Genomic DNA, 69,347 nt, shown 5'->3' on the forward strand with positions numbered 1-69,347 from the left:
TTTAACTTTAATGTCTTCACTTTGGGAGAGACAAAATGCTCCTGAGGTCAAAGCAAAGAAAGATGACTTGAATATCTTGAATATTAGGTTGGAATTTGTTTTCTCATCTGCTTACGTTGTTAAGGTGTTACGGTCACCTGCGGCCGTTTCTTCAGCTTTCACTGGCATTTTTGAGTATAGCAACAATTATGGATTAAAAGTTTTACATGATTTTGATTTTGTTTGAATGTCAGATCTCACCAGAGCATCAGTGACAACAGTAAAACAGGCTATTACTTTTCTTCACGTAGGATCAAGTACTTCCTGTTGTTCAAATATGAATCACAGCCTCTCAGTACTAATTTGTTCCTCAAACCATTGTGTTCGGATGAAGAACACAATGGTTTTGGTCGAGTTTGTATTTGAACAAGCTGCTCACGTGAGCTGCGAACAAATATTTGGGAGGCAGAGATCGAGCCAACACTGATATCTGTGGGTGTTGTTCATTGGTCATAGTTGGTTTTTCAGCTGCTTTCTCTTTGTTGTGAAGGTCGTGCTCTATGATCAAGGTTAAGTTGTTACAATGATCTCTATCCAATGTTACGCACTGAAAACAATTCTTGTGGAAATATCTTGTTTATTTAAATCATTCCATTAATGTTTAACATTTAATCAGATGCATTTCATACAGAAATTAAATCGATGCCTTTCAATGTCAAATACACAACTGTGCCATTCTTAGACATTGTCATATTAAATAAAGTGAAATGCATTTCGTGCCTTCTCATTATCTCCCCGTGATGCAGCCTGAAATGTAATACTTTTCCCTTTCAATACATATGGTTGACGTGTTGCTGATCCAACATTAAAAATGATTTCTAAAACAAACACTTTTCAAATTAAGATTTTTCTTGAGAGGTCTCAATGCCCTCTGTCGTTTCTCAAATCAACGTTGGTAGCCATAAACAATAACAAGAACCGCCAATAACAACCAGATCCACGTCATTTTAAAGCTGGGAGCGTCGTCACTGCTGCGCGTCTCCTGGCAGCCTCTGGCGTTGTTGTCCGGCGCTGCACTCGTAGGGTTTCCCTCAAAATGGACCGGCAGGCACTGGTTGCCCAACTCCTCACAGGCCAAGATCAGATGTTTGGTTTCCCTGCTGACGCTCTTGATGCCGCACGTCCCCTGCTCGCTCCTCACCGTGACGAAGGTGAAGGGCTGCCGGCTGATGCACAGGTTGTCCTTGTACACCACCCCCCCTTGGTTGGTGCACACGGCCTTCACTCTGGCCTCGCTGCTTTCAGGCAGGAACGACTGTGTGGGTCTGCCACACCCCCCGTTGTTCTTGATGTAAACCTCCCACTGGTTGTGGTCCAGAGAAGATGGGGTACCAGAGCGCAAGTGGCGTCTGAGGAACGTGTCGAAGCCGTTGTTCCACTTGGAGAGCTGGCAGGGAGCGTCATTCTTAGCAGATGTTTGATGACTGATTAGGAGACAGAGGGCGAGCGGGAGAAAAGCTGTGAGAGAAGCCATTGCCCAGCCGTCCTAGAGAGAAACGAGAACAGACAGTTTAACACCGTTCACCCCTATCGTCAATCTGTAACCTCTGGCTTTTGCTTTTTCACAGAATAAGTTACATTACGCAGATGTAAACAATGAGCCCAGAAGGGCGAAGCAAAGCCACGGCTGTCTTCAGTGTGTAGATAGAGAGGAAGTGGAAACAGCTGCTTTATTAAGGAACTTCTCCATACCTTGTTTCTGCAGCAGTGGAGTCGCGTCTAAGTGAAGTGACCTAAAAGCTCCACATGTGTGATTTTTTTCCTTGTACTTATGTCACGCTTCCCCTTTTCCCTTCCTGTTGGAATGGGGAGTGGCCTAAACTGTGTGTGTGTGTGTGTGTGTGCACTACTTAAACGTGACCACAGGGCTGTGCTTTAGAGCACCGAGGGATCCAGTAACAGCTAAAAATATCTGTTAGTGGCACAGTGAGCCATTTATGGATTTCTCACTGTGCATGTTTGTTTGTTTGTATGACCATGTGTAGTTGTGTATGTAATACATACAAGTGTGGCAAGTGAACACACACACACACACAATGAAGAAATGGAAGGAGATGAGGTTGCCATGTTTGTTATTTTAATGAGGTGCTCATGTTGAAGAGTTGTATACGACCAAAAACCAATCACACATAGATATTATCTGCCATTGAAAACAATTTTCCCAATAGATTTTCCACATGACCATAAATATAACTCAGCCATTTACAATACAATCCTATAAATTGAGTTCACAGACGTCATGTTTAAACAGCAGCAGTCAATACGTGGCTCTTTAAATCCCTTCAAAGCGTAATCAACGATTTTCAATGTTTGTCAAGTCCAGGGGCAAAATAAAATCCTAATATTACATTGAATTCACAGGTAAATGTTTCAGAGGTCTAGTACATGTCATACAGTGCACTGTGCTTGTGTTTCAAAGTCACATCCAAACGTGTAACAAAGAGAAAACAGCTAAATATATCTTACAAAGTATTTACATGAACTCATCGCGCATCCCAGACACCCACGCAAGAGCCCACGTACGACTCAGCAAACCGACGTAGTTACACCACCTGCTCCGGCTGGTGCGTTGCTTCAGCTAGAGCTCAGTCTGAGGAGACGGCGAAGGCTCTTCTCTCTTTTCGGCCTCAGGCGTCGGCTTCAGGGCCACGTCTTGTGTTTTCTCTTTCCTCTCTTTCTCTGGCTCCTTCGTCCTGAACAACGAAAGGGAAGAGCGTCATTCCCCACCGCCAGCGCCGCTGACGTTGTCCAGCAGAGGTCCTCGTCGGTGGTAGAGCTCAGCGGGAGGTTGTGCATTAGTACGTATGGCTTATAAAATAACTAGTGGAGCGCTGAGGGTTGGATTTAGGTTGACCGTGAGAATAAAGTAGCTCTCAGGTGTGTTATATGATTGTAACATTGATTAAGTACAAATCATCAAGCTTAAGTAGCTGCACAAGTCTCCTCCACAGTTTGACTTTCAACTGGAGGCTTTTCACAAAGTTGACATTTTTCCAACACAGTTTTGAGTTGTTTTGGCAACATGGTTCCCTAAAGCCCTTAAAAATTCAGCCTTCAGCGCTCGTACTAAAGAGAGGTGTTAGCGTAGAGGATAAGTCTCAAATGGAGGGTTAAAGCAGGGAGAGGTGGTTAGAGGTTAAGTTTTTGAGGTCAAAGGTTATAATTCTTAACGTTGACCTTGACAGGGGAGCAGGCCGGTTACTGGGTAGGACGTCCCAGCTAGAGGTAGAGCTGTCACAGACCAAAAGACGTAATCACATGACCAAAACAGAGAGAAAAGAGTCAGAGTCATCGCACACGGCCGGTGCACATTATGAAAGCCAGTGGTTCCCAAAGCAAAGGGGGGCGTTGGGTCCTCCGGAGGTCTCAATGGGTCCTTGTGAAGGGGCGCGAGGATCATCATAACAACCCTGTGCTCTCATTCAAAGATTGAATCTCTAATCAGACTTCTCACTCCCCCCCAATCTTTAGTTTAAACTTTAGTTCAATCCAACAATTTAAATCATGTTTTGCTCCCTCAGATCAAGAGTGAAATGAAACCTACTGGAACATTTATTTGGGGCTTTGGGAACCACTGGAGAGGTTAAATCACTGACTGTCTGGAACCAAAACATACCTTCATTAATCAGGGGTTATTATGAGAGAACATATTGGGGAACAGCCAAGTTATTGACAGGTGTGAGAAGCAGATCATCCTTTGCGCTGATCTTTGGTTGTTTTTAGGTTTTATGGTAAAACTTTACAAAGAGGATTATTCATCTACTGACTTTTCCGTTAGAGTTCATCCAGGTGAAAAACTTAATTTGACCTTCAAGTGATTGTATGTGTGAACTGTTGTACTCCTTGTTATTTGCTGATGCTTGAAGAGTTTCCTTGTTTCCAAGTTTACACCAATTTATTATCACTTGATATAAATAATGATAAACTTCAATGGTAAAACAATATTACTTTTACTAAATTAATTAATTGGTCTTTGATCTCTGGTACACTATGAACTACAAACAATGTTTCCGTATTATTGCCCGTTTTCTTCCATAACCTTTTGTTTGTCACGTTTATTGATCAAAGATCTGCGCTAAAGGATATCTGCACAAGAAGTAAGAAATCACACTGTCAGTGCAAAGCGGAGCATCCTTGTCAGTAGTGAGATCAGGTGAACCACCTGTTTACCACGACTGATTCACGGCGCAGGAGTGTAAAAAACCTGTCAAGAGATGGGAGACGGAGAGTGAACAGAGGCGGCACACTTTTCACGTTGACGGCTGCCTCCGTTCCGGTCGGATCGCCCAGTCAAACCAGAGCAGCAGGAGGCCGCTGTCGGAGAAAATGACAGAAAACGCCTCACCGTATCGTCTTCACGATGAAGCGAACGATGACCGCCAGACCGACGCAGCCGCACATCACCCCTATCACTATGGCTGTGACTTCACCTGCAGAAGAAAAGGAAGAAAAGAGTACTTTAAAGTACCAGCGGTATCAGGCGGACGCTTACTTTAGGTCTTTATAGTACAGTAAGCACATGTGTTCTTACCGGAGGAGAGTTCCTTCCCTGATTCTGCAACAACAACAAAAATATTTATTTAATTGATAGAAAAGTAAAAAAGAAATTTTTGACCCATCCACATTTATTTGATGGTAAATCTCAGCTAAATCTGCTGTTCGGCTGTTTAAGAGTCGTGTTGCCTTTGACGGCAGCGCTGGTCTTCCAGTTCAGTCACTCACTACAATGAGGACTTTACACAAATTCTTTCTCCTTTGTCTTTGTCTGCCACTCTGGGTCCCTCTTTCATTTCTCTGTGTCTCTTTTTCCTCTCCCCTTTTTTCTCAGTTAGACTCTCGTGATAACAATGGAGTCACTGTTTGGTTTCTGCAAATCCTTTTTTCTCTAATCAGCTCGCCAACAAACACTGGGTCCCCCTTTACTTTTCCACCCCTTCCCTCTTTAATTCTGTCACTCTCTCGATTCCTGCCGTCCAGAGGCTCTTTCACTCAGACAAAGTCACCGGTAAATCCTCAATATTCCCACATTTCTCTGCACATTCCCGCTCTTCCCTGCATGGATTGTGCTAATTGCTGTGTTCAACATGGTGACTTACCGGCTCGTTATTTGGGGGTTTGTAGTTTACAATCCTAGAGCTCACAGCAGATTTTCTCTGACCTTTTGCAACTTCAAATTTCTGCATCCTGCATCGTCATCTATCCCCAATAGTAAGTCATTTTCAGGCAAATGATTTCTAACACAGCATGTGCTCTTCTTTCTCGCTTTGTCCGTCTAACCTGCAGAGAAGGAGGCGAAGGCGACCCTGTGGTTGATCGGCTGCGTCGCGCGGTAGTTGTCCTGCAGCAGCATCCTGTCTGCATCTTTAGCTTTACTGGAGTAAAGTATTGTCTCCAGCTTCAGCAGCTGGTGAAGAGGAGAAGAATGGGAACAGGTAAAGTCTTCCAGAGCAATGAAAATATTGTGCTATCATATTCATCTGACAATGATATTGTTTTTTGGTCTTTCGTACAGTAAATAGGCAAGGTTTCGTAATTAAAAAAAATGAAAAAACTCTCCAGAGGTTTGTTACAGAGTAAATGCACACCAGCAATACCAATGCATTTAAGCACGAGACAACATTCCAGTGCATGTTTGGAATTTAATCAAAAATGAAATCAATGTGGCTGTTTAAACTAATTCAAAAGCAGGTGACGTGAAACATGAAAGTTTTTTTTACCTAGCCGACATGAGAAAATAAAATGTCTTTCCCATATGTTTCCCATATATTATCAAAGATTTAAATATAAATATATTTAATATTGTTATTTTAGACATTTTGTAAATGCACACGAAAGCACAAAAAAGCTAAATCGCAGGAAAATAATATAAAATGAAACATTTGATTCATTGACGAAGAATTTGACTTCAAATGTTTGCGTAGTAAAAAACCTGGTAAATAATAAAATTCTCATAACGTTTACATTGCGGCTCCATGGATCCTCCTCTGCAGACGTGAGCGATTGAGTCCTAATGTCTTAGCTCTACCTGTGCCTTTGAGATTTGAACCCTCTCGTTGAACACGGTCCACGTCACACTCTGGTAGCAGGGCGGCGTTGTCAGGGAGCCGTTGTACCGGTAGTAGCGTCCCAGGTCCGTCGGCAGCAGTGTCTGGACGTCAAAGGCCGGAATGAACACCTTCTGATCTGCCGGTGGGTGCGAGTATGATATATAAACAACATGCAAATATAGTTTACAAGTAAAATTTGTAAAGAAATTACACTGTAATTCATTTGTCGTCCAAGGCAAAAATGGACAACTCCAAGGGGACGTACCAGCGTGTCTGATGCGGCTCAGGTAGTTGAGGATGTTGTTAAATGCTGCGTTGGTCTCCTCGCCCGTCTGGGAAACCAAAACTCAGGCTTCAACGTTCATTGCTTTGCTCCAAACACAATTAATGCTGCCGTTGGTTGTCATTTAGTTTTAATTACCACAATGAGAATTCCTAAAACAGCCAAGCCGTCACTCTGCGTCATTGCCGTGGACACGTTGGGGTAGAGCTCAGAGTTGTAGTGCACCACATGTAGCTGCAGAGACCAGGAACACTGGTTAGTTTGTTCATTCGCACTCATTAGAAAGAGAGAGGCCGAGGGGTTAAAAGAGGGGCGAGGGGGAGAAACCGGGAGCTTCGTGCAAACTCGGTTCGCATCCAGAGAGACTGACTGAGGGGAAATAAAGAGCGAGAAGACTGATGTGAATGAGAAAGAGCTTAATTGCCTCATTATGTAATAAGACCACTCATGCAAGACAAGTTCCAGTTATTAACAGTTGTTTGTGATTATTTTCATTTTGCCGATTTTTGTCTTTTCAAATCTGCTTAAATACTGAGACGCTGGGCCCCCAATAGCTCACCTGGTGCGGCCGGGGCCCCTGTAGGGAGACTGACTCTTTACCCGAGTGGCCTGGGCTCTCTTCCCCTTGCCTGTCTCTTCAGCTGCACTATCAAATAAAAGCAAACACAGCTGATCCCTCACACTTCTAACCCATTTAAGCATTAATGTATGGATAGGATTAAACTAGTAGTGGCCAACAATTACTTTTTAATTGTGATTAATGTGACGGTATCTGTGGCGCGGATTATGTTCTGACTGGCGCATTTAAAGATATCATAGATTGTATGTAAGTGTTTATATGTTAAGGTATTCACACGGCTACGTTTCTGAAGCCTTGAGTTCATCATTTTGGCTGTTGCTGTCTTCCTTTTTTGTGTGAGGAAGAGCTGAATAAAACCTGAAGGCTGCAGAAGACATTTTTAAACGACCAAAAATTTTATAATTATGGCTTTATTTTACTCTAAATGGCACCATATTCACAAAAAGACCATCATGTTTGTATTGAAGGCGTGAAATTAGAGTATTCAGACAATGAGCTTCCATGGATCCATGTTAATCTGCTGTTTGATGTTTTATAAACGTTCAGTTAAATCATTATTCTTCTATTTCAGAAGGTTACTAGTATAAACAACACACAAATTCTTTAACCTGCACGAATTGCACCTCATTAGCTTGTAACACTTTTTTATCCTCTTTTTACCGCAATGGACAGAAATACAGTAAGTCTCGATTAAGAGTAAGAGCCTTTTAAACCGATTTCATTTTTCACCTTTGACATTGTGTTAAATCTTCAACGTAAAGTACATCCGATTAGTCATAATAACAAGAGCTACACTTTCTGTTTGTGTTCTTGCATACAGTCTAATAGATTTACTGAAATGACACTACTGTTGAAACGTACCTCTGCATCTGCGCTCAGTCCGTTGATGGTGTGTTCACTGCCCCCGTGACTCGGGCCGCCGCTGCCCCAGTGCAGGTGCATTTGCACGGCCGTGAAGAGCCAGGGCAGCCCCCCTATTCCCATCCATTCAGGCAGCTCAATGACCACTGATAGAGAGAGAGGAGCAAAACAAGGGCTGACTCTATGAGTTCAACTGAAGGACAGCTGTCCATGGAACACTAGGAGGAAAATGCATTCTAAAAAATCGAATCTAAACATTTAGAGCATCTCCGGTATTTATAAGAAGAAGGTTTGCTGCCTGAGGATGGTTTAATATGGAGAGATCAGTGGCTGTTACGTACCTGTGTGTCCACTGTTGTACATGGTGAAGGGCTTGTTGCCGTGCTGGCTGTAGCCCAGCGGGGTCAGGGGGGTCAAATTTGGGTCGTATTTAGTCTGAGTGGTAACCACATCAACGGGGGACTGAGAGGTGCCGGCGCAGTCGGGGAAGTACTGCGACCACTCCGACTGTCCCACCAAGCCTTTGAGAAGAGAAAAGATGGGAAGCGGTGAAGTCACCACATCACACAGCCGACTGGCTTCCAGTCCCCCAGCGAAAAAGTCTCCATTGATCGGTCCCTAATTATGCAACAGGACAATTAATCAGGCTTCCCTTTCGCTTCATAACCTCATGGTGAAGTAAAATTTATAATGAGAAAATAGACAAAAAAAACTTTTTGAAATGAGATCTCTGACTACAGAAGGCATTTTAAGTTTGGTCCATTAGGGTTATAAAGGATTCATCACTGTTGTCTTTTTTCTATTGATGCTTTGGAATAATTTTTTCAAAATTAATTTAGCCATTATTTCTTCAAGCGATGCATTTTGTCGGTCAACACTAGTATCAATAAGAGTATTGATAGTATCAATAAGAATCAATAAGTATCAATACCTAGTATCAATAACATTTGTGGTTGTGTCTCCACAACCACAAATGCTATCATCTCAATAATAATTTCTAACCACATTTGAAATATTTTTCTTGAATTATAACTGATGCTGCTCTGAAAATAACTCAAGACTACAATTTAAATTAATTCAAAACCAGGTGACGTGAAACATAAAAGGTTTGTTTTTACCCAGCCGACATTAAGATAAGAAAATAAAACATCTTTCCTATATGTTTCCCATAGCCAAATATCAAAGATTCAAATATAAATATACTTAATATTGTTAATTTGATATTTTGTAAATGCACACGCAGGAAAATAATGTAAAATGAAACATTTGATTCACTGATGAGGAATTTGACTTAAAATGTTTGCGTAGTAAAAAACCTGGTAAATAATTAACAATTCTCATAACGTTTACATTTTTAAAGCTTCCAAGAAAGACAATAAACAACATATGATTTTAGTTACATTTTAACACTAATCCTTATACAGATTTAGTGTTTGTTCAGTAAATGTATTTTCTATTAAAAATTCAACAAATCATTAGCATGTGAAAAATGAATAATAAATAAATGATGCAAATCACAGATGAATATTGAGGCGGTATTTGCGGGAGAGGAGAGGGATTCAGGCGCTCGTTCACTGAATAAAAAAAGAAAAACGGGTCTCCAATTGCATAATAAAAGAAAGTTGGAGAAAAGAGAAAAAGAGAGAGTGACATGTGAATCAAAGAACCTGAATTCCAATACAAGGAGTGGAATGCTTTAGAAAACAGCCGTTACTAAATACATACACTTGTAATTACAGATTTTGCAAATGGTAATGCAGTCAATTGCAAGCTTGCATGGTTATGTGAAAGGGCCGAGGAAAGAAGAAAGACCAAATTAACCCCACAGACCGTATGAACACTCTCTCTCTCTCTCTCACTTGCACACACACAATGCATGAGGGGCCTTTACATTAGTGATGTAAACACCAATTCTCATCTCGCTTTCCCAGCGCTTGCGACCCCCACCTTGTACCTCTAATCAGTTTTCTCCCCCCTTTGCTCTTCTCTGCAGCAAAGCTCCTCACCATGACCCAACTTCAAAAGGGAGTCCCGTGGCCCCGCCGCTGGTCGCCATGGAGGTCTCCATGGTAACCGGAGGGCAAATATTCTGACCCTCTGTATTACCTCTCCTAGCACGCCATCCCTTTTCATAACACAAGCAGGATCACAACCACGTATCAGATCCCAATTAGATCACGATGACAAGAATGAATGTGAAACCGACTCTCTTTGTTAATTTAAGATAAAATAACGTATCACACGCTGCAGACTTTCGTGTGGAAAGATGCGTAACAAAAATTCCACTTCGCCGCGGCCACTTTGTGCGATGCCGCGTTGCACAACAGGCCTCTCGCACACAACCTCGCTCAGAGACTGTGGATGAATCTCAATGACTGGCATTTGAAAAAAAGGAAAAGAAAAACCGGAAACCAAGACACATGTCACTAAACGTACTGGCAACCAGTGTGAGATCACACCCCATATTTCTGCCCAATACACGGGCCTCCGTGTGTGAAAGCCTGAATGGCCGACGCATCGAGACCATTCGCTCCAGTCCCGGCCTGCGTGGAGCGCTATGTGCTCCGTATGTGCTGCACACCGGCCGTGCTCCCCATGCAGAGACGGGTGGGTGGTCTGTGTACCCCATTCATTCCTACAATGTCATTGTCCACTGCATAGGCAGCCAGTGTGCGTCCGCAGCACAATCAACACATGAGTTATTGTGCGCCGCAACAATACGGGGCATGATTTGGTTTGCTTTGGTTTGCTTCGTCCCATCTCCCTCTCTCCGTCCAACGCACTCGCCCTCGTGCACCTGCCTCCCTCCCTCCGCCCGCCTCGCACTGCCTTCTTCCTCTGAATCTCCCTCCACCGCTTCCTCGTCTCCGTGTGACCGCTGTGCTCATGCCAGCTTGTTGAGCTGTTACTAACATGAACAGAGAGAGAAGTCGGGGGAAACAGAGGGAGAAGTGCTGGGAGATCCAACGCCTCTCAATGCTCAGAAATGTTTATTGATGTTTTAGAGGTTAACGTGGTAAAAACTTTGCACGTAGTTTTGTTTGGATGGTTGCAGTTATTTTCAGTCAACTTTAGGATGTTTCTGTTATCAGCACTCAAGATTAGTCCAAATGATCCTGAATTAGGACAAAAGAAATCACATCCAATGCCTTCCTGTTTGTTACAGAATTGACTTTTGGATTCTGCTCCTCGTCTTTAAAGCGGTTAATTAACAAGACTAAACTCACAGATATCCAGAATATCAGACTTTGTGAATGTGGCTCATCATTTATCGTTTTCTTTTTTTAATCAGGCTGTGCCACACTTGCCTCTGCATGAAATGTGCTACAAATGAACTTGAACTCACCATAGTAGGTCCAGGAAACCTCCTCTGAAAAATAAACAAATTAAATGCTTAATTAATTAATTAGTTAGTTCACAGTAATTCTGGATTTATTTGAATTTTCATTCAAAACTGGCCTTTATCATATGCATCACATCTGCAAAATCAACCATGACATATTTCACATACCTCCATAATCTGTATCTATCTACACTATTCTCATCGCTTTTAATCATTAATCACTGATGCCATTATAGTACCATTTAAAACAAGTGTTAAAATAGCATTACTCACTCTGTAACACCCAAACAAACCCACGGGAGCAATAACACAGCAAAGCGATCTCACATGATGCTGATTATTTCGTCGATTAAGACCTTACCGGCAGCGGGGGCAGTTGTCCACTGGAAACACTGAAGCGTTAGAAGGGCAAATAGACCCAAACAGCCCATGTTGGCCCTCCTTGCCCATGCACAGCAATGAATAAAAGTCAACATAGAGATGAGGAGCAAGTGAGGGAGAAAGTGAGAGGGGGAGAGAGAAAGGGACGTCTGTGGGGGGGGGGGGGTCGGGTGAGGGGGGATCGACTGGGTCCAGCGATCCCACCTGCCAGCGCTCTGTCTAACAGCCGAAGTGGGGATGTTACATGCCGGCTCCACTCCAGCACGCAGGGCACCAGAGGAGGTCTATCGGCGGGGGGGAGATGGAGAGAACGTGTGAAGAGGAGAGTGAGAGAGAGAGAGAGAGAGAGAGGGATGGAGGGGAAGGCAGAGAGGGACCAGTGGGTGAGAAGTAATTCAGTGTTACATAGCTGCTGGGAAAAGGAGCCTGAGAGGGGAGAAGGGGGGGAGGGGGGGTTACTGCTTTGTAACGGTGGCACACAAAAGAGGGCACGAGGGGCCATGTGACACACGGAACAAAAACACACACATCACAGGGGAGAGATGTGTGAACCTGAGGTGTCCGAGTGTTTCTGAGTTCTCGCTATAGGTGAGAGAAAGTTTGACAATGAATTCCATCATAGCCAAATTTCTGTTATTGTAAGTAGAGTATGTGAGAATAAGAAGAACAACTGACCGAGAAGAGAGGATGAGGATATGCATCCAATAGTGGTTCTATATATTGCTCAATACAAAGGAATAAACATGTTTATCTTCCTTCCTCAGATAGTTGCCACTCATACGTCTTTTACTTTGGCCTGTGTGGCTGAATGTGAATTTGTATGCATCACTTATCTATGGTCTACGCTCCGTGATCGATTCATTCTGCTGTAAATCTCATATTTCTATTTTGTAATGTTTTGTATTTTTTATTCTACATTTCTGTTTCTCAATTTAGGGTTTCTAATCAGCCGCAAGTGAATATTTTTCAATAGTTCTCCTGCCAGGCGTCCTCACTATGAAAGAGTTCAGCTTCTTTGCTGCTCAGCTGGGATTTCGCACTACAACTCTTCCACCTCTTCCTGTATCCAGTATGTCGCGGTTGCTAGAACATGCAAACATGTTGAAACGTGATATGTTGGTCAAGCCCAGTCAACATCTAGTACATCGGATGATGTTTGGCACATAACACAGATTTCCTTTTACGGAAAGGCTGACTTTGAAGTGAAAAAAGGCTGTTCAACAATGTCAGCTGGAGATGCAACCTACGTAGAAATAGCTCATCATCTTGCCGATGGCCTCTTCTTCAAATGGACTTCACATACTAGAGGCATCTGTGTTCATTTAAAAATGTTTCATAACCAGTCAAGTGTTCCTCATAGTAACTTGAATATTAAGAATTTGTAATATTATATATTTTTTAATTTAAACTTTATTTGATATGGACATCACATAACTAGATGAATTGTGTTTAGAAGCAAAACACTAATTTACAACAGCTGTCACACAAGAGGCATTTTTAAAGGAAAAAAACTAATGTAATAACATTCCTGCTTTTTGCAAAATGTCTGCTAAAAATACCTGTTTTTCCATCTCCAGTTCTCTAGGTTTCCAAATGCATTTAAACTTGCAACATTCTGCGTAGGAAAATATTCTATATAGTTTATGTCAAAACAAATACTGGCAGTGAGTTTATTCTTTACACTATTGAGACAGGTAACAAACTGCACATCAGGGACTCTGATGGAGGACTTGTTCAGGTTTGAACACCAGGGGGAGCCCTCACCACGTGACATGTTTTAGGTGGATTCCTTGTAAAGATAATCCACCTTAAAACAGAATTGTTTCATTCTTTACCATAACATTGTAAAACCGTCAGTTAATCCTCGGGTCTACGATTGCTCCACACTCAAATATTAATGGATCAACGGGGGTAATTTGCATTGTAAATAATGGTTAATATTACACCATTACAATACAATATTACAACATAAAATGTGTGGAGTTAATTGGTATTTAACTTTAACAGGAACTTCTACATACTGCAACCTCATTACCAGTGTATTTTCTGATGCAGTGATGAGAAATGGAAAAATAACTAAATAAAGGGAACGTATAATGGCATCCCTTTAGAAAAAATAAAGGGAACATAACCACTGCAATTGATTTCTCATATTTCTTTCAGAAAAGTTTATTTTTGGGATTTATGATTCCTGGCTTTATTTATTATTTTCTTTCATCTCACTATGCGTCACATGAAAACCTACTAAAACGGATCCTGATTAAAATTGTGTTTTGTTAATGTGGTTTTACCCTCTAGTTTCTAGAGGAAATCCAGCCGAGCCTTTTGATCTGAATTACATAACATTCAGGAGTCAAGGATTCAAAACATTAAAATAAAACTGCAAAGGGTTACATCACATACTGCATTGAGCATGGTAATTATAGAAGCAGGTGGTTTTATTCGTTGTATTGCCTGAATTCTATTTAGCGGCCTAGTCAAAGAGCAGGCCTATTAAATATCTTTGATTACTGAGTCGTTATCAAACTCTTGTATGGTTTTATTCTTGTGATGACCGATATTTCTCACATGATCTCAAATCTCTGGCACTATAAATCCACGATGTGACTATATTCTCCATCTCCTCTGTCTGTCTCTCCATCTCTCCACACGCTACCAAACGTGAAGCACTCCGTGCAAATTATGCAACAGCGAAAGCCCTCGCCGGCCACCCATTGGTCGCTCGGCGTTCCATTGATGGGCGTGGTTAGAGAACGCTCACATACACCATTGGCTGCGTCTTGTCAGTGGGGGGGTCATCTGATTTCATTCACAAATCTAGCTGGGGGAGCTCAGACATCCCTCTGTTTATTCTGATGAGCACATGTGCCGGATCCGCAGATGTGGGCGGACGGGGGGAGAAAAGGGCTGCAGCTCTGGCAGCAGAAGAAATGGGACCTGCTTTGTGAATAGCCGTTAACACTTGTTGTAATCTGCGGCCGTTTTATTACAAGCATAACATTATACAAAATCTGTGGTAACTGAAATACGCTTTCAATTTGGAAAACAACCATTTAACAGCAGGTCTTTGTCACGGCAGTAAATAGGAACTGCAGGCTACTGTCCAGGTACTGAGAGGTTTTACAAGCGTGCATTGGAAAAGTAGGTCTTGGTGGAGGTTGTTTAACTGCACTATGCCAATAAGAACACATTTATTTTCATTTAAAGAGAGAAAAAGAGCGATGAACAAATGCAGAAATGGCAGCGACGTGTCACTGTTTCCCTGTTGAAACGTGATATGTTCCTCAGCTTCTGCAACCAGAGTGGGTGGATAGTTTACTATTTAGTCTCTCTAGGGCCTCCGTCTTCCCCGGGGGGGGGGTCACATTTCTGTTGTGGTGTCTTGCTCTGACCACACCTGTTTGCCGCCGTTGGCCCGACAGGAACTCCGGCGTGCTTTCGCTGCATGAATGCTCGCATGCTTTCACGAAGTCTCAGAGAGACTTCAAGGCAAATATCTCCTGCAATAAGCTAAGGTCATCTGTCCATGAAGCTGAGTTCAATCTACTTATACTCCTTGTCCTGACATAAACCATAAGATAGTTTACAGGCCCTACGTGTCACGTAAGGACATGGCCTTACGTGACACGTAGGGGCCTACGAATCAAACAAATGATTTAAACTGTAATGGAATCTAATCTTCAACATATCTGGTTTTCTTCCAGGTGTACAAACCTTTCCGTCTTCAGTGACCCAACTGAAGCAAGCCGCATGTTTTCCATAACGTCGACCAGTTTGACACACCAGTTTTGCTCTTTGACCCACTTCTTTGCCTAAAGCCCTATCCAAAGGCCCGGCCTTCACGTGTTCACTCGTATTGAATTCTCAAGCATGTCAATACAAGGGTCTGATAATGAGAAGAGGATGGAGTACCAAAAACACAGAAACCAGGTGGGGGATGGGGGACGGGCGGGGGATGGGAGGATGGAAAGGATGGGGGGGGGGGGGGGGGGGTGTTCAACCCACGTGGACTCAGAATAGGTTGATCGGGTTCATGTGCTCCAGAGGAATGCTGTGGGGGGGGTCGGAGAGGTTTTTTCCTCCGACCTGGTCCAACCAACCTATAGACAGAAAACCTCGCCCCTGGTTTGCTATTACCAAAGGTTAACCTTTATTGTGTTTTGACAAAAAGAAGGGGTGGTGTTGAGTGTTGAGTTGATGGTCCACGGTCACAAGGCTCAGAGACAGGCAATGTCAATCAAACAAGGACACAGCTTGCTGTGTGTGTGTGTGTGTGTGTGTGTGTGTGTGTGTGTGTTGAGGGGGAGGGTTCAGTGGGTTCATGTGTATGTTGTATGTATAGTGGGGGATGGGAAGCTCCTTCATCCCTGACTCTAACGTGCAAAGCGCTTAAAGACATGCACCACTCACCAACTGGCATTTCACATCTAAAAAACACCAATAACAGCCAGCATAATGACTAAACTACAGTTAAGGTCTTGTGAGGAGTGAAAATACCAACATGATTAAGGAACAGGAAGTGTGTCAGTGTGTGTTTGGTCCGGTCATGTATGGTGGTGGTATACAGCACTGCATGTTTCACGTGAGGGTCACTGGGTTTGCTCTGTAGTAACCTGAAGTGGAAGGATAAGCTGCTACGTGGCCATAAATCATAGGTATGTAAACGGACTTGCTTGCATCATGGTCATGTCTCGCTTTGTGTTTGTGTTTAACGATTAGTCATCGTACTTCAGAAAACAGAGCCACGGCAATGTAATATTTCATAAAATATTACATTTCTTATCAAGTAAAAAAAATCTAACCCCTATCTTTTGTCACTGCGTTTGGAAACGTTTGGTGATGTTTGTGTCACAAACTTGGTAAGTCGGTTAAACAGCTGATTAAAATACAGAAAAACTGCATTGGTTACGTGCAAATAAATATATAACAACATATTTTAAGTGAGCATTATATTAGCTGAGATATCTCAGATAGGGTTAAAGAATTATCTTGTAATAATAGGTCGACCTATTCCTGGCAATGTCGCAAAGCCATGTGACCGGCCTGCTCCGGAAAATTTCACGTTTTGAATATTTGCCCATATAGGAGTGAGGAACAGGCTTATTGATGGCTGATCAATCTTTACATTATACATCTACTGTGTGATGACATATGCATTATGCTACTTCTGATTCTTCTACTCACATATCCTGTTTGTATACTGTGTGACTAATAAAGGATTATTTGTATGTTGTCTGATCTTACATCTAGAAGAGCCTTATTTGCAGCAAAGGAGGGAACCAATGAGGAGTGCAGTAGCATTACTTAGATATGAAAGTTGAATTGTGTCATTGAGTCAGATAGCATGTTGTGGATTAACTGCATCCGTGTGATCCATGTGAGAGAGCTCTATTTCACTATAATCACATGTAAGGGTCAACGGCATGGTGTGTGTGGGGGGGTGAAGGGGGGTGAGGGGGGTCTCTTGACACGAGGCCATTTGTTAAGTCTGTTTTTCAGTAAGAACACCGCGGATGAGATGGGATCTGACCGACTCCTCTGGCTGAAGATCCGCCAGTTTACACCCGCTTGCTGTAGTGGAGCAGCCCCCTCCCCACCGACACCATGCACACGGGCGACACATGAGTGGGCGGGACCCTGAGTGCCCCGGTCGCTGTCCAATCAGCGGCCGGCTGAGCGATCACTGGCCGGGAGGCTCGGCCAATGGCGCGCGACACCGCTGGGCAGGCGGCCAATAGAATGCGCGCAAAACGTGGGCACGTGGATCCGCGCACATGCTAGCGCCCGTAAACCGCCGAGAGAGAAAGAGCTAGCAAATACACAAACCGAGTGTGTGTCAGCGTGTGAGAGGGAGGGACAGACCGAGAAGCCGAGGCCGGACGCCCCAATGCTGCTCTCGTATTGACCGATCTGCCCCATCAAGATAGGAGATAGAGCCGGAAAGCATCTTTTTTTTTCTTCTGGCTGCTGTTGTGTGTGTTTTCTATCCTACGCCGCTGAAGGTGAGCATTTCCTCTAACACAACCCTTCTTTGTATTGTTTTTGTTTCAACGTTTCATAAAGTTGTTCAGCTTGTGCCTGGAGGAATTTCCTGTGTCGCTGTATCCTGTATACGTGCTACTCAGTTATAGTCACGAGCTGCTGCTTCTTCTTCTTCTTCTTTTCACGTGGCGTTTCTTCTAACTAGAACTGGTTGTTGTGTCATTCATTGTGACGATCGCCGTTGTTCTTTCATAATGGCAGATCGTTGTGATCAAAACCTGTTCTTGGTCTGTATTTGTTATTTACTTTGAGGTCATGCGCTTCTATTCTGTTGCATCTTTGTCTCACTTCGTAAGAATCGTGCTGTGTGTGTGTGTGTGTGTGTGTGTGTGTGTGTGTGTGTGTGTGTGTGTGTGAGTGAGTGTGTGTGAGAGAGAGTTCGTGGGAATCGTACTGCGATGACACACCGAGACCAACACCTGAGACGCAGCCTCATACGGTCCCTGCATACCTGTGCAGCCCGTACCGACAAATGCACCATCACACCCACTCGACCTCCACCCACCCCATCCACCATAGCCTTTTTTTGGAGGGGGGGGGGGGTAGTAATAAACACCACATTTTTGCAGCTCACTCGTACAGATGCATACAAACAGGTTTTAGGAGGTCGCGGTTGGCCCGAGGAGATCTCGTCCTCCAAACACTAACAACATGTAACTGGAGTGTTGGAAAAGCAACAAAAAAAAGCGTCCCGGATCGTTTTTAAATGTTCCATCTCCTGAAAATCGGACGTTTCTCTGGACTCGCCAGTGTGTCCACGTTGCGATAAAATGTGGTCCTGTCTTTTGCGTGATTTTAGACTTTATTTTTCTCATTGATAATAATGGTGTTGTTGTGTGTACCCGTGTATTCACGTGACACCTCCAACCCCCCCCCACCTCCCGTTACTGTGTTTGTGGGATCAAAGACCAGCAGGCACTAGGAGATTACACACACAGAGCAAAAAGGGAAAGATGAAAGCATGAGAGGCACATGGCCGCAGATGCAAAGTGTAAAATGTGAGTAAGTAAGAGAGGAGGAGGAGGAGGAGAAGGGTTTGGTCTGTGGAAGACGAAAGGAAGGGCAGAGCACCGGGCGTGTGTGCATAACGAAACAGGATGAGCTGAAGGGAGAGCAGGGAGCGATGAGAGGCATACAGAAATACACCCGTAGAGGAAGAGGTTTGTGCGTGTTTGTGAATTCGAGGGGGGGGGGGGGGATGGAGAGCAAACCCGAGACAGGGAGGAGGGGCTAGAGAGATCACCGGAGGCAGAGCGAGAGAGAGAGGGAGCCTATTCTGATTTCACTACTCGCTCCCATCCCCCTCACGTTTACGCTCCCTTCCAGTCTCCGATCTCCTCAATGGGAGCCAGACATGCACTACCATTGTGCGCCCACTGCTTACCCCCCAGTCCCACTTTGCAACATGTTAAACTAGGGCACTGGTATAGCCACCATTTTGAGCAATTGGGGTTATTATTTTTGGGAGGGAGAATTGCCAAAGCAGTTCTTTGCTATTTTGTTTCACAAGTCTTCACATTTTGTCCGTTTCGGTGCTTCACCCTGCTGGTTTCCGGAGTGTTTATCCCAATAGTTCACCGTTAAAACGACCTGGACCCTCTGGTTTCTGCCCGGACAGCAATGCAGTCCCAGGGCAGCACGTCGTCCCAGCCGTCCTTCGATTCCCAGAGCTCGAGCGACAGCCCCCTGTTCAGCGACTCGGAGCAGGCCGAGGACGACACGGACGTCTTCCTGACCGACAGCTCTTCCTCGGCCATCATCGGCGAGGTGTCCGGGGCCGCGGCCGACGGAGACGGAGGGCCGGGGAGTCCCGCGTCCAAGTGGGCGTGCGATGACTTCACGGATAAAGAGGAAGAGGAGGCCTACAGGTCGAAAGGCGGCGGCGGCGGAGGCAAGGCAGCTCGCGTCGGTTCGGACCAGGCGGATCCCACAAGCCACGTCCCCAAGTCACAGGGAGACCTGCTGTTCGCTCAGAAGGTAAGGGACCGGCGAGAAGATTCAGATGGCGAGGCCTGGCGGCTCGGGAGTAATCTATCTCCCTCTTCCTCTGCCAGTGTGCTGAGCTGCAGGGTTTCGTCAGGCCGATGCTGGAGCTGCTGAACGGACTGAAGAGGGGCCGGTTCGATCGAGGTGAGAGGACCTCATGGGTCCACGTGAGCTGCGCGGCCCGTTTAGATAGAGAGCGTTTCCTTTTGTGCGGCGGTTCGTAATGACGCAGCCAGTTGATGGAGTCCAAAGTGCAGTTTGTGTGTGTGTGTGTGTGTGTGTGTGTGTGAGAGAGAGAAAAGAGACAGTCTTGTGGCTGACTCATCAGCTCAATCAGAGTTTGCTGATATCAAAAGTGAAAGGGATGCGTGTGTGCGTGTGTGCGTGTGTGTGTGTCTGTGTGTGTCTCATAGAGGAAGGAGAGCTTATTGGTCTGCATGTGCATCTTTTGGTGAGTATGGAGTCTCTCTGCACTAATGCTGACTGGGGGGGTTTATGTATTTGGTCGGCAGGTCTGAGTAGTTTCCAGCAGAGCGTCGCCATGGATCGAATCCAGAGGATTGTGGGTGTTTTACAGAGACCCAACAGCGGGTAAGATGTTGTCCACGTCGTCCCACCATCCGCCCTCAGTGTTTCTTTTACTCACTGGGCGCTGCGCCGTATTCAGATTGTTAGCATGCAAGTGATCATTCATTTGGCGTAAGTAAGGATCGGTGGAGCAGTTTTCCATTGCAAGCCTCGTGTCCTGCTCCGTGTTTTACTGAACCGTGCTTAAGGGAGGTGCACAGCTGCAAAGAAACTCCGAACTTGAGGAGAAACTGTATCACGATTTCTTCCAACGCCATGACACAATAGAATGAATGACACCGCTCACTTAATTCAAATGTGTGGTGTGTTTTTTCTTGTGTGTGTTTGTAGGGAGAAGTACCTGAACACTCTCCTCCAGGTGGAGGTGATGCTGAAGCTTTGGTTCCCTCAGATCCACGCTCAGGCTGCATCTGCGGCCGCCGCCCCCTCCGCCGCCCCCCTCCACAACGCGCCTCGCTCCCTCCCCCCTCACAAGCACAGGGATCAGTCGCACATTCCCGTCAAGGTGAGATCACACGTGCGCCAGTGTGCGTAATTGCGCACACGCGTCAAGATCTTCACAAATTGAATGTCGCGTTAACTCGAGTTCTCCTCCTGCTCTTTTTCCCAGAAGCGCAGACTCAGCTGGACGGACGCGGACTCTCCCGCTCCCTCCCCCGCGCTGCCCGCGTGCGCTCGGATCGGCGCGGAAGTGAAGAGGGCGAAGGCGGGCCGCGACGAAAGGGACGCCTCCCCGTCGCCCGCTGCGGATCAAAATTCCGCGGCCGGCGACGACCAGCGGGGCCCAGGCGGAAAAGGCAGCGAGGAACTCGGCGAGCGATCGAAATACAAAGCAGGCCAAAGCTCCGAGCCGAGCCTGACGTGGGTCCACGTCGCCCCCATCCCGTCCCCGGGAAAGGCCTGCGCGTCACGTGAGAGCGCGGCGGCGGGTGACGGTGAAAAGCGGCCCGTCGCTCCGGTCCTGCCGCTCAGGAGGAGGGGCACTCCGGAGACGCAGGACAGCGCCGTCTCTTCCACCACGCACTACAAGCACGCGCAAAATCTGAAGAAGCCAATCCGGTGCCAAAGCCAGACTATCACTGGACAAGAGCGCGAGAGCGCCGAGAAAGCGCCCCAAGTCCCGCTGGCGCCTTTGCCAGAGGCGTGCCCCGCCCCCCTGTAGACCCGATGTAACACTGGGCTAAAGCTGCTTTTTTTTTTTTTTCTAACGCTGAATGCCTGTGATTTATAAATGCATCAAGGGGTGGAAAGAATTCTAGGCAAGGCGTGTATGGGCCGTAAAAAAAAAGCCCTCCTTGAAACCACAGTTGCTGCCATTATTTCAAAAGCCAGGAACGCATCGTCTTTTTTAAAATAAATTGAACCAATAGATCTGAAGACCACAGTTGCATAATAATTCAAACGTGCACAAATGCAGTTGTGGTTTAGGGGAAAGGAAAGAACACCGAATTCTGAGAGGGTGTTTTACTGCTTATTGAGCAGTGATGGTTGGGGAGGTTTTGAAGAACTACGAGGAGCAAACGATTGTTTCTCCTCGGCATGAAGGCAATCACTGTATTAAGAGAGGACGGTTTCTACAGACGTCTGACCTGAGGGACTCAATCGATACCCAAAATATTTCAACATCTTTTTGTCTGTCGCGACGCTGGTCTTCGGGCAGGAGACCCGTTTGACGTTGCCTTCTCCTGTAGATAGAATTGAGGCATCCGGCCTATTTGAAGTTATTACGAATCTCGTAGCTAGAAATGAGAAAAATCCAGTGGACAGAATGCAGCATTATACTGTACGTGTGTCGTCTGTTTGACCATGTGAGACTGGATGAAAACAAAAAAAAAGTGATGATGATGATCCACTCACGAATGTAATCAACACCTGTTTGGGCACCTCGGCATCGAGAGGCGCATCGTCACGGCAATCGGATCAGACTCCTCTGCCTGGTTCCACCGCAGAGCGAACTGACCAGCAATCAGTGTCGGACAGATCTAGTTAGTAAACTAACCAGAAGAAGAAAAAACAAACAACCCAGATCACTCAAAGACATGTGGCTCTCGAGTCCCACTGTTAATTTATTCACTTGTTGATCGGACACTGCGTTTTATTTATTGTTTGTATTTATTGATCGGGCAGCTCAATATTGCCTGCTGTGCGCTCGCACAGTTTGGCCCACACTTGTTTTGAGGGGATCTGGGGGGGGATGCCGTCAACTGTTTTTTATTGCTATCAAAAAGGGGGCGGGGGGTAAAAAAATGAAGGAAGCGGAAATGCTACGTTTGGACTGTTGGACTACTGTGCCTTTTTTTTTTTTTTTTTTTTTTTTCAACCAAATGTGTTGTTCAGAAAAGCATTTGGTGCTTTCAGTGCATTCATACTGCGATTTGATTGTTTTGCTTGACTTTCACAAAACCAGTACGCGTTCCAATCATGAAAGCCTGCATGTAGTCGTTTTCCTTCAAAACGCAGCAGCCAGACCGACACCAACAAAGGGACCTGGCGTCCAGCTGTAGTATTCAGACATACCGAGGACCCCCCCCCCCCCCCCCCCCCCCCCTCCACACACACACACACACGCACACCAACGGCAGTGGCTGCTGTTTGTCCTGCGGTGCTGTAGCGTGTAGCGTGTAGCGGTCTTCCCTGATCAACAGAGGACCAGGCTGCGCCGCATGTGAAGCCGGTGCCCTTGAAGACTCGCAAAACAGAAAACCTAAATTGTAAGGGAGGAAATCTTTGTGTGCACCACCGTCTACTGCTGCTATTGTTGTCGTTTTTGATTCCAGTTCCAACGTTTGAGAGGAGGAATCCGCTTACGTTATTCTTCTAAATGTAGGCGGGGGTTTTAGCGATGTGACTATTGCAAAAGTATTGTAAATATTGAGACTAAAATATTTTTTAAATTTTGGTATGATGGGTTCATACACTATTTACAGAAGGGGGGATCAACGTACCTGTCTCCTCCAAAAATAAGTGAACACCGAGCCACTGGCCGCCTCCATTTTACTGCCCGTGTGTGTGGAGGCTGGAGGGAAACGGCTCGTCTCACCCCGTCTCACCCCGTCCCACCTCCCAACACGACGGTACCATGTGCCGGATTCTCCACCAGAAGCTTCGGGGTTTTTTTTTATATGGTTACAGAGTGACAGAGAAACCAATTGCACTTCTTTTACATTGTTTGTGTCCTATTTCCATGTTTTCTACTGCACTGACCACTGCTGATTGGTCTGGAATACTACTTCTCGTTTGTTTTAGCTGCTTCGACTGTAAAAGCTGACCGTAGTTCCCTCCTCGCCTCCCCTCCCCCAACCCTGCTGCATCCGTCTGCCCTTCCCCTCCCTCCCTCCCTCATCTCCCCTCAATCCCGTTTATTATCTTTTCTATCAGGAACTAAACTCTTGTCTCTTTTTCTCTCGACTCATCTGGACATGATTTTACTCGTACACTTTTTCAACAATGATGAACAGGGGGAAAAAAAAGAACTTTTAATAAATGACACATTTTCAAAAGCTGACGTGTCCGTGTTGTTGTGCTCGTCTGGTGAACGTTTACACGTTTGCCCTTCTTTCTAATATGCGACGCCGTGGCTGAGACCCGTGTTTGGGTCGGCGGCTCCTGTCAAACAGATGTGAGTCTCAGTGGGGTGCAGATTTACAGACCTTACATTTTGAGACTACAGTCTCAGTAATCTGACTGGGGGGTTAGAGGAGGCGGGGCTCATCCTCCAACCAGCTGCCTCTCCAGAGAGCAACACGGCCTTCGTGTGTGTTGTTTGTTCCATGAGATCACAATGAGGAAAGGCCTCCTGTAGGTGGTAGAGAAGAGCCGGGCACCGTCGGGTCTGTGATGGAATATTGGCACCGCAACACAAAAAAACGGGCTGAAATCTGATCCCACGTGCAGTCATTTTAGCCCCCCTAAAAAAAAAGTATGTATATTAAAAGGGGTCAAATGTAATCCTCACCCAGCGCCTGTGCGCTTGTACTACTTCCATCCGGTCAATGTGTTGCCAGGTATTTGTAGACAAAACACAATAGATTATAGAATAGACATGATTGACAATTAAACTTATTCTATTTTTTTTTTTAAAGGAAAACATTGCCAATGTTTTTACAGTTTTGTATCGGTTTAAACGCACGTATTTGGGTTCTGGATTTATAGTCTCCCCCAAAAAATGATTTGCTCTGGACGGGTAGAAAACCGTCACTTCATCTGACATTTTATGGACTAAAGAATAAAAAAAGAAATGCTGGAACCTTCACATCCACAGACACACAAGCACATGGGCACAACATTGGCACATTTTCAGAGGGTGTGGTTTGGTTTCTCCCTCCTCAGACATGAAGTCAGCAACACGCAAACACACACGCACACGCGTGTGCCACTCCCCTCTGCACGCACTGACTGGCTGATTTGGTGATGGGCCTTTCTCTGACACACCGACTGTGGGCTACGTTATGACAACAGAGACCGCCTCCCCATCCCTCCTCCCCTCTGCCTCCCTCTCAGCCCCCCCTTGTATCTATGCAGTTTTTAGCAGAGCAGCACTTGCCCTCCACACACCCCGCTCCACCCTCCCCCTCCTCTGGAGGATGTAAGAGAGGGGCAATAGCAAAAGGACATGAGGAGGATGTGTGGAGGGCAAAGGGAGGAGACGTGACCTCACTCTGGGGTTTTTTTTGGGAGCATGAAGGACATTTTTGTTTTCACCACTTGTTTTCAATAATATTTTTCTCTTTTCAGCGGCCACCTCATTAGTTTGGATTTAATGTGTTTTTTTCAGTTTCCGCTTCCTACAAATTGAAATGTATATAAATAAATAAAAAGTTGAATTCTTCTACTACATTACAGCCAAGTTACCTGCGTCTGTATGGTTTCGCCGCATAGATGCGGGGGGATTGTTATCGCATCACAAACGTGTCTGAGTATTTAACCAGCTTGCGTTGGATTAACTGTCGTTGTGTGGGTGTTGTGTGTGTGCGTGCATCAATTGGATTGCACAGAATGAACCTATTGCCCCTTTCGTCCCTCGTGTGTAGGTTTCTCCCTCCGCTCCCAAGTCTCCTTATTGGCCGTAACAGGTTAATGATTTAATGGTGTCAGTCCTGCCGCGTGCGCTACGTGCGCGATGGAGGGGAATGACACAATGAGTGAGGCTCTCCCCCATACACCCCCCCCCCCCCCCAACCCCCCAACCACACACACTCGCTGCACTCCAGCAGGACTCACGTGAGGTGCAGCCCAACCGTGACTTCTGCAACTACACACGTTTGTGCACACAAAGAGTCCCGAGGGGCGTTTTAGTGCAAACGAGTCCCCCGAAACCGCCGCGATGTCTATTCAAATTGCACCGTGGCGAGTGGACGGAAATCGGGGGTTACTTGGGCGTCACATCTGCCTCGTTGGAGCAGAGGGGGGGTGGGGGGGTCCTCGATGTGCCGTGTTAAGACGCCGCTCTGCCCAGCGTCCGTGGTGCCCACCGGGAGGTCACGCGGTGAAGACCGGGCACGCAAAGACCGCGTTCTTTAAAGGACGCGGTCTTTGTAGGACGCGCGTGCCTCTCCGGACATTGTGCGCGATCGTTGGGGCGCGGCCGAGCTGCAGGCAAATTAGGTCCTCGTCCGTTTCTGTGGCCTGAATGTGTTCAGCGGGAGCCGGCTGGTGATGACGCCATCGCACGCGCATGCTCAATTATTCAAGTGCACACCAGCCGCACCGAGGAGGGGATAACAAAACCAAAACTCGGCCAAAGTGTGGGTTTGGAATCAAACTAAAGTGAGAGGTCAAAGCGTTTACTTTTACACGGTAGTACACAGTTTGGGCTCTAGGGACAGCACACACACACACACTGAGGTCCTGGCAGCCCATGTGTGTGTGTGTGTGTGCGTGTGTGTGAAGTAAAGACCCCTGGGATTATATATTGCAAGATGATTTGCAGCCAATGTCAGATAAAATGAAACAAAACTGGGTCAGCGTGTTGAAATGTATCATAACCAAACACTTGATGAGTCCAAAAACTGCGTAAAGGAACATGAGGAACGTCTTTAATGAGGTGATAAATTACGCTTTTATGTAATATTCACTCAATCGTTGCAATAGTGAACATTAATACACCCGACACCACATCGTTATGTAGTAGGTTGAGGAGGAAATTGTTCGGCAAATGAGAGTAAACACAGTAAGTGTGACTCAACAATTGGTTCTTTGCCAAAAGTGGACGTGGAAAAAATACAGAATAAAAGCCTGCTGGTCACTCGACACCGGTTTCAAATCATTAAACAGGACATTTGTTAAATAATGTTTGCAAACAGGAGACAGAATTGACACACATACAAGCCAATAAGGTGTCCTGAACAGAGAGGTTTTGCTCACGTACAACGATCTCATTATACGAGCACCCTCATGCTCTTTATCCTGAGACACACATCTGACCATCACGAGACACCGAGTGGCCTTCTGGACACCGGTCACACACGTCACACAGATTTCATACATCTCTGACCATCATGAGACACCGAGTGGTCGGACCTCTCATCCCAGCTGACGCGTCACACCCAGATACCATGGTACAAATACAGACACAGTCTTGTCTTCTTTTGTCCCCCTTCCAATTATGACCTTATTGCAGTTTTTCCAACAGCATACCACCCCACGCCCCCATGATGCTGAATTACACTTATTTTAGCTGCAGGGATAAATGGTGCAAGAGCATCTGTGTGTGTGTGTTTTCATGAAATATCTGTGGTATTGTCACATTATGTGCTGAGGTGTCATTGCATAAAAGAGTTGGCTGCAGAGAGACGGGCAGACAGGGCGTGAGGTGCCAACGAGGTGGTTGCAGTCGGGCAAATGTGACCGTGTGTGTTGTTTACTGGCTCGCTAATGTGTGGGTTACAAACATTGCTCACATGGAAATGTTTAAGCAGGTTGCTTTAGCAAAATTAACTGAAACTTTGCATAACGTTTAAAGCACTTATTCAGCAAAAAGTTGTGATTGACGCGATGGTTGTTTTTATCTGATTTCATCTACCAATACATTTCTTGACTAAGTTTTGAGTTCCCAGAGCAGATGGTGGCGTCTTAAAATGTCTTTCCCAAGATGTTCAGTCGACACTCACAGAAGACAAATAGACACAGTACATATTCCCATTTGCAAAGTTGGAAGGATTTCTTTATATTCATGCAGGTGCGCACGTAAACACAAAAGTAAGCAGTGACTAAGTGGATGAGGCAGGGAAGGTACTTTTTGGGGGATGTCTCCTCCCTCCGATCAGCGGATGACGGGGTGGATGATGAGCGTGAGGCAGTTCTGAGGGATAAACTGAATGTAGCGATAACAAATGGCTCACCCCTTGATGACTGCGGAAAGAACATGTTTGGCAAACTGTCATATGCTGTGTACCTATTCAGTTCACCCATGACGGACACACACACGCAGACACACACACCACTAGTGGCTGTAAGCAGACGTGGATTGTTGCAGAGGGAGCGGTGGGTCGGCAGACTGAGCCTCGGGGCTCTCGACTGCATTCACGCTCACACGACTGCACTCAGTTGACCCACTTAATGCAAAGAATTAGGGGGCGGGTCTGCAGAGGAAGGAAACCGAGATCACGTGATAATGCCTGTTTAAGGGGAGGGTATTTATGACTAGTATGTGGTTAGTTAGGAAGCTTGCCAATGTTTCACTAGACTGGGTAGTGATTAAAGGAGGTTATCACCAAGGTTGGACTTTTGCCATGTTATCAAGTTTTGAGACAGAACCTTTGGGCGGGCAGTAGGAAATGTAAAGCAATTTAACCCATTTTGCGGTCAGTTGGATTCAGTTTGTCGGTTCATTTTCTGATCCATACCCAATTTAATGCATTTAATTCTGCTTTGTGAGAGGGCCCAAACATCTTCTATTTGCGGTGACAACTTTTACAGAAGAGACATGATATTTAGAGATCATCGACAATTAGAAAAAATAATAGTGAGGGTACATTGGGTACGTTGAAGTAATATGACGCTTTAAAGCCTGATGTGGCACAATGTTGCTTCAGACAAACTACAATATTTCACCAAGAAATGTTTACTCTAATTCCACCTGAATAGTAAATAACATAATATTATTGTTATAGAAATATATACATACATATACATATGAATATATACATTTAAACTTTAACTAAGTCCACTTAGTTTTTAAAGGCTGTTGTGTTTTATCTGAGGGTTTTAAAAAATAGCCTAAAAATTTCGCTATTGACCTTGAACCGTGTGTATAACAATTGTACAGTAATGCTGCAGTTATCGTCGGCAGTGGTTGAAACTTACAAAGAAGCCAAAGATGTAGAGACTAAATACAATTTGTATGGTGATTATACTCTTGAGTGGTTATTATTATTTTATTATTATTGTTATTATAATATCTACTATACTTCAACTTATATAATAGATGAATATGGTTAGGGTACAAGTTAGGCAACTTGATTAAAGTAATGTTTTGTGTCTCTGCTTTGTTTTTTTGGAGAACATTTAAAACGGTTTTACCCAATGCTGTCATAATAAACCAACAACCCTGTTTAACATCCTATTTTATAGGCGTTTTCCGTTTTCTCCTGTAAACCTCACCCTTTCTCACAATTTCCTAAAGAAAGTGTTGCCATCACCACGGAGGACACGCGGGACATGTCCCCTCGTGTGCAGCTAGGTGGAAACCACGAGCATTTGACCGATACGACTGCGCGGTAAAAACGGCCACGAAGAAGAAGCATTTCCTCTTCCGGGTCCTGGACCACAAACGTCGTGTAAACGGCGCGTCTAAACAGAAAGTTTTACAGAACACTGAGAACGTTGGAGTGTTTTACGAGTTTTGAACAGTTTTTTTCATTCGATTTATCACACGTAAGTCTACTAGCGGATTACAGCATAGTTGAAAGATTTGTAAATTAATCTTGGGTGGCATTTGCTGATGTTGTTAGCTCATAGGCAGCAGCGTGCTAACGTTAGCCAGGGAGTTTTGGCGGATATAACGTGAATTGATTTGTTTTACTTGTGTTTTGCTCCTAGTTCGCTCATTTGTAGAGCGAGCCTAACTTTGTTGTCATCTACTGACAAGCAACAGCTACTTTTGTGCTGGTGGAAATGGGATTGTTTTTGAGTAGTTGGACGTGTGTCTATGTGACGCTGTGTATGTGAGGTCATGAGTCAGTCCGTGCTCATGTTATGGAACAATATGATCAAATCAAATATCTTTAGAGCTTCAAATACTTCGGTATTATATGCAACTTTAGGGCCATCGCTGTGCTGAAAGAGCATTTCGCTTAATTTGGTGCTTTGGTTTTTGAATGAAAGCGGTGACTTGACTTTGTATTGTGCTTCACATAACTATGTATTCTAAATGGTTTTGTTAATTTAAATTAGTGTGACGTATCTGTCCCAAAGAGACACTAATGATCTGGTTCTTCAACCTAACGTTATCTAAAGAATTACTTTTTTTGATGTTCTGCAGGACTGAAAGATGTCTCTTCCTAAGCGGGAGGTGGAGGAGATGAGGCCATGGGTGGAGCGGACTGTGAAGAAGGTCCTGGGTTTCTCAGAGCCCACAGTGGTTACTGCTGCTCTGCACTGTGTTGGAAAAGGACTGGACAAAAGGAAGACCGCAGGTAACTACTGATCATTTGAGGCTGTATTTTAGCCAGTTGTGCAAATATTTTCGAGATCCATTTACGACAAAATGTGTTACTGTATACCACTTAGGATAAGTAAATATCCTCACCATTGTTTGTTTAATCTGTACGGTGCAACTACGGTTAGACAGAATAAAACCATGATCATTCACTTAACTGGATATTTGATCTTCAGAAGGCTGCCCAAACTATCAGCGTTTGGAATGATTGTCATGCTGCAGAATCACAGCAGAGTTGAGTCGGTGTCCTTTCAAGTGATGAAAAAATCATTATAAACTGACACTAATGTGCCATATAATCTTCACTGGGATTAAAACTGTCAAGAGCCAATGAAAATTCATCATTAATGTCCTGATTTTAGCACTGCGACGATGATTGGCTGTGGTGTTCTGCACATCCTCCTGGACTCGGCTTTTGCGTGGAAAGTGATGGATCTGTGCTAATTGTTTATCACTCATTTCCACTTCAGACCAGCTTCGTCCCTTCCTCGACGACTCTGCTGGAAGTTTTGTGGAGTGTCTCTTCGAAGCTTTGGAGGAAAGCCGCAGTTCACGTGGCAACAAAGGAGCAGGAGAAAAGCATCGCAAGAGAGACCTCAAGGTAAGCAGACGGACACAAACTTCAAGCCAACTCTGTATATTCACTAAAAAAAGCTATTGATTGTTTTGGTATCTTAAATAATAATCACATTAACTAATCTCTGACCACATTCACAAGCAGTATCCTGAAACTGTGGGATTGAGGGAATCAGACATTGCCTGTATACATGCTCAGCGGGATTACTTAAGATTTTGACAACATCAGTATTTCATATTCGGTAATATATAAACACACATGTTTGGCTTAAGTACGACGCATGACATTGGTGTTTTGGCTGTTTGTTCTCAGGACGTATTTGGTGATGAGACTGAAATTGGTGTAGTGCGAGAAGCTCCAGAGGTCGGAGAAGTAACGGCACCAAAGAGGAAACGAGTCCCTCGCTTCCAGGAGGTGGAGGAGCCCGAGGCCGTACCTGCACCTCCACCAGAGATTCCTGCTATGCTTACCAAAATGCAGGTATGAGATCATTTGGTCTGTTAATATTGTAAATATATATGTATAATATATATATATATATATATTCCTTTTTATGATGTGTTAACTAACCCTTTCTTTGTATTATTAGATCAAACAAATGATGGAAGCAGCCACAAAACAGATCGAAGAGAGGAAGAAACAACTGAGCTTTCCCTCCTCCGTCAATGCTGCACAAGTAACAACATTGTTGCTGCTTGTTATTTTAGTACCAATAGCATTGATTCAGAATAACGTCAAATAATTTCTCTAACGTTTGCCCTCTTCCAACACCACAGCCACAGATGGATACTCCTCCAGTTTCTCGGCTTCTTGGCCAATCCGTTGCTGCGGCTGGAGGTGGGTCGTCTATTCCCCCGTCACAGGCTGCCAGCTTCATGAATGATGCTATCGAGAAGGCTCGCAAGGCTGCAGAGCTACAGGCTCGAATCCAGTCCCAGTTGGCCATGAAACCTGGAATCCTCGGAGCCCTGGGGAACACTGGGCCCCACAACCTAGTGGCACTAGCAAATCTACACGCTATGGGAATTGCCCCACCGTGAGTAATAAGAGTAGTAAGGATTTTAAAACCAGAAAAGAAAAACGTCAGAAGGGATTTTTCTTGTTGATGTGTCCGCAAATAGAATGCTTTATCTGTGTGTGGCATCTTATAGGAAAGTTGAAATCAAGGAGGTGAACAAGCCAACCCCTCTTATTCTGGATGACTTGGGAAGAACTGTGGATGCTAGTGGCAAAGAGGTTGAACTCACACACCGCATGCCGACACTGAAAGGTATGTGTTCAGGGGTCTATTACCTGTATACACACACACTCAATCCTTTTTTCTTTTCTTTTTTTAAACCTTGGTTTTTCTCCATTAATTCCCCTCCATTTGTGTAGCTAACATTCGAGCGGTAAAGAGGGAGCAGTTCCGTCAGCAGCTGAAGGAGAAGCCCGGGGAGGACTTGGAGTCCACTTCTTACTTTGACCAACGTGTGTCCATCACACCGGCACAGCGCCTTCGCAGGGGATTCAAATTCCATGATCAGGGGCGCTTTGAGAAGATTGCTCAGAGAATTAGAACAAAGGTTGGATTCAGATCCTAAACTTCTGCAAGTCAACAGTTCTGAATAAAATAACATGACAACTCACACGCTAACATTGATCTTTACCACAATCAGGCTCAGTTGGAACGGTTACAGAATGAGATTGCCCAGGCAGCAAAGAAGACAGGAATCCAGGCATCCACCAAGCTGGCTCTGATTGCCCCGAGGAAAGAGATGGGAGACGGCGAGGTGCCCAACATTGAGTGGTGGGACTCCTACATCCTGCCTTACAACATAGACCTGTAAGAATGTACAGAAACTCATTTGAACTGCCATGGTAGAGCTGCATAATGGAATCTATGCACTAAACGCACTGTAGTTAACTGGTATACTTTTCCCCAATCTAATGAAGATCACCCGACACAACCTTTGAAGAGTTGGAGCTTTTTGGTGTGACCAATCTGGTTGAACATCCCGCCCAAATCAGCCCTCCAGGTAAGTTTGTAAGCTAAAACATCTTCACACTGCTGACGGTATTTTTGTTTGAAAGGGGAACATTTCTGTCCCGTAAAGATCTTAATCCAGTAGAAGTGAACTCTCTGAGAGATACCAATTGGCATTGAAATGAAAGTAAACCCGGTGAGTTAATGAATTAAATCAAGCCAAACTAGATGAAGAATACAAAAATAGATAATTTATCATTGATATTTATGCGTCCAATTTTATTGCACAACAGACAAATCTACTATATAGGTACACAATGATTTTTACTGTTAAAGAAAAACTTTAAACTAACCAACCGTGAACCAAATTGCATTTATAGGTTGTTCCATTTCACTGGTGAATGTGTGCGGTTATTGCATTACATTACATGTCATTTAGCTGACGCTTTTATCCAAAGCGGTTATAAATGATCATAAGTCATAATGATTTTTGTCACTGAAGCCAGCACCCCAGGACTTACAGGGGCACTCTGGACGAAAAATGTGATTATTTTTCATTCATGCATTACTTTTAAAACAATGTTTTGATGTTACATATTTCATTTCTGTTTGTCCTGTATGTGCAAGCTCTAAAAGTTGAAAGCAATTCTACATATTTATTGTGCCTACCATCCTGACATACTGTCTTAATTGTAATTATTTCAATGCATTAATTCGCTTACAATTTGTCAAAATAAAAAAAATGTCCTCAGTTGACACAGATAAGCCGGTAACGCTCGGCGTTTACCTGACAAAGAAAGAACAGAAGAAACTAAGAAGACAGACACGTAGGGAAGGACAAAAAGAAGTTCAAGAGAAGGTTCGTCTGGGACTGATGCCTCCACCAGAACCCAAAGGTACCCACGCGCACACTAATTTATCAATTCATTAATAAAGATCGCACGTATAACTGATTTTTGCTTTAATTTTTCAGTGCGCATCTCTAACCTGATGAGAGTGCTGGGGACGGAGGCTGTCCAGGACCCTACAAAGGTGGAGGCCCACGTCAGGGCGCAGATGGCCAAGAGACAGAAGTTCGTAACGCAGTTTGCAGACACACCGCTTGCACTCGCCGCATTTTGAAAAATTCCAATAACTTTGTATGACAATTCAGCATTTTTTAATGTCTTGTCCTAATTGTGTTCCCCTCTGCAGGGCTCATGAGGAGGCCAATGCAGCCCGCAAGCTCACATCAGAGCAACGTAAAGAGAAGAAGGTCAAGAGGCTAAAAGAAGACCTCAGTGATGGAGTTCACATTGCAGTGTACAGGTGGGTTCTTTATAGCAAGAGGACACATACTGTGGTTTAAATATACAGTGCAGTGTGTGTCACTTGCAACGTATAAGTGTGTCTAATGCAAGCACCTTACCTTCCCTGTGCAGGATACGTAACTTGCATAATCCCGCTAAGAAGTTTAAAGTGGAGGCCAATGCCAACCAGCTGTACCTGACAGGCACAGTAGTTCTGCACAGAGACGTCAACCTTGTTGTGGTGGAGGGAGGTAAGCGATAACACGGAAAAGTACACCATCAAACCTGTTGGGATTTTCAATAAAACTGTAAATGCTGATGAGGGGGGGAATGTTTGGTGCCATAATTTCTGATTCAAGGAATATTCTGTTCAAATATAGTAGGCATTATCTTTTTTCCAAACTTCATACAATACAAGCTTGTATCTATTTTCTACTACTGACAACACCATAAAGTGTGGTGTTCATTTCATTTTGTTTGCATGGTCCTTCACCCTTTTAAGTGTGGATTGTAAATGTTACTTGTATCCTATCACCTTTTTATTTCACCTATCATACATACATATTTTATTTATTATTTCTGGTCATGATCAAAAACAAATCATAGCTGTACTAAATTTGAGGTGTAATGTTTATTTCAAGTGGCTGACAGTTTGCAAGGTTTCTCTGTTGGCCTATGACCGATGAAAGCCGTTAGATAATCTAAGTCATGCTTAAAATCTAAATTTTTCCCTCTTTTCAGGTCCCAAATCCCAGAAAAAGTTCAAGAAGCTGATGTTGCATAGAATAAAATGGGAGGAACACAACAGTAAAAGAGATGGTAAGAGCGGCTTACCTTTTGCATCTTAGGCGTGTCGTACCTTTTGTGCTGATTTCAGGGAACTAAATTCTTAATTCTCAATTAGATCCAGACGCGGACGATGATACAAAGAGGAACAACAAGTGCTGGTTAATTTGGAACGTGAGTGTGATATATATAATTAGAAATAATTTAGTATGGTTTTGTTTGTGTGCTCATCATCGAAGTCTAACGTTTCCTCTTTCTTCTGCAGGGCACAGCTAAAGAGCGTAACTTTGGGGAGATGAAGTTCAAGCAGTGCCCAACGGAGAACATGGCCAGAGAACACTTCAAGAAACACGGCACAGAACACTACTGGGATCTAGCTCTCAGCAAGAGTGTGCTGGACCACCCAGATGACTGAAACCCTGATTAACTGCCTCTCCTGGAAGACCCGCTGCTGACTGGCCACCGTTAACTGAGGACAGACAGACATAACCAAGAGAGTCTAACATAGAAAAGGAGGAACAATAAACCTGTGTGGATGCTTTTGCATGAATGAATTTGTGTGTGTGTGTGTGTGGGCGCGTGTACCTCTGCATCAGTGTTTCCATCATTTTGTCCGCAGGCTATTCTGTCACAGTACAAAGTGACCGATTGCACTGCCATGTACATCACTTACCTAAAGTGATCTCACATGTATGTTGACAATAAACCATGTTTTGAGTTAAGCAGTAAATAAACAAACGCCCTGTTGGTGAGTGACCATATGTTTAGTGTAAACCTGAAAGGATTCCTAGATAGTGTTTCGACCTTGTTCCCTGACTCATAGTAATTACTCGTACATTATACTTTTTTTTGGAGGGAGAAATTAGTAAATCTTTAACTCCGCATGTAGCTAACGTTACAGTCACAGCCTCAAATAAACACAATTCAACTGACTTCTGTCTGTCTCTCCCGTCCGTTGGAAACGACGTTTCACGTCGCTCGACGGTATATAAAGGTGTTCGACTCGCGGCCGTTCGCGGGTGACTTTTGCTCCCCGCGTGCGGTGACGTCCCGCTGATGGAAGAACGTGTGGGCGTGTTCGCAGCCGTCCTCATTACGTTCGCCCCCTCGTCCGCTCCGGCAGCGAGCCGTCGGTCATAGCTGGAAAAATGGCGGCCGGTTCAGGGGCCGCGAGCGGGCACGCAGCCCGCAACGCCAGCGTCGGCCTGGAAGCGTCTTTAGACCGACGTTTTCAAGGAGTGTCCAACACCATGGAATCCATACAGGGACTAGCGAACTGGTGCATTGAAAACAAAAAGCACCACGGCCTAATCGTCCGCCACTGGATGAAGTGCCTCAAGAAATGTGAGTAGCTTCGGCGCTGATCCTGACCCGCTAGCTTAGCCCCCCCCACACTTGAGCCAATTCCACGTTTATCTTTCTGCGTTGTCCCCGATCGACCTTCCAAATGCTAATGGAAATATAGCTTTGCGTGAAGTGCGAGGCGAGTAAGCGCAAAGCTAAACTGGTTAAGGTGTAAATGTATCCTCGACTGAATTCTTGCAAGTCTGGCGTTTGTAATCGCCACCTAAAATTAGCCGCTAACGGTAGCTAGCTTAAGCTAACGTTTTGCTAGCACTGTTTACCGTTGGGCCTCCCGGGGCTCGTGCGTCTTCACGCAGAAATCTGACCCGCACTCCCGCAAATGTCGAAGAATGAACAGTTAAAACGAAGGTGGTTACGCGGTGCCTAGTTTGATTCAGTTAGCCGCTAAATAGCAGATTTTGTTGCCGTTTTTATAGTTGGATCCTTGTGCAACTTTTGTTTTTGGATGACTGTCTTTATGATTGTTTACTTTTTTTTTTTATATAATACTCTTACCATGGAAGTGCACTGTAACCTACAATTATATAAATGTTCTACTCAACATGTCACTAGATACATTCAGCATTAACACGCAGCGATAAACAATCCGCTTTTCTCAGGTTTCAAATTGTTGATGCACCTGACAGCTGCACCGTAAACCCATTGCCTCCATCTCTAGCGACTCGATTCACACCGCTTCATAATGGTTTATTACCAACCCACAGTGTATTAATATAATAGACGTATTTAAACGTGTTAAGTAAATAATGTGTGGTACAGTGACTAATAGACTATATTGAAACAGCAGGTTTTCACGTTCCAGCTATTTAACCTGTAAAGCTTGAAACAAAGTAGGTGTTTTGGACCAGGGTTATTCATCCATGAATTCATTCATTAATTAGTAAAAAGTCACCAGAAGTTGCTGATGTGTCACTAGAAAGTTTTGCAAGCCGGTGGGGCTAGAATCTGTTGGTTCTCATCTGTGGTCATCTCTATTATGCTGGATTATGTTTAAAATCCCTGTTTGTCTGCGTACTAGTGATATATTGATCGTACCTGTCGAGTATTCCCACCGTTCTCTTTAATAGACTCTACAACACAGCGCTCTGACCGTATTACAGTGTCAACAAATGTCCTTTTCATAGCTTTCCTAGGAGGTCTTATGAGTCCCGCAAGCAGCATTTTAACTTCTCCAATGATGACAAGAGGGCAAACCTGACTTTTATGGTTTAGATTCTTTTTTTGTGTTGCTTTTGACTGCTACTTTCGCCGTCTTACAATATTTCTGCAATAATATTATAATTATATTATAATAATAATAATGCATTTAGCTAATAGATTTACAGACATTTACATGCTTTCTAACAATATTTCCTTAAAAATAATAATGCGTGGATGAACGTGTATGTATGTGCACACGTTTTTGATCAAATCTTGAAATAAATTAATGATTTGGTAGGTTTCATCGGCGTAGCTGCGTGTGGGCAGAATACAGAGGCAGCTCAGTAACCCGGTATTTTGTGCTTCAGCTGTTGACGTCGGTGACTGCAGGAAGAAGTGTGATTTGATGTTGCAACTGTTTGACTCTTTATCGTTTGAGCTTTTATATTTTTTTTATATCTGCTCATCAGTGGGCTTTCGAAAGGTTTAGCTTCCCACTTGTTTTGGGAAAGAGGCGGCAGGTAGTTTTCATTTTGTGTGGAGTATTGTTTGCGTATTATCATGAAGTTAATATCACAATGGTGTTCTACAAGTTATACCTAATGTCACCTAGTTGGTTTGAGGTGGGATTTTAAACAAATATATTTGGTTACATTTGGTTTCATCACATGTTGCGGGTTTGGGTTTTTGGAGGACTATGATATAGTTCTAAAAACATGAACGATCATAAAGTCTTTTACGGTCATTTATTATATAGTTATAGTTATATAGTTATAAACTGCTTGCAGATTTGACCCCTAAATTTGTTTTGTTTTTAAACGGTTGGAGTTAAAAGTTTTTTAAAAACTAGGTCTCTTAATTGTCTCGGTGAAATTGTCCCCATTGTCTGTCAAAATTTTTGTTGTGATGACAAATTATTTGACTTTATGATATAGATGCTTTTAAGGTAACAGCCTTTTTTTCGCATTCACAAAACAAACAGAATGTAGTAATTTTTCATATTAGATTCAATGTTGTATTTAGATACAATTTTTAAGAACAAATTTTAATCCTTAAATAAAAGCCTCTGCCAATGCATTTGGGAATGACCGACGCAGACCTTTCTTATCTCTTCACATCGCTGCCCACATGATAAAAGCTTGTGCTGACGGCACGCTGCAAACCACTGTGTGCATTGTTAACTGACGGACTAACCGAGAGTCTCTACTGGTCGTCATTCAAACACAGTTCATCGCAACCAGTTTTCAAAGTAGACGACAGGTCCAGTATTTTATTCTTTTCTGAATGAAATTTGGTGTGTCAGTTTTTTATTTAAGTTAATATTTGATTACAGCAGCAAAGTGAATCGTACAAACGAGAGACATAAGAAGAAAAATACAATTCAAGAGTATAACAAAAGTATAACAAATACGCAATTACACAATTACCGTACAAAAGCTATGTACGGTAAAACATGTTAAAAATAATGGGAAGATTTATTTTTCATTGAGGATCATAAAAATGGAAAAGATAACTTAAAAAGGTTCCACGTAGGTTCATGTTCTGGCAAAAGAAGAAATATTCTATTTATATTGTTTATGTTAATTGTATACCTTTTGATGGTAAGTTTGAATGCATGGCATATTTCAATACGACTTTCAAAAGAACTATATAATCTATTGATCAAGTGATTGAAAGTATTGAGTTGATATATTTAAGGAAAGCACTTTTCTGAAATTAAGTAGAACAATATTAAATGCAGTATTAAATTAGTTCATTCATGGGAACGCACATGTATATAATCTCATAGTTTTTATACGTTGTTTATATAAAATAAAGCCCTCCTCCGTTTCCTGCTTCATTCAAAAACTACTAGATTTTTTAAGTGTGAGCAAATTTATTCCCGTCTTACACATTTTACTTGTTTTGGCCGGAATAATACCTAACTAAAAAGTGTCATGTTTGATGTACATGAGCCTAAATGACGTTGCAGCTGCGTATTCTGTGAATATTAAGGATCGAGTCCCAAACCTCTTTCAGTGTTTCGATGTCATTCTGGAGCCTTTCTAATGGCTTTTACAAACGGCCTCAGCATTTAATGGAGGAATAGAAGTGATAAATGCAGTGTGCATGAATGTGATGACCGAGCGGTTTAGTCTGCAGCTCATCGATACTCAAGGGGCCGTTTGTACAACTCATGTCACCATCATGTTAATGGGGCACAATTGTAAAAGCGTGAAATCAGTCTCGAGCGGTACCAATGACGGCCAGTTATTGTGACTAAAATCTTTTTAACGACATGTATTTGTTTTGAACGCTTCAGAGTCAGCCTCCACTTCATTCCAAAATATATATTTTCCAAAAATGTTTTTAGCAAGGATCTCTGTGGGTTGTCAACAGCGATGAGGATATTTGCATCTGGTCTGTTTATGCCCGTATGAGAGATTGAATCGATTTGTTTTTTACCTTTTTTGGAGCTGGTCATTAGATGAAGATGGATGATGGGGACTCCGTGCTGATTGAACTGATGGATCTTGTATCTTTAAACTAACAACACTTAAGATTATAACCTCTGCTAAAATGTAACACAATGCAATATAGGAGACATTTTGTCATTATTTCTTTTTTGTGCCAAAAATCCTGTTTGCAGACTGAAATTGAATCCTGACCGGTAAACCCGTGATACTTAATCTATTTTAGGGTACAGTGGAAGTCTTTGGATTCTTGAATAGCTTGTATTACCTTTTCACATGTAATCGTGTGACTAATATCACACAATATATCTATATATATTTTTATGTTATTTACAAAGACACAATGTATGAAATTGACTTTTTAAAATATATTCGGAGTGAGACATTTTACAGCGGAGATAAACAAGTGAAGCATCACTGGGGATAAATGAGCTCAGACTTGATTTGTCTTTTTCAGCTGACAACAATCACCGCTTGAATCTCTTTTACGTCGCCAACGATGTCATACAGAACTGCAAGAGAAAGAACGCCATCGTCTTTCGTTCAGCGTTTGCTGAAGTCCTTCCTAATGCGGCCCAGTTTATCAGGTAAGTACACATTAAAGTCTTATACCCCCCATCCCCCCCCCCCCCCCCCCTCCTTCTGGTATTGAGATGTGCCGTGTCTCCTTTGTTGTGTTGTTTTCAGAGACGGGAAAGTCCGCAAGTCAGTGGAAAGGATTTTCACAATTTGGGAGGAGAGGAGCGTGTATCCCGAGGAGGTCATTTCTCAGTTTAAAGCTGGCATCAACAAAAAGGAAAAGGAGCGAGAGAAGCAGAAAGAAAGGGAGAAGCAGAAGGAAAAGCAGAAAGAAAAGGAAAAGCAGAAGGAGAAGGAGAAGCAGAAAGAAAAGGAGAAAGAAAAGGAGACTCTCCCGGCGACCGGTCAGTTTGTTGATTCAATGCTTTTGCTTTTTAATCAAAGTGAAAAACTGTCTAAAACTGGAGCCACACCATTTTAGGTTTTTCACTATTTTCAGTTGTTTTGATTTTTGTATTTGAGTCCATGTTTTCCTTTCACTCTCCAGCCCCAGCCAGCACCAAAGCTGCCCTCAAGTCTAAGATAGTTGCAGAGTTCACTGTAAGTCCTGCTCCTGCCAAGTTGCAAATATGAAAAGCATTATACGTCATGTGACTTATTTCTCTGCACTCTTATATCTTCTCTAGCCCAACTCGCTCATTGAGCAGTTGTCGAGATACAAGCAGGCAGTCGCAGAAGAGGAGTTGAGGGAGAAGCAGCTGGAAGCTCTCAGGGTGGATGTCTGCAGCACGGAGGCTCTTAAGAGACTCAAAGGTCAGATGTCTTTAGGCTTTTTCTGCATCACCACTACACACTTACTACTCTCACTTATTATACTTGTATTGTATATAACTGATATACTGTGTGCCACAAACATACTTGACACTTTCCTCTTCATGTCCCCAGCAGTAGCGTGTAATCCTGCAAATATTTCTTGAAAAAGGGATCTGTGTTTAATCTTTTGAATGACTAGCTTTTATTTACTTTTATTGAATTCTATGGAATGCGTATAAACCGTGTATCTAATTGTTATTATTTATCAATTCCCTCCTCTTCCAGACAAGGCGGAAGGGAACAAGTTTGCAAAGGACTTTGAGGATGGCAGTCTGAAGCTGCAGGAGCTTGTCGTCTTCATGGAGAAAGAGTTGAAAACGGGGCCTCCCCTGCTGGAAGCTTTGGGAAACGCTGACATTTTCTACGAGATGCAGTACAAGGAGGTTAAAATCGTGGCAAATGTGAGTGTTTGGGATGGGGATTGAAATAAAAAATGCTATTAGTTGCTCTATTCATGAAAACATTAACAAAATGATTTTGTGTTGTTCCTACGTTGCTTTGCAGCGATTACTGTTGGTTGATTGATGCTAGATGTCACTATAAATGTTAGACAGCTGCAACATCCGCTTCGTCGTCTTCATTTCTCATACGCATCCTCTCTTCTTTTTACTCAGGCGTACAACGCCTTCGCCAACCGTGTGGCCAGCCTCAAAAGAAAATTAGATTCCCTAAAGTCGACTCTACCCGGACCCGAGGACTCTCCCATTCCCTCACCCTCCGAAGACGCCCCCTCCCCCACCGGCTCCGACTCCCCCTACCTGGGGCCCAGTAGAGCCCAGGTGGATCCAGAGCTGGACGGCAAGGCCATGGATGAAGCCGATGTGCCCAGTGACAACAGACACACGGAGGACATGGACATGTCCGATGAAGAGGCCGGCGCTGCCACCGCAGGGGGTCAGTGGCTGCAGAGTGTTGTAGTGGGTCACCCAGTCTGTGCTTAAAGAGTGTTAACGCTCTTTGGTTATTTCTTTTGCATTTTTACCAGCAGATGACATGAAGGACAAGACGCCCACTGCTGTCGCCAAGTCCGACGTGGCGTTAAAGGCTCCCACCACGCCTACGAAAGCCCCTAAGCCCAACGCCACGGCGACGCCAGTGACGCCCACCCCTCCGGCGGCTCAAAGCACCCTGGCTGGCCCGAAGGGCGTGAATCTGGAGAAGGTGGACCTGGGAAAGATCAGCTCCATTCTCAGCTCGCTCACAACTGCCATGAAGAACACAGGTGTGTTCAGGAGTGTAATAATGATCCGAACCTGCAGCCCGCCTGACGTTTAGTAAAAGTCCCACTAAGATAAACTGTCCCATGTTTTGAAAAAATATTCAAATTATTGTTAATGATTTGTTTAACCCACAAGCAGCATTTATTAAACAGTTCAAAGAGGGTTGACGTTTTGTAAAGTTGACAAATCTGATCATCTGATCACCCATCTGATGGAACATGACTGCCTGAAATACGTTGATCTACTCAACCACAACGCTGATTAAAACTTTCTGCATCCCTGTGTGTCTTTTTTAAAAATAAAATGTATTTTCCCAGCAGCCACCCCGTCTCCTCGGCCGTCCCCGGGAACCCCCACCACTCCATCTGGCCAAGCAGCAGCAGCAGCTACTACTTCAAGCCCTCACTTGGCAAACTTCTTGTCCCGTGTGGATATCACACCCGAGGGCATTCTGAATGCTTTGTCCAAAACAAACACACCAGGTACGATGCGTACACACCACACGTCCCCTGGATTGAAAAACACTCCAATAACTACGTTATTCAGTACGTTTTACTCCTCTACTTGTTTCCTACGTAATTATGTCTTCCTCCCTTTTTCTGTCTCTGTGCAGTTCTATCTTCTCTCCTGCAGAGTGTAACCAACGCCAACTCTGCTCCTCCCACTCGAACCTCCCCAGAATCCTCAGCCGTTAAAACCCCGCTCACCCCAACCACCCCAAAAACCAAACCCCCTTTGGGGCTCAGCCTGAAACGGGACACACCAGGAAGAACAAGAGACTGGGAGAAAGGGAGGCAGCTGTCCCCTCCTCCTCCTCCTCCACCGCCTCCTCCTCCTCGCATGTCTGCTCCCTCTGTTTCTTCCCCCAGCCTAGAGTCCAAAATCAACAGTTTCCTGCAGGGTAATCCGGGCTTCAGCCTGGCTCTGGGTGACGTCAGTCCCGATGGGGTGGATGGGACCCCAGTGAGAGACGAAGCTGCCGGCACCCCCACCCAGGACGAGATCATGGACACACCTGGGAGTGTGCCAGAGTCTTTAGGGTCTTCCGGAGGTCATAACCTCTCGCCCACCGCCTACCGCAGTGAACCCTGGGATGCTGTGATCACCCCGTCGGGGAGCGGCAGCAATGGAGACTTGCGGAGCTCCTCTGCCTCTTCGCGGTACGGAGCAGGAAAAAAGACTGGCACAAAATCGAAAGACGATGAGGGGACGAATGTGAGGAAGCAGGTATCCTCGTCTCCTAGTGGCGACATGAAGGGCAAGAAAGGACAGCACGGTCAGTCAAGAATGATGGGCAACAGCAGAGGAATCGGAGAAAGAAGAGCGTCCGCGGGCTCTCGTAAGGCCAGCAGTGGCTCCGATGACGGAGGTCTGAGTGGGAAAAGGGAGGGGAAAGCTGAACAGGCTGCGGGTGGGGATGAACGGGACGGACTGTACCACCGCATTGAGACACTAGTGTCTCCTTACACCGAAGGGGCACCCATCCAGACTCTAGGCTACTCGAACCGCCCACTCGCCGGAGAGCGCATCAAGACGGTAGAGAGCATCCGCGTCATTGGCCGAGGTTCACGCCGAGGGGGCGGGGCCGGCAGTCGGCCGGGGGGAGCGATGTGGTACGAAGAGGAGGAATACATGGAAGCTCAGCCTCCATCAACCCACGCTATCCCCTCTCCTCTAAACATTGGCAACAAGGACATGTCCCCGTCCATGTCTCTGCCTCCCCCGCATCTCCTCCTTCCACATCTCCACCCTCCTCCGCCCCATCCCCACGCTCACCCTCCGCCCCAATCCCCTTTCCAAATGCCCTACCACACGGATAACATCCAAGCTCCTCCCCCATCACTCCTCCACCAGCATCCTCCTCCTCCCTCCCATTTCTTTGGCCCTCCCCCACCCATCCCGAGACCTCCACCTCCTCCAGGTCCCCAGCGTCCTTCCCCTCCACCCACTCACCATTCGGTGCCCAGTGCCGTCATGGTTGGGGGGGTGTTGGTCCCTGTCGATCGACCCCTTTTGCATCCTCTCTCCCTTAGACTTGAGGGTGTAGATCGCAGCAGAGGAGGGCCCAGAGGAAGTAAAATGGGCCCTCCACCCCTCATGGGGTCGTTGCTAGGCGAGCCCCCTAGGTTGCCCCGTCCTGGCACAGTTAAAGAACCTTTCGTCCCCCGCCACGCGCTCCCTCACCACCGCCCAGGTACTCCTGGTGTTCCCCTACCCTTGCTGGGCAGAGTGAAGGAGCCTCTAAATCTGCCTCTTCTGCCCCGGTCTCCAACACCCTCCACGCCCTCCCCCTCCACGCCCAACTCCCCCGCGATCGACGCTCTCCCCGCCAAGTCCGCTTCCCTCCAAAAGCCCCCCCCAAGTCCTCCGGCTCAGCCACGCGATCAAACCTCTCACCCCGTTCCCTTACTCAACTTGCCCAGCCCTCGGCCCCCCATCCTCTCCGGCCCACAGAGACCTCTGCTGCGGGGCCGAACGCCCTCTCAGCAGTTTAACCAAGAACGACCCATGGGGGGATTCCGTGGGGGCAAGCGGTCCGGTCCTCCGTTCACAGGTGGCCCCTTCGCGTCGCAGAAGAGACCCTTCCTGCCCCCGCGCTACTGAAGTGGTCGTCTAACACATGCTGAATGAGAAGTTCAAGCGCCCCTCTCTGAAGTGCAGAGTGTGTGTTAGCCCTGCTGGTATGAGCCCAGATATCTTTTCTGTTCATTGGTTTGAATTAAATCTATTATAGGTTGTGTGTAAATAGTGGATTTCAGCCATCATCATCTTGCACAGTGCAGCGATGGGGTTCTCAGTTAGTTGTGTAACAACCCTCAATCTGTCCCATTTTCTCAAACTTCTTTTCTAACTGTAGAAAATTCAGATTCAATTAGAAATGCCACTATTCTTAATTTAGAGGTGGACCATTAGTGTGAATGTTTGGTTTCTTAATTGAGAGCGAGAGCAGCGGAGTGAAGGAGTGGAGCGGCTCCCAGAGGATACACAGGCAAGAAATAAGCAATATTTTCACATCTTGGGAAACTAGCTTATTAGCTTTTTGTGTTTTGAGGAGATGAATAAAAGTATCATACGTGTGCTAAATAAGAAGCCACAGCCAGTTAGCTTAGCTAAGTATTCAAGACAGGAAACGCCTCCACAGTTAACTTGTTAGCATGTTAGCATTGTTGTTTGATCACCATCACTAAGTGTAAAAATGACACGTTATACAGGAGATGATTATTATATCAGGCAAATGTAGCCCTCACAACTCCTCGAAGTATCTTGTTAGCGTTACGCAGGACCAGGCTGCCAGCTGACCATGTTATAATAAGCTAAATGGTGTTTCCCCATATTTAACAGACCGATATATCATCTAACTGAAGAAAATTCCACAAATGTCAAATTATGCCTTTCAAATTGTTAAAACTCCAAAGTGATTTCTTGTGCGTCGTTACATGGCATTTCTCATTTGAAGTGATGAGTGTTGCAGCCGAGCTCAACGTCTTATCTCCTGCTGTAAATAATGTTCTTCTCTTACACAACCATTTTCAGGTTCCCATCCCTCCCACTGTATATTTCTAAGCTTGTAAATATAAAAATTGAGAGGAAACAGCTTTTTTCTCCCCCCCCCCCCCCCCCCCCCTCCAAGCTCTCGTTTGTCTTAATGAGGACAAACGTCATTAATCAAGCACTCGTCTTTACTGCGATTGAGGCCTCGGAAAAGCTTTAGTTCCAGAAGAATTTCTCTGCCGTGTCTGTCGCACCTTTCTGTCCTCCTTTTGAAGCCGCCACTCTGAAGAGGAGGTTGAAGATCATTCTGTATTCTTATTTCCAACATAAATGTCTGCCTGTGCGTGCTTCCACTTACACTGAATCGTGAAGGTTCTCAGTAGTGGGAAGGGGATGGGGGGGTGTTTTTAATAGGCTTCAACATGTACTGACTTGAATAAAATCCAGTTTCAATACAGCTGGGCGGAGGAGAGGGGGGAGGGGGGGTGAAGAGGCATTTTATTTGGTCACTAAGTATCACTTGAATTGCGCTGTTACACAGCTGCCATTTTCATTATGCATTAACATTTTAATGCCTTTTTTTCCGCTGCCTTTTTATGAGAGACAGAATTGGCAATTTCCTATTTGCAGCAGCAATCACATGGTATCTGGGACGGGTGGGGGGGCAGAAAGCGATTGAGCTAATAAGGATTTTTTTTAAACGGGTTTATTTTAATACCCTAGCTGTAGTTGGCCTCTTTTTCTTTTTTGCTTACCTCATGCTTTTCCCTTCAAACCTGCGTGTTTACTTTTTGCTCACATGGCTTCACTTAAAAAAACAAGAAAGGGTCAGCACAATGGCAGCAATCCTCCATGTAGTGCAGGTATTAATGCCGTGGTGTTTCCCTTCCTCCCGCATGTGGTCAGCCCACGCGGTGCACGGCGGGCGTAGCTGCTCAAACCCTCGTGTCTCTTGTGCTTATCTGATCAGTGTTGGTTTGTCTTCTGTGCTTACAGCTACATCAAGATGCACCTGCAAACGTTCCCGCATAAAGTTTGATACATTGTTAAAATGTAACCACACAGAGTGCGTCTCACTACAGTGTTTGGCCGTTCATCCGAGCGCTGGTGTTTTACTTAATGTTATACGAGTCTGTTACCACCTTCTGTAAACTGTATACCTTTTTTTTTTTTTTTTTACTTTTTTTTTTTTTATCTGATCACTCGCTGAAACCGCTAAATATCGACTCAGACCAGTTTGGTGTGTCCACTTTTCACAGTGAAAGCTAGATTTACTGTTTATATAAAAAAGACTACCTGCTTACAGAGCACTCATCAAGTTCTACATTTCAAGTGTCCCTATAAATAACCTCTTCTCCATTTCCTCCTTGACAAATTGAGTTTGAAATTGATTGAAGATGTGACAAAGCTGATGGTCTGTGTATATATGAGAAGTTTAACTGCTGTTCTCATCAATGATGCTATACCCCAGATCTTTGAGTGTCCAATCCTTTCTGGTGTGATAAACATGCACTCATTCTGTTATCGTCACAGTGAATATATGCATTATTTAACAGTCCTTCTGCATATTATTTTTTTTTTGTTTTACACAAAGAATATTGCAGCTCACAAGACCTCGATTTTAGAGTAGAGGAGTGAGTTGTAGCCAGTTTTCCCTCACACACTTAATGCGGCAGACATCTTGTTTGCACGATTGACTGTAAGCAGTCGGTGCTGTCTTGATCTACTGAGGGAGGAGATGTGCTGTTTTCTATGACTTTTGTTCTGCTTGCTAAGACCTCTACGTTTGTCTAATTACCACCTTCAGAAGACTGATTGTTTCTTCTTTTTTATTTTTTTTATTTTGATTGTTGCTAAACATTTGCACACTACGACTTACACTGTTGGAAAGCCACATTTTAGAAATGCCATTTAGTAACTTTGTGACACTAGTGATTTCCGCTTGGCTCAGGTATCCCAGTACACTTAATGCATTTACTGAATTCACTGAGTACATTGTTTGATGATCCGCTTTAACCTCAGTCGCAACATTAACGGAATAACACTAAGCAATGACTGTACACCTATTTGCAAATTATATATATATATATATATATATATATATATATATATTTATATTTTAATCAAGTTGATCTGTAACGATGAAATACTTGATTCATTAACATTGCGCCAGAATCTCCTCCGTTGCCAATCATTCAAAGTAAAATGTTTCCTTATGGCCTCTGTGCCATTCTTCTACAGTTCTTATTGACAATTGCGCTAAGCTAATTAATATGTTGATTTAATAGCCGAGTTAAGTCCTTACATTAGACAAAACCACCATCTCTGTTTTTATGCATCCATCTTATAGAGAACCGCAGACCTATTGCTTTTGAACGTGTAGCACTCGTGTCCTTTTCAGTGTATTTCATAGACCTAGTGAAATAAGTTTAGTTAAATAAATTAAGGTGGTCCCATTTTTATAAATATAATATTTATAATACAATTTAAACGTATTCAAAGCTGTCCGAATACTTAATAATAAGTATAATAAGAATAATCAAGCGCGCTTTAAAAGTGTTGTAGCTTCCCCTAGTGGCAGTTCAATGGTACTTCAGCTCTTATGTCCGATGATGCACAAGTGTCGTGTACGTCCATTTGTTGCGGTAACCACAGTACTAGTTATTCTTCGGAAAATGGTGACAATCAATACGTTTTTGTCCCAAATCAGAATCAAGTTGTCTCCTAATTTGTTTAAACTGCATCTAGCGGTCCACCAGAAAATTATTACTAGTTAATAATTATATCCAACGTACCATTTCAAATGTCAAGTTTTGATATTTCAAAACGATGTTGCAGTAGTTTTAGTTTAGTAGGCTTTAACATATGGAAATAATTGGTACGGTAACTCTGGTGACGATGGTTCTTCCACAATATATTCGATGTTTGAGTGGTAACACTTTGCCCTCAAATATCTCACAAATGCTATCTCTTTCACTACACTTACTAATCTCAAGGCCACTACTGCTCTTTGGCACTAAAACAACCGGCTTCAAATGCAGCTGTAGTTTTGATGCGAGGTGCGCAGCTACGTGATGCAGCACGTGACTGCTGTTCATCCTTGTAGCCTGACGTCATGCTGTGGTCCTGTGTGGAAGTACTTTTGGGGTGCGTACTGGTGGTTCTGCACTGCAGGCGCAGTTTAGCTGATGTCCTGTGCGTGCTGGTGGTCATGTGTTGTGCTTCATCTTGAGCCAAGACTAAGAGGAGACTGTGTTTCGTTTAAACATTCACCATAATTACATTTTCTCGGGGTTCCTGATCTAAATGTGCATGGATTGAGGTGATAACATCGCTCTATTAGCCCTCGAACACACGCAGATGTTTATGGTATGTGCCTTAGCGCGCGTTCTGGTATTTGACGCCTGGGTGCGCGCACGCTGCTTGGCAATAGCGTCATGCGTGTGCACGCCGACAACGTCACCGCTGCCTTTTTTTTGTATCTCTGCTTCCGGTGTTATGGCCGCTCGCAGAGCAGGGTGACAGTCAGGTGTGGGAGCTGTGGTAATGAGCGCCGGGTGTTTAGGCAGGTGTGTTAGAGGATGGCGGTGACGCAGCTATTTCGGCTGGTAGTCGGTCGGACAGCGGCTCGCGCGCACAGGAGGTACAGCCAGGTGCGCATGTCTTGTTATTACAGCATGACAGGGAGCACAGCTAACGCTAGCTAGGTGGCTAGCTAACAAGACAGTGCTGAGAGGTAGAGGTTGACGTGGTCCGACAGATGGAAGTTTGGTTCATGCTTTGATATAACTTTATGTAGTTTATAACCAGTACAGTGTTTTATATCTGTGCAAGAGACGCCACAAAACCTTTTTACATGGTCCCCCACTCGTGTGTGCTTTCAAAGTGGTTACTTCAAGTAAAGCATAAAAAAAAACCGAAACTATTTGAATGGTGGCAAAGAAAATGACCTAACATTTGCCAAAGGCATTTTATTTTTATTTTTTTCATCCACTTAATTACACTGCAACCATTATGCTGAGAAGTCAACACTGAAGGTTAATCACATTGTTTATACCAATATTGATTTATCAATGACTGCTCTGTTAACAGTTTATTAGGTACACCTAGTTAAAACTATTGGCGTTTACTATAACCGCCCAGCAGGAAACCTAACCCTCATGAAGGTTATGACCGCTTTTTATTGCAACTTGTTTAGAAACGTGACCGGTGTGGTGGTATTGTTGAAATCTATTATCCCTGTTATTCTCTCATCCCTTTTCTGTTCTGACCTACAACTTTCCTGTCTTGCAGGCGTGCCCAGCTTCATTCGAGCGACTGCGGATCTTTGAGTCCCTCAGGGATAAACGCTGCAGCCGGAGCAGAGTTGAAGCTACAGGAGCTCCGCTCAGCATCCAGCTGGCTGATGGCCGGACCGTGAAGGGGACCGCTGGTGTCACCACCCCTCTCTTTGTTGCGCAGAGTGCGCGGTAAATGGATTTGAGCAGAAACGTGTTCTCTTGAGTTTCTTCTTACTGAAGTGCTGTAACGGTGTTGTTGCGTCTCTGCCTGTAGTGTGAAAGGAGCCCTGGTCAGTAAGGTGAATGGGGAGTTGTGGGAGCTTGGACAGCCCCTAGAGGCAGACTGTGAGCTGCAGCTTCTGGGGTTTGACACAGATGAGGGAAGACAGGTAATCCCAGCTCCTTTTTTTTCTTTTCTTTTTTTAAACCCAATGCTTTTGTGGTCTTTTCTATTTTTTGTTATACCCCTAAGTTGTGAGTGCTTGCAACAAAAAGTGAAAGGTATAAGTTGGTTCTGGGTTTCTCAGGCCAAAGGATCATTTTGTTTTCTTCAAGATGAAATCATGGCTAACCCGCAGATGCACAGGCACTTAATGTTGCTCAATGTGCACTTAATGTTTCAGAAACAACATACGATGTTACTGCTGATGTCTTTTTAATTTGAAGTGTGTTTCTATACTATGTTAACTGATGTTACTCCATCTCCTATCCAGGAACTACATTTGTAAATTAGTTTACGGTTGACTCTGGTACAGCAAAGCAGTTGCGCACTGTCTGTGGTAATTAAATAAATAAATCTCTACTCCTACTTCGTCACCTTCTCCGTCTTAGGCGGCATGGCGGACAGGAGCGTGCGTCCTGGGTGGAGTGTTGGAGAATGAATTTGGGGCCGAGGTTTGCAGAGAAGGAGCGTCCGAGCTCGGCCTTTACTGTGACCATCTACTACACGACGGGTGAGTAAACGCTCTGGACACGTTTTTTATCTTTGGAAATTCAGTCTGCAAAATCTGTCAAAATATCATATGGTCTCTTTTGGACTACTAAATAATCACTGACCTATAGAAGAATTATAAAATGTATTATTTCAGGGGTGTAACGATTCATTTTAACTTTGATTCGAATCGCGATTCGTTGTTGCCGATTCATGGACGATCTGGGTTAATTTAGAACGATTCGATCAGCGACTTGAAATCGATTCAGTAACTTTACTGGACAGTGCAGGCAAAGTTTCTGAGATCCCTGTTGTTTCTTGTAAGGAAATCAGGTTTAAATTATGGATATTATAAACACGCAAACAACAATTAATGGCAAATGTATTAACCTTTTATTTGAATCAAGTGCCATTTTCAATGTAAACATTACACAATAATTACACAATGTTTGGATCAATGAGGTGTCTGCAGAGCTGGAGTTACCTGCTGCTGCTGCTGCAGCGGTAACGCTGCTAGAGGTGCCTGACTGTCGGCGTTGTTTAATCCCACGGCGCCTTAGTAGATGGCCGGAAAGATTCGGCGTGTTTCCGTGTTTTTTATTTGTCTTCTACATATTCTACAAACAGCGACCGAGTTATTTAGAACACCTCCGTGTTTGCAAAAGCCAAAATGTTTCCACGCGCTGGATCCATAAGTTGGTTTGTAAATGTCTCGCTCGCAGTCGTCTCCTCCACGCTGTGTTTTGTTGTTGTTCAGAGTTTCGCGCGATTAATCGATTCAGTGAATGAATCGTTACACCCCTAATTATTTTGCATAATAATGTTTGGCCTCCACAGGGGTCTTTCTGCTGCCCCTTTTAACATTACAAATACAATAAAAAGATCTCTTCACTACTCTGTTCTGCTGTAATGTCCCCCTTTCTTTCCTCTGCACACAGTGCCTGGTCTCTGAGTGATGTGGAAGAGAGATGTAAGAAGGCTGCAGCACTCAAGCTTCCTCTGTCCCGACTGGAAATCAACTCTGAAGAGGTCCGAGAGCTCTTCCAGGTCAGATATACTAGTGTCTCATAACGATGCACCGTTTTTACAGCGGACAGCCTGCAGGTCATTATTCCTTCATGCTAAAGTGTCTGTGTTCACACTATGATGTGTGTTTTGTGATTTGAACTTCTTACAGAACAGTTTGCTGAGACTTCAGCTCGTCGAGGAGCAGATGAACGGTCCCACCATCACAATCTACAGGTATTAATACACACGTATACCTATACATGTGGGCTGCCGTGTCATTTACACATTTACCTCATCCTAATCCAGTTTTATCCTTTCTGTGTGACTCAGGTGTGGAGACAGCATAGCGGTCTGCAAAGGCCCCCTCCTCCCACACACAGGCTTCCTCAAAGTGTTCAAGACACTCCAGGTGTGTGTGTAACTGTCCTCTGCTGGGCTCTTTAGGGTTTAATGTACTTTTACTCTTGTGTAATCTTCAGTTTCCTCCATTTGAATTACGCGGATGCCCTTCAATTTGTTATTTCATCCAGCATAAATTTTCTCAAAGTGTCTGTCCCGAGTGTCTCATGCTCAATGGAATGTTTCTTTGTCTCTTATGATTGAGCAGCAGGGAGTAGTTTCCCTACTGAGCTGCCACTGGACAAACTGTGATTCCATGGCAGTCAGAATTATTATCAGCAGCAGGATGTTGTGTCTAGCAAAGGCCAGTTTCCTGTTCTCAGCCATTACCAAAACATCACTATCCATCAGTGCCGTCTCTCATCGGTTTACCCTTCCTCTTCTGGCTGACCCCACTCCCCCTTTTTCATTTTCCACCTCCTGGTTGGCTTTAAAAAAATTGTTTTTACACCCCTCTGCCTCTCCTCACTGCGCATCTGTACCAACCCAGCTGTCACCTGTGACCCTGGCCAATCAGACGGAGTCCTCCGGTTTGATGCGTCTTTTAGGTGTGGCCTTTCCAGGAGAGAAGGATAAAGAGCAGTGGGAGAGCGAGCAGGAGGAGGCGAGGAGGAGGGACCACAGACGCATCGGGACAGTAAGACAAAATCTAGTTTAGGATACATTTTTAAAAAGTGAATTATTATATTGAGTTTTCTGATGTGTGTGTGTTCTGGTTTTTGCGTAGGACCAGGAGCTGTTCTTTTTTAACGATGTGAGTCCAGGAAGCTGCTTTTTCTTGCCTAAAGGAGCCTACATCTACAACACCCTCACAGACTTCATTAAGGTGAACACACACTCTTTACAGTCCGTGACTCTGGATTTATACTGACATCTATATCATTTCATTACAATGTCAGAAAACCCTCAAACGCGACAGCTGAGCTTCTACAATAGAATGGCTTTGGAATCCTGTGTAACCTACTAGTCCGTATTTGACCTCTGCCACATTGAATCTGCAGCCGCTTTTAAACCTTGTTCGGCACGACTTGTGGACCCAAGAGATACCGTATCCACACGTCTTGATTCTGCAAACCCAAACTACGCCCCGAGTCTGGTTAAGGTCATCAGTGTTTCCTTCTTTGGGTGAAGATTAAATATGTTTTCCAACATCTTGTGCACATGCACATATAATAACAACGTAACATTACATTATACCTTGTGATTTGTATCCCGCGGGCCCACACATCACTCGTCAGAATATTGCTCTTGTTACTTCCGTTATTCCGCTGTTGTGACCGTCTGCTCCCGCCCTGGACTCATTGTCGCACACACCCTTCCTTCCTGACGTCTTGCAGAGTGAGTACCGAAGGCGAGGATTCAACGAGGTCGTGACCCCGACTTTGTACAGCACTGCATTATGGGAGCGCTCGGGTCACTGGGAGCACTACAGCGACAACATGTTCACTGTGACATCAGAGGGCTCTCAGACCTACGCTCTCAAACCCATGAACTGTCCTGCACACTGGTGAGGCCCCCTTACCTCAACCATTGCATTTAAACGCTTCACCCCCCACCCTAACTTTAAAACCAAGTCCAAGCCCTTTAAAAAAAATATATAATGTACCCTCAATCCAAAAATGTCCTTGCTTGAAGGTCTGAAGCTCTCAATTTGTTTTTCGTGGAGAAAGCTTTGCCTGCAGACTAAGCCTCGCTCTCCCCCTCCCTGTGTTCAGTCTGATGTTTGAGCAGCGCGTCCGCTCGTGGAAAGAGCTTCCTCTGCGATGGGCCGACTTCGGGGCGCTGCATCGCAACGAGCTCTCCGGAGCGCTCGGCGGTCTCACTCGAGTTCGCCGCTTCTGCCAGGACGATGCTCACATCTTCTGCACACCCGAGCAGGTACAGACAACACGTATGGAGCTGCATCGTTGCGATGCAGACTTTGTTTTCCTAGGCCGCTGCTTTTGTCCTCGCGGGGCCGTGAGTGCGTTGGAAACAGAGCGGGACGCATGTGCGACTATATAACAGTCATTAGATGGGCTGTGCAAATACCTCCCGAGACATTCCAGCAGGCCAGCGTCTGGATGAATGAAGGTCTTTGTCCCGTTCAAACATTAAACCTCCACGTGTGCATCACTGCGGCTCCACCGTGTGTAATCCTGATCCCCTACACAGTGATCCCATGATGCTCATGCAGATCATAGTCACAGGATAATCATCAGTCTGTTAGCTTCTAAAAAAACTGATTCAATCTATGGAGGCTTTACAGCAAATACATTGTCAGCTACCTTTTTTTTTTTCTTGACTGACCCTGGTTGGAATTTTCAACCCTTATGTCCTCTTGTTGCCCTCGTGTTCAAATTTCTTCTGTTTTTCCATTCTGTCTCTCCAGCTGGAAGAAGAGATCGGGTCTTGTTTGGACTTTGTGAGGAGTGTGTATCAAGTGTTTGGGTTTTCCTTCCACTGCCTCCTGTCTACGCGTCCTGCACCGTGCCTCGGGGAGCCTGAGCAGTGGGACAACGCTGAGCAGGTGAACGCACACACGTTCCACTCACATTCCTGGAGTTCGCCAAAATCGTACGTAGTCTTAGGCCGGCCCAGCTGTGGATATTTGTATGTATTGTAATCTAAATCCAGTTAATCACTGCTAGAAAACCCCCTCTTTTGAACTAAATGACACGGTGTAATGAAATACACAATCTGATACACGTGTGGTACTTTTCAGTAGCGATGTGCGCCGGGCTGCTGGGTAAATGTTTATCCCTAAATCCCCATGGACATCTGACAATAGGCACCGCGGCAGTTGAAGCTTATTCAATTGAATTGAATTGTGGAACCAAGCCCCCACACAGAAAGACCAACATGGCTGTCATAATGTGCATTAACAGTTACATTATCTGTATCTGTATGTGTGTGAGCAGCAGCTGGAGAGGAGTCTGCAGCACTTTGGTGAGCGTTGGGAGTTGAATCCAGGAGACGGCGCCTTCTACGGACCCAAGGTCAGTGAGAAGGGCGACACGCAGGAAGCGTGCAGACTCGTGCTTTCTGCCACAAACTGGGCAGTTTGCCAATTCTGGAAGATTTTGAAACGGGCCGTTTGGTTATTTAGAGCAAACGTCCCCGTGAGGAGGCCGAGCAGCAGGGCGCCGCCCACTGCACGTCTGGAAGTTTGCCGTGATATTTAAACACTTGGCTCTTGATTTTGTACTACACACATCGAATGGAACCCATAGTATCTGCTAACATCCAGAACATTGATTAAGTGATATTTTCCATAATGACCTTTAACACGTAGCAGGATCGGCTTCTCTTGGAAACACATCTGTTTCCATCTCTGTCCGCAAAAAGGCAGTTTGTGCAAAGCAGCGTCAGGATAGAGAAGCGACGGCTGATGCTAACGCGCTCCAACATGTTTCTTCATAGATTGACATTCTGATCAAAGATGCTATTGGCAGACAACACCAGTGTGCCACCATCCAGTTGGACTTCCAGCTGCCAATCAAATTTGACCTTCAATATGTTGGGTGAGTGGTAATTTTTTGCTGTTTGCTTGCAGCATCTTAAACAATCCTACGTCTGTTGGGCTTTCTGTGTGTGATGTTCTGTAAAGAGAGAGCAGTCTAACTTAATTAGACCTGATTGGATCATGAGAGATGAGTCCTTTTTATTTAATTGACCTCTTCAGGCCGTGTTGCTCCCTGCTTCTGCCTTCAACCTCTTTTTATTCTCTTAAAAAAGAGGTGTGCCCTACTTCATGTTTTTTTTTTTTTTTAAATGTCTGCATTGATATTTGCCCTGATTATAGTTAATTTCATGGTAAACCATTTTATGCAGAAACGAACCAAACTGGTAGTTCTGACGATGATCCCTGCCTGTACAGGTTTTCTCCCGTTAATGCAAAATTCTAAATCAATATTGCCAAGTGAATTGTGTCTGACGAGCCTTGAGTCTCGATGTTTATTGTCTTCCTCAGTCGGGACGGACAGTTGCGGAGGCCAGTGATGATCCACAGAGCAGTGCTGGGATCCCTGGAGAGAATGATCGCTATACTGGCCGAAAACTTCGGAGGGAAATGGTGAGGCGACCGTGAATCATCACATTGAGTCAGAAACATTTTGTCAGGCTGTACAGTCGATGCTCACAAGCGCCTGACTTGTCTCTCCTTCACCCAGGCCTCTGTGGTTGTCGCCGGCGCAGGTCATGGTCATTCCTGTGGGGGGCAACAGCGAGTCGTACAGCAAACAGGTCCGGGCCACGATGACTATTTCCTTCTGTTGCATCAGCAGACCAAGTGTACCTTCTTTGTGACTCGGGTTCTATCTGTCATTATTCATTCGCTTGTTATAGTACAGACGTAGTCCTAATAGAACCGCCTCTCTTGTGTTTAGGTGGTGCAGCAGTTCAGTGACGCCGGCTTCAGGGCCGATTTGAATGATGATCAGGGAGCGACCTTAAATAAGAAGATCCGCTCTGCTCAGCTCGCCCAGTACAACTACATATTTGGTAAAGATGAATATTGGGGGGGGAACTGAGGCTACCTAATGTGTTGAAGCTGAAATTGAAGCAATTTTCCTGCTACTGATGTTACCATAACTGATTATTACGTCATTGTACTCGTGTCCAGTGGTGGGAGATAAGGAGAGCGATAGTGGAGCAGTGAACGTGCGCTGCAGAGGCGGCGTGCAGCTCGGGAGGCGGCCGACAGAGGAGGTGCTGACATCCCTCACACGGCTACGAGACACCAGGAGCAACTTGGAAGAGTTCTGATGAAAAGGTCCTCGATAATGAGGAGTCCCTCATGTAGTAAGTGTTGTTGTACATGTTCAAGCTGGTATACTTTGGCTTTGTTCAAAGAGATGGCTGCTAAAAATTTGTAATAAAAGAATATCAAATCTATCTGACTTGTTGATTTGTCCACTAATGGCTTCTCCTGTTAAATCCTAAAAGTCATACAAAGTACAGAAGAGCTTTAATGCCATTATATGATCCCTATCAGTCTAATATCAACATTACGTCAATATAGCTGCTTCACAAAAACCATTAAGTATACGAAGCTCCCGCTGGCGTACGTCAGTGTCGGGATGTCCGAATGGAAACCAGGCATACCTTTAAAAGACTGGAGCAAAGAGAGGACACGGAGGGGGATTTGACTAAAATAGGAGCGAGAGCAGCGGTGTCAGGACTGTGTGTTTTCATGTGTGTTTAGTGGAAACAGCAATGTCAAGGTAAAGGTCGAAAAGATTGGGAGTTTTTTTCCTTGTTAATTGAGAGAGGGCAGCAGGATGGAAAAGACATCAGTCACAACAGTGACACAGAGGGAGCCGTCTGGCCCGGGGGAAACAAACCGAGATGACTCTGACAAAAGCCGCCCCTCCTGCGGCGCTGGATGTGAAGCTGATTGTGTGGTTAGTTCACTCAGTGGGCCGGAGAGAGAAAAGGTGAGGCGGGTTAACGGAGAAGTCTCCACTGTGAGTCACACACGGGTCACCTCGGATTGAAAGAGGGTCTTTAGTCGGGCGAAGATTTCACCAAATAGAAGTTGAGTTCGTATGTCTGTACAGAAAAGGGGAGATTGTGTATGTTTTAAGGAATGGAACCAAATCCTTTTCTCCAGGCTGTAGCTGCTAGGTGGGTGGATGACAGGCGTCCGTCAGAAGACCTGAGATGCGTTTGGTGTGTTGGCATGGTAACGTTTGCTACGGCTACACTCAGATGGGAATGTCTTTAGTTTAGCAAGTTCTGATCTTGAGGTATTTAGAAAATGTCAATTCTGACACCATGGATGAAAAATCAAAGGACAGAGTTGTTACGCTTTATCTTGAGAGGACGGATGTCTGTACCCAATGAATATCATTCCATTGAGATGTTTCCAAACTCTAACCCAAAGTCTAGCCAAATATGTCTGAAAACCAAACAATAATTTTGGGAATTTGGGAGAACTGCCTCTAAGTTCTTTCTCACTGATGCTTTCTTCATCTCATACTATAACATCAAGATGATGTGTATTAATAGTACTCTGCTGTTGGCCTGTTGCTAAATGAGAAGATAAAATACGGCGCAGCTACCAGCCAGCATTGCACAGTAGTTGCGTAGTGATGACCCGGACCATTAGCTCCAGTAAACACTGAAATCCCGACATAAGAGATAACAAAATCAGGCTCTTTGTGCCCTTCTGCACCCACAGCCCATGCTATCTGTACACACACACACACACACACACACACACATTCAACTGGTGGAGTCGCTCAGAGTTCATAGGAAATTATTTTTAGCCTAAGGGTTTACTGAAAAAGAATGCTGCTGTGTGGGCAGCAAAGAAACGTTTTTTTACTACAACACGATGTGAGAGTAATTAATTCAGGGAGACAGATGGATATCTACTGAAGTTTAATATGGGAGCAACATATTCATGTGAAAACCATTCAGAGCTGTTCTTCTCCTCTGAGTGGAAAGTCAGGAAAGTGATGCTCTGCAGTTTTGTTGTTTCACATGAGGAAATATTGTTTCTCTTTTTGTCTGTAGGTTTTCAGTGGGAGAAGTTATTACCACGGCCGTGCGTTCGCTGTCAAGGAACAAATTTTGGAATCACCAAAATAGTGGCTGATTTTCTGTCCATTAAACTCTTTAATGCTTTTTCAACATCTCGGTGGAGAAGTCCTGCAGTCTTTTTAGAAGCTCTACGTGTTCGCTGCATTGACACCAGCTGACTGAAAGTATTTCCAGATTTAGAAAAATCTTTCAGGATTGGTTGTGAAGTGACAGACTTTGGGACGACTGTTGTAGCGGAAGTCCATTTTTTCCTGGAAGGAGGCGGTGCGACGGTCACCCGGGCGGGCGGCAGAGCCCGACAGGCGGGCCCGAGGAAGATAAAGCGGCTGCTCTGTATTGTTCTCCTGGTATCACCGAGAAACTGTCAGCCTGACTGATTGAAGGCTCAACCTCCCAAAATAGGCCCTATGAGGCCGGGCTGCCTTCCTTTCCACCCCGTTATAAATAACCTGTGTGTGTGTGTGTGTGTGTGTGTGTGTGTGTGTGTGTGTGTGTGTGTGTGTGCGTGTGTGCGTGCGTGCGCGCGCGCGCGTGTGAGAGAGAGTTAGAGTAGGGACAAAAAGAACGATGTGATCACTGCCAGGGCAACTTTAGAAGTGAAGCCACTGAAAACAATAACAGGAGGTCTGTGGGACTCGGAGCCAAACAGCGACAGGGACCCAGCGGTCGAGACCCTCCACTGACCTCCTCTCAACAAACACACACTTATTAAGACCTTTTAGTTCACTTAATATCCCAATATCCAGGGTCCATGCCTTTGTTCCGATAGGGCTTGTAAGTGCCCACCTGAGCGAATAGAACTTGATTAGTTGGACTGTTTACTTGGCTTACAGGTCACTTAACAGGTGTGCCGAGGGGGGGGGATCCTTCCAGGCAAATATATACGACGGCGGTGCGTCGCTAGCACACACATAAAATCCACAATGGAGGCGGGAGGGGACTCATTTGCTTGTTTACAGCGCCGAGCAACAATTCAAAAAGAAGCAAAAGAAGTCTTTTAAACGCTGAATGGCGGCATAAAGTTGTGAGACAGCTTTCCTCTTAAATCCCCAAAACCTCGGCCCACCCACGGTGCCGGGCCTAGGGGGCTCAGCGCTCACTGCCACTGGCCAACTCCCCCTCTGTCTCCCCTTCTCCTTCCCCTCGCTGTTCTGGGTCCAGCTGAGTCTCAACCCACAGTTTATGCAAAGGAGTTATTTGGGTTATGTTGCTCCGTATTTGATCTGGCTGCTCTCTCCACCCGTCCCTCCACTTTAACCCCCCCGCTGTGCGCCTGGGATTCAGGCGTGTGCTTGCACTTGGCTTTATGTTTAAAACGCAATTGATGCTCCTGCGTGCGAGGAAGTCACACACACACACACACACACACACACACACACACACAGCTCAACAACCCGGCACAGTAGTTTACAGTCTCGGCCTCAGTCGACACACCGATGACCTGATTTCCTCTCCCGCTCTCATCACAGGGGGGGGAAACTTAGAAAGAAGAGGGGAGCAGACAGAGGCGAGGTGTGAAAAAGGGCATGAGGTTTATTGTTGTAGCGAACTGGCCCGAATCGCTCCCAGGAAGGAGGAGTTTATGGGTTCAGGGGAAGGTCAGAGGTCATGTTGACGCTCCAGCCAGTTTAGTAAGCGATGAGAATAAACCGACCCCTCGGTATATTCGCCATTATTTACGGTGGCCATTGTCCCTTCTGCGGCTACTCCCTGTAAACTCTGCGTGAGAGGGAGGGGAGGACGGGACGGATCGGGGGACCAGCAGCAGTTTTGAATTTGCTTGCGTGACTTTGTGCCGACCCATGTGGAAGACGCCCATGCTGTGATGTCCCACACTGCTGCTCGCCTTGTTCAAAACTAACAAAATGCCAAAGAACCGAGGAGGATTCGAGACGTCGTTGGGCTGACAGAAAAACAATCTCTCATTAAAAAACAAATAGTTGGAAGAGAACGTTTAGGATCAGAGGGAAATCTAACTGATGGGATATTTACTGGAATGCTGTTCAAATTAGGTCATTTGCAAACTCAAATTTATTCAAGACAATTTTTAATCTGCTGTGCACGCAGTGTATCCAGAGCATAAATAAACTTTCATTCCCCCTTCCTCATCTCAGCGTGTTGAGTAGAGACCAGCGAAGCCTTTGGGAGTAAGAGGAGCAGACGCTGACTTTAGACTTTGACCTCGGCTTGTTTTCAGGATTCCGGCCCGTCGAGGGCCCTAAAACTTAAACCTGGCCGAGAGGAGGAGAGACGAGCCGGTCAGCTCACAGGAGGCCGGAGGAGGGGAGGAGCTGCCGGAGTACGCGGCCAAGTACTTGACGTGGCTGTTTGAAATGTTGCAGGGTTCTTCCTTGTTTACTTTCTTGCAGGGATGTGGACGTGTGTGTGTGTGTGTGTGTGTGTGTGTGTGTGTGTGTGTGTGTGTGTGTGTGCGTGTATTGGTGCCGTTCTCGTAGCGCTCCATTCAATCTAATACCAAGATACCGAGGCTCTGTGCGCTCTCCTAATTCACGCCATTTTGGTTTTCCTTTGGTTATTTGATTGAATGCAAATTTGTGTGGGAATATGCAACGTCCAGACTCCGTATGGACTGAACCTATAGGGGCCTCTCTCTGCGTCCTGCATTATTAATCACTCTTTCGTCTTTGTTGTGTAGAGATTCGGGCCCCTTCATACAACTGTTGATAGGGTTGATTGTACATTTCCACCATGGAGCTGCCACAGCTACTCTGGAAAGAGTTTTTATGCATAAGTAAATAGGTAAGGGATGACCTTTATTAGCATTTTTTGTGTGTGTGTTTTTTTTAAACCAATGTTGAAAACAAATAGTTGCATTTTTAGATGTTTAACAGGTTGAGGGAAAAATCCCTCCAACAGATGAGTGCAGCTTTCTCTATATCTAAAGTTGTTCTGATTATGTGAGTTAGTGGTAGCAGCGTTAACAGCGTGAACACAGAAAATTCAGGCTTCGATACAACAAACAGTCGTCTATAGCCAATCGGGCGTGAACATACCGAAGCATTTGTCACCTGGTGCGTCCGGTGCCAAACACGGCTGCACTGTGCCAAGCCATATCTTACATGCCCGTTCACACACACACACACACACACACAGACAATGTTGTTTATCGTCGTCATGTGTATACAAGTGGCCCAGTGGCTTCTCTGAATGGACCAACAATTGCCCTTTGTGTGAATAATCGGAACACGGTTATTTCAGCCGCCAGGTTCCGACTGAGGTGACCTCTCGCTCTCTCTCGCTCATGCCGTTGTCTTTTGAGGGAACACTATTACTCCTCGTTAGTGCTACGCCCTTTGATCCCCTCATCTCCTTCTTTTTACCACTTTTGAACCATTTTAACTGCCTTTCTACGCAAGCTCCATCAATGCAGCTTTTGCTTACAGTGCACTGAATTAAATGCTTTTAGTGGAAACATATCTGTCTGGTTTCTCCTTTAAAGATGTTGCCCGTTTTCTTCTCTGGCTCCCTGTGCCCTTTTCAGAGCACACATGCCCCGCTTTGATCCGGACCCTGGCACAGGATCGGTGGAATGGAGCAAATATTGACTCCATCTGAGCCAGACAAATCGCACCCCATTCCTGCGTTCTTTCGCTTTCACTCTGCTTTACACTTGCTTAGTTCCCGTCTAATCTGCCATTGCCTCTTTCTCTCGAATTCCCTTTCATCCCCTTTCTGCTGCTGCCTTTCTTTTCCCTCCCTTTGTGTCCCCGTCTGTCTTTCTCTCCCTCTCGTCTCTACTCGAGGCTTCTGAGGCCGTCTGGCCTGTTTGGGTCAGGACTCCACGCTTAGTTAGCAGCCTTCACAGATATCGATCCATGACGTTCTCTATATAAATGTTTGGATTTCTCCTGTCCAAATTAAAGTCGGTCACCTTCCTTTGTTGAACAATGTGTTAACGCCTTAAACCGGAACATGCTTTTGCATTTGGGAGTTTTATCACATCCCTTGCAAGACATTCATAACGGCTTACATATACATATTTTCATGTAAGTGTCATATGTGCTGCAGATGACTGCCAGATTTGCGAAATCCGACATACAGAAAAAATTTGAAAATATTCCTTATCTTATGTGTCTTTTTGGTCCTGTTTTTCTTGCATGATAAAATAACCGTGATGCTGTTGGATAACCAACTAATCAATGCATGTTTGATTGAAAAAGGACAAACCTGCTCATGGCATGAGAAGATATGTCAGGGGGATCATCAAAGTAGTCCTGCTTCATCCTCTGGACACCATGAATTGTTTGTAAAATATGTCATCCATTAGGGCCCATGACTACGTCATTTGTCCCCTAACCCCAACCCTTCTGTCCCCTAAGCCTAACCCTTCTGTCCCCTAACCCCAACCCTTCTGTCCCCTAAGCCTAACCCTTCTGTCCCCTAAGCCTAACCCTTCTGCCCCCTAACCCTAACCCTTCTGTCCCCTAACCCTAACCCTTCTGTCCCCTAACCCCAACCCTTCTGTCCCCTAAGCCTAACCCTTCTGCCCCCTAAGCCTAACCCTTCTGTCCCCTAAGCCTAACTCTTCTGTCCCCTAACCCCAACCCTTCTGTCCCCTAAGCCTAATCCTCGCGGATCGTCTGACATTGTTACCCAAACATGGACGACTGTAGCCAGTGGTCTGAAAAGGGTTAATGACGACTATCATATTAACGTCAGTTCGTCTCGCTGCTGTCTTTGCAGCCTGCAGAGGCGTCCACCCCGAGTCCGTGTGTGGAGGAATTATTAACTTCAGTAGTAAAAGGGATGCAGGCTTATTGGGCCCGAGGCCGAACTGTGCGCGTGCGTTTGTGTGTGTGTATATGATTGGGAGGCAGTGTTTGTGTGTACATGCAAAGAGTTTTTCGAGTGATGTATCGCCCCCACGGGCCCCGCTGCGCTGATCTGCAGGCCTATTACTCAAGTCAACCGCCCGAGACGCGTCGCAGATCGGCAGCTACATGCAGACTTCCCCGGATACACACACACACACACACACACACACACACACACACACACATCTGTGTGTTGTGATGTCTAGTTGATACAGACATTCTGTTAATCAGGATTCTTTGCTTGGTGTTGCGTGTCGGCAGGCCAACATAGTTATTGCCTCTCAGGGATCCAGAGAAAAGGTGCTGATAAAGGGGGGAGGGAGGAGTCGAGCACAGGGCTAAAAGTGTTCACGGACCACTGGTGGCCACGGCAATGACCTTCGGCTAATTGTAGTTACTGATAGACATGCTGCTTAGAAGTACAGAGATATCCATTTCACTAATCACACACACACACAACCCTGCTATGTGTGTGTGTGTGTGTGTGTGTGTGTGTGTGTGCATTGACTTCTAGAATCTACCGTCATCATTCTGGGTACGCCTTCAACGTTTTATTTTCACAGATCAGATCTGAAGGCCGCTCTGTAATGTGGTTTAAGATGTAAGTCGTCGGCTCGCAGCCAGCTTTGAAGTCGCAAATCTCCTTCGCCATCGCCGTGTCCGCGTTGGAGGAAGCATGTCCAAGAAAAGCAGCAGCCGCTTGGCCCTGGGACGCCTCGACCCCTGGGCGTGTGTCCGACCATAACTTATGGCCCTCCCTTCCACTACAGCCGCCTCTCCCACATTTCCACTATCTCGCCTTGCTTCTCACCGGGAACAGGGTTGGAAATGTTATGCTGATGAGTCGGGCTCTGATCTTTTCCCCAGTAAACAATGTTTTTAGTATCGTATAAGTTTCACTTTGCTCTGGCTTTTCTCATCACCTATTTATACTTCATCTTACTCTTTTACTCTGACATGCACTGCTTACGTTTTTTCCCCTCTTTCTTCTTGTCCATGTTGATCATGTCAGCTCTGTTTTCTTTCTGCCTTTTTTTCTTGATGAAGATGTTTTATTTTATTTGTCTAGCATACAGCCACCATTATTATTATTATAATTATTATTATTATTATCCTAAACCATATCCAGAATGCAGCATGTGCATGTTAAACAACGCATGCAGAGTCCAAAAGCAAAGCCCGTTCACACAGATTTTTTCCCATCTAGACCATGTTTACAACAACATTTGGAATGTTTATTATGATTATAACACATTACTCCTGTAACAAGTCAAAGTGAAACACGCACATTTTGGACAGAGTAAGTGAACTTAAACTCTTTGCATTCTTGGTTGTCTGACACTATTTTGTCATTATAACGTGGACGCCCGCGGGGTGTCTTCGGGTAGACTGGGCCGGTCGGTGGCTTACGACCAAACAAATATTCTGTAACACAAGTTGACATCTGGCAGGTTTCACATCTGCTTCAGCCCGCAAGCAAGACGGGTTCCACCCTCCCATCGATGGACACACACCCGGAGAGACATCATTCCTGCTCAGATGTGGCTCGTCTCTCGGGTGTATTTATCTGGCGGAACGTGTCCGTTTGCAGGCACTTATGTGATTACACAGTTATGAGAACACACAGCGATGTTTGGATCATTCAAAAATATATTTTCTGTCATACGGCTATAAAGAAATATGGAAATCATGTTTTCCTTTGAACACTCACTCACTACGTGAATGAACAGTTGGTGGTTGCTTTGGCAGAATGTTTGGCCCGTACACCTTTGTGCTTCCCTGCTGCAGATGCTACCATCAATACTACTGATCAGTGCGAGCTAGAACAATGTAGTGTGTGTGTGTGTGTGTGTGTGTGAGTGAGAGAGAGAGGATGTGGCAGTGTGTGTTGTATGCGCGTGAAAGTGAGAGAAGGAGACAGGGAGAGTTGTGTAATCCGTCATTTTGCGTCTCCTCTCTTCCCGTTGGCCCCCTGGCTGCCAGGCGTCACACCAGTTTAAAGTAAGGACCCCAAAAAAAAGTTGCCGAGTGAACGGGCTGAAAGAGAGAGAGAGAGAGAGAGAGAGAGAGAGAGGGGAAAAAAACTCGAACCTTTCCCACTCTCGGAGAATCCCGGGGAGTGACTGTGACAGGACGAAGGGGACTCGGAGAGCTGAAGAATCGCACGCAAGATTTCACCACAAGTTCTTTCAGGAGCGCGCAGACCGGAGCAGACCACAACCACAACCCACCAAGCCGGGACTGATCATCAATAGTTCCCAAAAGTCGCGCAGTGGGGACCGGTGTGACTCTTGGAGGAGCATGCGGCTCGGTTTACTAATCAGGTAAAAAAAAAAAAATACAACACGTTGACTTTTACAGCCGCAACCTGCTGCCTCTCAGTCCGCTGGTACGCAACATCACATCCACCTTTAAAGCGGGCATGGTGTTCATGTTGCGCGTGGAGGCGATTCTATCAAGTTTTATAAAGTTTTTGTTTTTACGGCGAAGTTTGGACTTTTACGCGCGACGCCTCCTCGTTGCGCGCTGCGCTTCGGGATATATGATATGATAGGAATTTTTACCCGAAGACATCTGGGTTTAGGTTCGAGTCTTCCCCCCCCCAGGGCACATTTCTTTGAGTCTCCCCTCTGTTGCGTGTCTCGGCCTCCCTCTCTTTCCCCCTGTCCCTCGGCTCGCACTTTATTCTACAATGTGCCACTGTAGCGGCCGCGAAAACGTGGACTCCGGGTAGGGGGTCCTTACTTCGGCCTGAGCGGCTCTGTTGTGTCGGTCTGTGCGGGACCTTTGTCTGGGTCCTTCGGGGTAGTTATGTAGTCTGATGTGGGGAAGCTTGCAGGGACCACGGCGGTGCACCACACTGGGAAGAAAGCACCAATTACCCCGACTGCATGTGGCTTGCGGACTTGTGGTTGTGGTGATGGTTTTGGTCATCGTGGTGATTCGAGCCTAAACGCGCATTTTAGGAAGTCGTTTATTATCGTGTTCAGGCTGTTTTCTTGGCAGATGAAGAGATGGTTATTCCACTTGTTTCTCGTGCACTTGTGTCGGCAATTGCTGGTGTTCTTTAAAACTAGTATATTTGTACGAAAATACACTTGACGACTCAATATCAAGAAAATATCATGAAAAGCTGCTCTAGTGGGTAATGTGTCCTAAAGTAGGCCTACAAATGTAATTCAATGCCATCACCCTTCATGACTAACTTACGGTCACACACACACACACACACACACTTACGGTGTGTGTGTGTGTGTGTGTGTGTGTGTGAGAGAGAGAGAAATGTTTGCCTGTGAACCCTGAAGGGAAAAGTAAACGTGTGTCCACCCCTGTAGTGGGTAATAAAGTGGCATAATTGGTTGCTGGAGTAGAGTTACGTCATTGGAACATTCGATAGGGTGTTCACTCAACACAGTTACTAAACTAAATTTACGTTTGGGGAAAAATAGTTCAAGAAAAAAGATGACCATTGAATTGAGGACAATGGGCCTCTGTAAGTGTGCAGAGTACATACAAACTCAACATTTAACTAGGTCAAGGAACAATTATGGAACAACCTGCTTAAAGTCTTGCAGAGCTGCTTTTAATTTTCCCCCTCTGCTCTTCATCCCTCCAGGCTCTATGTCCTGTGGGGTTTTGTGCTGGTCACGACCTCCGTGACTAAGGCATCCAAGAGGAAGGTAAGTCATTAGCTCATTATTCCATGAGATCGGCATTCCAATTGCTTCGCGATAAAGGGATCAGAAGTGTGGATTTAAGGATACATTCACATTATTTAATGTCCTAAGACAGTCCTACCTGGCTCATATGTTCTCCAAGATCCAATCCAAGAGTTATTGGATGCTGCAAATGTTGATGCTGGCTGCAAACAGATTGCATTCTGTCATTTTGGCCTTTATTGGATAGTGAATTATACTGCGATCAGGGGAGAGATGGATGAATGAGATGCAAACAGGTTTCCTGGCTGCAGACGGTTGCTGTTATGTGTTGACATGCGCGGTCACCATTCGTTTACCAAGGTGCTGCCTCTCTAACATCAATGAAAGGGATTGGAGACAAAGTCCAAAGTCCTCATACATTGCAGAAATACATGCCGAGTTTCCCACAAAGCAATTGCAAGGCTTCACCACTCAAAGACAGTCAAATTAGGAGGGTACCGTACAGTCTTTTTAGTATCAGATTCTATTTGTGTTAGCATCCCACCAGTGCAGCTATGCGAGGAAACACCGTCTAAGAAAACACAGAGGGAATTTTCTGCTTAAAGGACTGTAACCCAGTCGTTTGAAGCCTCATTCAGCTTCCACTGAACTTTGGAAACACATTTAGTTGCAGATAACAACATCTAAACTAAAAATAGCCGCTGTGGTAATGCATTTTCCTGATTTAAGTTATAAATAACGTATTTAGCTCAGTATATAGTGAGTTTCAGCTCATTGGTTTGGTCCACTCTTATCTTCTTATATTCACGGCCCCAGACGGCAGATGTTACATTACCTGCTCAGGAGGACATAACATCAGACTTCTTAGCGTCGAGCTGCGGCACAGTTCAACATTAGTAGCTAAAGATGCAGATATTTTTTTCCCCTAGAAGCTGGTGGAGACCAAAAACAGAGCTAAAAGAATGTTGGCGTCACATTCATCGTGTGGCCAGAAAAAAAAGTTTCTATTGCACCGAAGTGGAAGACATCTGTTGCTGAAGAATTAGCAACATTATTTTCCCCAACCAATGAATGGCCACTCAATCCTGAAATCTACCTGAAATGATTTTACGAATTCCAAAAAAAGGGATGTATGTAAAAGGATGTAATGGTTAAGGACTTGACCTCTTCACTGGCAGTCTGCAGTGGAAGGTAAACACAACAGTGGGTTAAATGTACACATGTCAGTATTCGCAGCCACACTGCGGCCTGGATCGGCTCACCAGCACAGTGTCGCAGGACTCTAACCAGTAGCTCCAGTTCAGCGGTGGCGGCTGCAGGTTCACCGCGTGCAGCTCATTACGGGTCCCAGTTATGTGCCAGCTGTGTGTTTGATGTCACTCATTACATCGGACAACAACCGCCCCTCTAGAAACACACACACAAAACCACTCAGAGTCATTAGGCCTATCTGGCTTGACCCCCCCCCCCCTCCTAATCTCTCATACTCCTTTCTCTATACTTTTCTCCCTCCCTCCGGCCATTTCAGCCCGGACACTGATAGGATCCTTTTAATCTGGATAATACAGCGCTAAAGCACACATGCAGAGAAACACAAACACACACGCAGGCCTCTTACCTGTCCTCTCTCTCTCCACAAACCCACAAACAGTTTGTACAGTATGTTTACCTGCATATTTTGGATTTCGGCCCTATGTACACACAAATGTTCACACTCAAAGAGAGAAGTGGGTGGAGGGGGAGTAAGTGGAGGGCAGATTTATGTTTTGGTTTCTTTCTGAATGGAAACTTTTGTTCGACTCTCGTGTTTGCCGCTCTGCCAACCAGCCAATACTTCACTTATGGAATGAGCGGGGAAACGTGTATTTGTAGCCGCAGAGGAAGATATCGCAGCCCGACCTGGCACCCACACGCATGCACTCTTTCCTCACAAACACATACGTATATGTTTAGCAAACGGCCAAATCAGTCACCGTCTTATTGTTTCTGCGGCGCATTTATATGAAAGCAACTGCTATGAATTTGTCCATCTGCTCATAAGCTGCTGGCAGGTGACCGAATCTCCTCAGAGCCCGAGTGAACTATGAGACTTTGAGGATTTATACTTTAGGCTCAGAGGAAGGAAACTCAAGAGGCCGCAGCTCAACAGACTTAGTTTCTGGGAAGAAATAAGTTCCTCCGTAGATTTTTGATTTTGCATTGGCAATGTTTTTGCTAAA

The 69,347-nt window shown here is 45.0% G+C and overlaps 5 protein-coding genes across 13 annotated transcripts in view; 4 read left to right on the plus strand and 1 right to left on the minus strand.

Annotated features, from left to right (window-relative positions):
- Positions 1-599: 599 nt before the first annotated feature.
- On the minus strand, positions 600-11,817 carry ca14 (carbonic anhydrase XIV). 5 transcript variants are annotated; one of them, XM_040165525.2, is made up of 14 exons: positions 11,515-11,814; positions 11,157-11,180; positions 8,152-8,331; positions 7,811-7,956; positions 6,508-6,603; positions 6,352-6,418; positions 6,065-6,222; positions 5,317-5,443; positions 4,571-4,594; positions 4,385-4,469; positions 4,202-4,243; positions 3,217-3,270; positions 2,592-2,732; positions 600-1,525 (listed from the first exon to the last, which is right to left on the minus strand). In XM_040165525.2, the coding sequence occupies exons 1-13, from the start codon at positions 11,627-11,629 to the stop codon at positions 2,618-2,620; spliced, it is 1,233 nt and encodes a 410-aa protein (XP_040021459.2). In that variant the 5' UTR covers positions 11,630-11,814; the 3' UTR covers positions 600-1,525; positions 2,592-2,617. The 5 variants fall into 5 exon arrangements, 4 of the variants coding, with proteins under 4 accessions (XP_040021459.2, XP_077950956.1, XP_077950957.1 ...); XR_013453686.1 differs by lacking the exon at positions 4,202-4,243 and having other exon boundaries at positions 1,732-2,732; positions 11,515-11,817; XM_078094830.1 differs by lacking the exon at positions 4,202-4,243 and having other exon boundaries at positions 11,515-11,817.
- A 5,172-nt stretch (positions 11,818-16,989) lies between these two features.
- On the plus strand, positions 16,990-23,650 carry LOC120811004 (uncharacterized). Its single transcript, XM_040166074.2, has 6 exons — positions 16,990-17,536; positions 19,195-19,553; positions 19,631-19,706; positions 20,075-20,153; positions 20,481-20,655; positions 20,761-23,650. The coding sequence occupies exons 2-6, from the start codon at positions 19,197-19,199 to the stop codon at positions 21,310-21,312; spliced, it is 1,239 nt and encodes a 412-aa protein (XP_040022008.2). The 5' UTR covers positions 16,990-17,536; positions 19,195-19,196; the 3' UTR covers positions 21,313-23,650.
- A 5,214-nt stretch (positions 23,651-28,864) lies between these two features.
- prpf3 (PRP3 pre-mRNA processing factor 3 homolog (yeast)) lies at positions 28,865-35,185 on the plus strand. Its single transcript, XM_040165151.2, has 17 exons — positions 28,865-29,024; positions 29,632-29,785; positions 30,279-30,409; positions 30,698-30,865; positions 30,975-31,061; positions 31,162-31,421; positions 31,537-31,655; positions 31,763-31,950; positions 32,044-32,210; positions 32,321-32,403; positions 33,104-33,247; positions 33,325-33,424; positions 33,546-33,659; positions 33,773-33,891; positions 34,382-34,459; positions 34,545-34,600; positions 34,692-35,185. The coding sequence occupies exons 2-17, from the start codon at positions 29,641-29,643 to the stop codon at positions 34,839-34,841; spliced, it is 2,109 nt and encodes a 702-aa protein (XP_040021085.1). The 5' UTR covers positions 28,865-29,024; positions 29,632-29,640; the 3' UTR covers positions 34,842-35,185.
- A 90-nt stretch (positions 35,186-35,275) lies between these two features.
- On the plus strand, positions 35,276-56,981 carry tars2 (threonyl-tRNA synthetase 2, mitochondrial). 5 transcript variants are annotated; one of them, XM_040165152.2, is made up of 18 exons: positions 48,896-49,141; positions 49,782-49,957; positions 50,043-50,157; positions 50,600-50,721; positions 51,638-51,746; positions 51,877-51,941; positions 52,038-52,116; positions 52,597-52,743; positions 52,834-52,932; positions 53,444-53,613; positions 53,822-53,984; positions 54,478-54,615; positions 55,007-55,084; positions 55,509-55,609; positions 56,059-56,160; positions 56,258-56,330; positions 56,474-56,588; positions 56,710-56,981. In XM_040165152.2, the coding sequence occupies exons 1-18, from the start codon at positions 49,070-49,072 to the stop codon at positions 56,850-56,852; spliced, it is 2,067 nt and encodes a 688-aa protein (XP_040021086.2). In that variant the 5' UTR covers positions 48,896-49,069; the 3' UTR covers positions 56,853-56,981. The 5 variants fall into 5 exon arrangements, 1 of the variants encoding a protein (XP_040021086.2); XR_013453688.1 differs by lacking the exons at positions 48,896-49,141; positions 50,043-50,157; positions 50,600-50,721; ... (12 more) ...; positions 56,474-56,588; positions 56,710-56,981 and adding exons at positions 35,276-35,770; positions 39,842-39,971; positions 40,072-40,307; ... (5 more) ...; positions 42,314-42,478; positions 42,610-44,677 and having other exon boundaries at positions 49,782-49,923; XR_013453690.1 differs by lacking the exons at positions 48,896-49,141; positions 50,043-50,157; positions 50,600-50,721; ... (12 more) ...; positions 56,474-56,588; positions 56,710-56,981 and adding exons at positions 35,276-35,770; positions 39,842-39,971; positions 40,072-40,307; ... (5 more) ...; positions 42,317-42,478; positions 42,610-44,677 and having other exon boundaries at positions 49,782-49,923.
- Positions 56,982-65,501: 8,520 nt separating this feature from the next.
- The window catches only part of adamtsl4 (ADAMTS-like 4), a 25,954-nt gene continuing 22,108 nt past the window's right edge, over positions 65,502-69,347 (plus strand). Inside the window, exons 1-2 of the mRNA XM_040165149.2 lie at positions 65,502-65,793; positions 67,086-67,149. Coding sequence (XP_040021083.2) covers positions 65,771-65,793; positions 67,086-67,149 — 87 coding nt within the window. The 5' untranslated portion in view covers positions 65,502-65,770. The remainder of the gene's footprint in view (positions 65,794-67,085; positions 67,150-69,347) is intronic.

This window comes from Gasterosteus aculeatus, chromosome 20, assembly GCF_964276395.1.
Source record: "Gasterosteus aculeatus chromosome 20, fGasAcu3.hap1.1, whole genome shotgun sequence".
NCBI classification, from domain to species: domain Eukaryota; kingdom Metazoa; phylum Chordata; class Actinopteri; order Perciformes; family Gasterosteidae; genus Gasterosteus; species Gasterosteus aculeatus.

What these genes read in the sequence shown, in the direction of transcription:
- prpf3 (XM_040165151.2), top strand. Translation starts at nt 29,641, where the DNA reads ATGTCTCTTCCTAAGCGGGAGGTGGAGGAGATGAGGCCATGGGTGGAG. An exon ending in CGCCCAAATCAGCCCTCCAG is followed by an intron (nt 32,404 to 33,103) that starts GTAAGTTTGTAA and finishes AAATGTCCTCAG; the next exon opens with TTGACACAGATAAGCCGGTA. An exon ending in ACACAACAGTAAAAGAGATG is followed by an intron (nt 34,460 to 34,544) that starts GTAAGAGCGGCT and finishes ATTCTCAATTAG; the next exon opens with ATCCAGACGCGGACGATGAT.
- LOC120811004 (XM_040166074.2), top strand. Translation starts at nt 19,197, where the DNA reads ATGCAGTCCCAGGGCAGCACGTCGTCCCAGCCGTCCTTCGATTCCCAG. An exon ending in ACCTGCTGTTCGCTCAGAAG is followed by an intron (nt 19,554 to 19,630) that starts GTAAGGGACCGG and finishes TTCCTCTGCCAG; the next exon opens with TGTGCTGAGCTGCAGGGTTT. An exon ending in TTACAGAGACCCAACAGCGG is followed by an intron (nt 20,154 to 20,480) that starts GTAAGATGTTGT and finishes GTGTGTTTGTAG; the next exon opens with GGAGAAGTACCTGAACACTC.
- tars2 (XM_040165152.2), top strand. Translation starts at nt 49,070, where the DNA reads ATGGCGGTGACGCAGCTATTTCGGCTGGTAGTCGGTCGGACAGCGGCT. An exon ending in CCCTCACAGACTTCATTAAG is followed by an intron (nt 52,933 to 53,443) that starts GTGAACACACAC and finishes GACGTCTTGCAG; the next exon opens with AGTGAGTACCGAAGGCGAGG. An exon ending in TTTGACCTTCAATATGTTGG is followed by an intron (nt 55,610 to 56,058) that starts GTGAGTGGTAAT and finishes TGTCTTCCTCAG; the next exon opens with TCGGGACGGACAGTTGCGGA.
- ca14 (XM_040165525.2), bottom strand. Translation starts at nt 11,629, where the DNA reads ATGTTGACTTTTATTCATTGCTGTGCATGGGCAAGGAGGGCCAACATG. An exon ending in GACAACTGCCCCCGCTGCCG is followed by an intron (nt 11,181 to 11,514) that starts GTAAGGTCTTAA and finishes TTTATTTTTCAG; the next exon opens with AGGAGGTTTCCTGGACCTAC. An exon ending in AGGGAAGGAACTCTCCTCCG is followed by an intron (nt 4,470 to 4,570) that starts GTAAGAACACAT and finishes TTTCTTCTGCAG; the next exon opens with GTGAAGTCACAGCCATAGTG.